Below are 72,089 nucleotides of genomic sequence, written 5' to 3' on the forward strand. Positions count from 1 at the left end.
TGAGTATCCAGGTGGGCAAAGTTGGGTCAGATCAGCTCCTCCAAGCTCACCCACCCAGGTCTCAGTAATGCACACCAAATCTGCAGCTTCATCCATAATGAAATCATGGATAAGAGTGGTCTTATTGTGTACCGATTTGGCATTAAACAACAACACACACAGGCCAGTGGGCACAACAGATGAGCAACGAGGAACCCATCCATGAGAGGAGTAGGAGTGAGGAACAGGGTGTAGATTGTTGCAGAGTAGCGAAATTAGGCACTTGAGCATCTGAGTGAGCTTTGTCTGTTTGAATCTTTGCTAAAGGTTACACCTTCCCTGGAATTAGTCAGACTGAGACTTCAAAATAAGAAATAACTACTTTATTCTGGAAGTACATACTTGACAGGAAAGAGTTCTACATCTAGCTAACTAGCTAAGTTGGAGTCGCAAACACTAAGCCTAGTGTTTGCCCTCATGCTGGGAGGAGAGAGAGAGACAAAGAGAAGATGTCTGCTCTCCCTCTCAAGAGAACGAAGAAGAAACCGGAAGATGTGGTCAACATCCTGAGAATATCAGTCTAACAGGAAGAAAGAGTCAGCAGGAGATCAAAGGAAAGGTATAGCCTAGCAATCAGGAGGTCTCCTCTCTATCTACCTTTTTTAATCCCATGCAGCCTCAATCCACCAGTTCGAGTTGAACCACATATTCCAGCCTAGATACCCTTGCCCTCATCTTCTACAGCAGTTCACCACCTTCCCATGGCTACAACCGTCTACCCATGATCACTGAAACTGAGATGGCGTCACCCATGTTCCTCCTTACTAAGACTCCACCTAAACACCTGATAAGGACCCAACACGAGCCCACCAACAAAACCTGCCGGAGCGAATTATCCCAGTAGGCCACTGCGAGGATTGGGAACAGTCATACCCATTCAAACATTTTCACACGGGGCCCATCTACTCCCCCTCCTGTCTCACACCCAGGGTGGGCCAGCCTTCTGCCAGTTACAGACTCTCACCCTGAAGGCATCTGGTGACTTTCTCCTATCATTCAGTTCACTGCACAGGCCCCCACTTTGTGCAGGAACTACACATGCACCACATGCCCTACCTACCACCAATCTCCTCTAGATTGGTTTAACAGAAAACAAATTAAAAAAAGAAAAGGTAATAGAAGGGGGGTAGCGCCCTTGCCCTTGGGACTCCCTAATGAGTTCCCCAAGGGGCAATCCCCTTTGGTATTGCCCCTTTGGTGACGACCCTGCCGGTGGTAGACCCGCCGCCCAAGGGCAGCTGGGCTTTTATGCCTCCTGACCCACCCAGCAGCTGTTGCAAGAGGCTGCAAGATTAACTGTAATAAATGTAATAAATAAACTGCACCCTCTCTCTGGAGCAAGGGCCAGGCAGGGGGTCCCAGTCCTTGCAGCACTTACCAGGGACTTCAGCTGTCTTGAGATACAGCAACCCAGAGGAGCGAGCAGCAAGCACCCAGATGCTCAGATATTCACTCCCAGGGTAGGTCTTCTTCAGACCCCTAGTGCTGCAGCAAATTAATAAAAATAAATTTTACACAGATTTCTAGGATGAATAATGAGAGAAATATGATTTTTTAGGTTAGATTCTCTGTAGAAACAGTAGTAACGCAGGAAAGAAACAAAGGAAGAAGAACACCAACAAACATACAAAAATGTAATTCTCCATCTTTGGAGATGGCAGGTGTTGCCACTACTCACCTTATGCTCAGAGGCACATGTTACCAAATTCTTCCAAGCTACACAGGAAGTGGATTGGACTGTGAAAGACCAACCCAAATTGTGTTTGCATTTTGACTAATTTGTAGGGCAGTACAATATCTCAGAGAGGAGATCAGGTCTCCTGCTTCCCTAGTGCATTCACTATAGCTGCCCAACTTCCCTGCTTTTTAAAGTCTGATAAAAAAAATCTGTTGGCTATAGGTACGTTCTTAAACCACAAGGTTTTTTGCCTATTACTGAATGATAATTTTAAAGGCCTGGGAGAATTTTTTTAGAGTTTTTTTATTGATGCTGGAAGGATAACTAGGAGAGTTTCCTTGGGGGATGAATTCTACAGGTGGGGCACTACAGCTGAAAAATGTCCTCTCCCTGGTTGCCACCCACTTCACCTTTAATAGCAAAGGCATTGGCAGATCATAAACTGGAGTTTCAGCATGGTATTTTCTGTAAATGAGTCAACTACATAATACTGGTTACTGTCGCACAAAACTAAATGCTATATATCTGTCCAAGACTCTTATATTTGGGACTCTAGGTCTTTAAAGCTCAGAAGCTGGAAAGGGGTACACTGCGCCCAGTACAGTGAGAACTATCCTGAACATTTTGAGTCCTACCAAACAACAACATGGCTTTCTGCATTCAGCCCCATTTATTTAATGCTATAACCATTGCTATATAGGCACACTGACAGGACCATGCAAAAGCATGTATAAAATCCTAGTGTGAATATGAATACCATCTGTGTGGACGCTAAAAGGATCATCCTTTTCCCAAAACAATAGAAATCAATGGGGGCTCCTATATTTTGAAATTTGATCAAACTATTCTTGTACTTTGTTGGAACCAGCACTGTGTTGGAACCATCTGTCCTCTGTCCAGTTCACCATCTTTACCATGCTCCAGAAGGGTAGCTTTGTTAGTCTGTTGCAGCTAAAACAAGAATCTTGTGGCAACATAAAGACTAACAAATTTAATATGCCATAAGCTTTCATGGACTATAGTCTACTTCATCAAATGCATGAAGTACCATCCTAAATTAGCAGGTGGGTGGCAGGATTGTAAGCAATGAGATTAGAGGGAAATGTAATGCAGAAAGGACAGAATGACAATTAGATTAAGAATAGATCTGTGTACAGTTTATTAAAGGAACCATTCCCAAAGTAGTACTGATGATAATACAAACATCCTGGTCTTGTGAAGCTAATACACACCTGTAAAGGGACTATTTTATTATTATTATTATTATTATTATTATTATTATTATTATTATTATTATGCTGTTTGTCCATTGGACTGTGGATAACCTGGACTGTAGTGGGCCAACAAAATACCCCAGGCATGTGTGAACTGCAACATGAGTGCACTTCTGAAAGGCACATGATTGCACACTATCTCCTTGGGTATGCCATGGCAAGAAAAGGTACCCATCATCTTGGCAATGACAAATGCAGGTGTTTTGTCCTGGAGGTGCAAAACCTCTGGATATTTGGAAAAATAATCACAATTATGTGATATGAATATCCTTGAAACTCAACAATGTCAGCTGCAACTTTAAGCCCATGCAACTCTGGGGTGGCATGAGAAATTATGGTCTCTCTGTGGTGGCTGGAACTGTTAGCACAGACTACAATCACAAATCCATTTTGCAATATCAGTACTCCTGTTGGGCCAATACAGCACCAGATGGGTGTGTGCTTTGGAACACTGAACACCTTAATGTGGGAAGTGCCGTATTTGCAGTACCTCTTCCCTAGCTCCACAATGATCCTCTAACCCAGCAGGAGCAAGCCACCCTCAGTCCTGATGTGGTCTTTCTGTGACCAACAAGGATGTAAGGCAGGCAGGCTGTATCACTTTCATCTGCATGGCCATCAAGTCTCATGTAAGATTTTCAGGACTTGTAGCTCTGGATCTATCCGTGTATAGACTTGTAGATGCTTAAGTAGCCATTTCTTTTAGTAGTGGCCCTGTATCAGAGTCTAGACCACTTTGTCTTCGGGTGCAGATTTGTATGAATCTGGCATTGAGGTAACAATTGCTTGTTTGAGAGTGTCGGTGACAAGCTTGCCCATGCCCTTAGTGTACACAGTGTAAAGCTCATACTTCTGTAACTGCATTAGCATCCACTGAAGCCTAGCAGGGGCTTTCCCTATGGGCTTGGTGAATATTGCCTCTAGAGGCTTGTGATCAGACCAAACTTTAACAGTATTGCCAAAAATGTACTGATGTAACTTAGTAGTGGCAAAGACAATGGCCAGGAGTTCCTTATCAATCTGTGCATAATTCTGTTCAGATTTGGTGAGGGCCCTAGATGTGAAGGCAACTGTCTAGTTCTGCTGTAGAACACATGAACCCAGATCGTCTTTACATACATCAGCCTGGATTTTCAGCTGCAGCTCAGGGTCATTATAGCACAGCACAGGAGTGGAAGTAACGGCTTGCTTGAGTTTATGGAAAGTCAGTTGCTGCTGTGGACCCCATTGCCACATGGTATCCTTTTGCAGCAGGGTCCTAAGTGGTGCTGTCAGTCTCAGTCTCAATTGGGAATGAATTGAGATAATAATGAACTGTCCCAAACAGCCATTACAAACCCTTTTTATCATTAGGTGGAGGCATTTTTTTTAATGGCATCTACTTTACTGTAATCTGGCTTCACTCCCTGGCTTGAGTTGATGTGACCCATGTATTTCACACTGTCAACCAGATATAGCATCTTGCCTTTATTGAACTTGACACCTGTAATACAGGCCCATTCAAGAACTTGTGTCAGAAAAATGACGTGCACTGTTTTGTCTGCAGCAGCTATGATCGTATCATCTGTTATGATGTGGACACACAGGATGTCTCCACAACATTCAAAATTCTTCTGCTAGAAGACCTCACTGGCTGATTTGATGCCAAAATAATTGAAATAATAACGCTCCCATGAGGTGTTGAACATGCATAGTTCAGCTGACCCCTTGCCAGTAGCCACTTTTTTTAAATTGAGGATTGTGAAGAGTTTCTTTCCAGCCAAGTTTATCAGGATGTCATCAACTATGAGGATGGAGAAATGTCTCCTGACAGCCTTGTTGAGATCTCTGGGTTCACAACACAGCCTGAGTGACCCATTCTTCTCATGCGTAATAACTAAGCTACTCACCCATGTTTTAGATCAGTGGTTCCCAACCTTTATGAGTATGGGATCCCCTTTTTAAGCTCAAAATATTATGTAACCCCCCCCACACACTAATTGTGATTTTAGCCCCTGTTAATTGGCAAAATCACATCTCCAAATACCCCTTTCCATAAAAAGCTCCCTGCAGACTGGAAGGTATTGCTTTCTTTTCTTAAGGCAAAGGTCCAATCAAATTGGTATCCCCCTCCCCTCCCCACAGTCTGAAGATGTACAGGCCTGTCTCCCAACACCAGTGGGTTACAGTGTTGGACTAAGATCCAGGTTCAAATCCCTACCCAGCCATGAAGCCCACTGGGTGACCTTGAGCCAGACACAGTCTCTCAGCCTGACCTATCTCACAGGGTTAGTGTAAGGAGAAAGTGTAAAGGGGGGGGACTATGTGAACCACCTTGAGCAACTTGGAGGAAAGGTGGGATATAAATGCAATAATAAATAAATAAATAAATAAATTTCAGCTGTAGTATGTGGACCCTAGCCTCAGCCAAGCAGCTGAACTTTTTAAAAAGTTGTTGTTGTTATTATTATTATTATTATTATTATTATTATTATTAAGAAGCAGCACTGTAGTAGTGGTGGGGATGCTAGATTGTGAAGACAAAAGAGTAGACAGATTGAGGAGGGGGGTTAGTGCTTTTAGGCCTTGGGATGATCATCAGAGCTGATGACTTGGTTAGCACACACATAAACACACCTGCCCCTCCTGCAAGCATCTGCAGGCATGCAGGCATTTGGACATGTGGGAGGGGGAAAGCTCTCAACTGCTGCAGCATCTTGGAGAGAGAGATGGGGGAGCAGAGTATAGGTGGAAGAAAGGGGGACACTGGCACACACACTTAGCCTCAGAGACGGGGGGTGAGCAAGTCCTGAGCTTCCTCACTGCTCCTTGGCTCCGTCTGGGCTGAAGGCAAGATCTGGGCAGCCTCACAAATAAGAATAATTTTTAAAAGAAGGTTGCAGTAAAGTAGGAGCCAAGAAAGGCAGGCAGGCTGGCTGTGAGAAAGGAAGGGGGAAAGCAGCCTTTCCTTGCAGCCTTGCTTCTTTTTGCTTCACAAAAGCCCTCTCTTCTCATTCTGAGTAAGGGCGTCATCAGAAATGGCAGTGCAAGGAGATGGGAGTCAGTGATAGTAATCCTCTCTTCTTCCTCATAGCTCTGCCCTCAGCCTCCTTTGGCATCTGCCACATGTTTTAGAGGCAGATGCCTGCCCTTGGCATGCCTGAAAGACACTCTGGTGCTTCAGCAAAAGACCTTCCCTTGTTTACAGAGAAAGGGAGGTGTCATCTGCAGCAGCAGTGAAGGGCAGACAGTGTCCAGAGAGTGAAGACTTTTTTTATTTAAAAAATCAATTTCTTTATTGTTTGTGGCCCCCCTGGGGGTCACGGCCCCCAGGTTGGGAACCACTGTTTTAGACATAGTGACCAGCCTGTCACCACCTCCAAACATTGGTCCAGCACAGTATTTCCTGATTCAGATAAAATAGAGAGTCAGAGTTGTGTGTCATCAGCATACTGGTGGCACTTTGCTCCAAATCACCAGATGACTCTACACAGTAGATTTATAAATATATTAAATAGCATGGGGCAAAAGTTGGAACCCTGTGGAACTCCACAGCACAATTGCCGTGGGACAGAACAGAAGTCTCCCACTGCAAATCTCTGAAAGAGGTCCTGGAGGTAGGAGGAAAACCACTGTAATACAGTGTTATTTTTTAAAAACAAAACAAAATACTATTATCTCCATTCAGCTCACAGGTGACTGACGGTTTTTTAAAGTTGTAATTCAACAGTTTCACACTGGAGTCTCTCTTGGAAGTTTCTTTGTTATAAGAATGGCTACTATTAAATAAGAGTAACATGGGAGATTTTCAGCAGCTACTAGTTTCTGAAGCCACATCATTAGCTGGAAAAAATCTCTCTGTTAAGCCACTCTGGACCAGCACATACAAAAAATGGCCTCCCTAATTTCATCTCATAATTCCATCCCTTTAACACAACTCTGGTGACCAGTCCTAAGATTTCTCTGTCCAGGCTCTCTGGTGCCCAGGAGCTTTGTTTCTGTAAAATCAAGCAAATGTTATTTTAGGCTGCATTAACAGAAGTATAGTTTCCAAATCACATGAATAATTCGTTCCCCTCTGTTCAGCACTTGTTAGGCCTCATCTTGATTACTGTGTCCAGTTCAGGATACCACACTTTAAGAAGGATGCAGACAAACTGGAACAGGTTCAGAGGAGGGCAACAAGGATGATCAGGAGACTGGAAACAAAACCCTATGCTGAGAGACTGAAAGAACTGGGCATGTTTACTTTGAGAAGAGAAGACTGAGGGGAGATATGATAGCACTCTTTAAGTACTTGAAAGGTTGCCACACAGAGGAGGGCCAGGATCTCTTCTTAATTGTCCCAGAGTGCAAGACAAGAATAATGGGCTCAAGCTGCAGGAAGCAAGTTTCAGGAACAAGATTTCAATTGAACATCAGGAAAAACTTCCTGTTAGAGTGGTACGACAATGGAACCAATTACCTAGGGAGGTGGTGGGCTCTCCAATACTGGAGGCATTCAAGAGGCAGCTGGGCAGGCACCTGTCGGGTATGCTTTAATTTGGATTCCTTCATTGAGCAGGGGGTTGGCCTTGTTAGCCTCATAGGCTCATTCCAACTCTACAATTCTATGATTCTAAAAGTTCTCAGACATTACAAGTCTAGCACTGTCCAGTGTACATTTAAGGTCAGTTAGAGGTAGCTAACGGGAACTGAACTGATCAATGTGGCATGTGTTATGATGTCTAGCAACCCTTGGGAAGACAGAGATCATGCATCCAGATATCTTGTCTAAAATAATGTGAAATCTGTGTTGCAACACATGAGCACAAAAACAAAGAACAGCTTCAAGAATAGATGAAAAAGATCCCAACCCAAGCAACATTTTTCGTCAGAAACAGTTAAGATCAAAGACATTGCTTAGTATAGTTATTAAATTTATAGGGAGCCTAGACTGTTTTTCAAGTGTGTTATTCACAGTGGAATTTTAAATGTGTGTGTTTTTGCCATTATTTGATATGCTAAGAAGTCTTGTATTCATATCTTATGACTCCAGACATCCTGAATAACTCACTTGTTTTTAAAGGGGCGAGGGGGGAGGCTCAGAAGGAAGATAGTCCATACTTACTTGCAAGGTAATTATAAAGAAACAGCATTCATAATGCATCTTTTTATTTGGCATGTGTTTTCCTTTGGCTAGAGCAAAGGGAGGAATGGGTAAGTGAAAGACTTGTGGATACAATAGTTTTTGAAATATCACAAGCATTTTGTGAAAAGGCACCATAACTGACAATTGTATCTTCTTTGTTTCTACATTCAAAATGAACCATTTTTGGCAGAGTGGATTAGGGATGGGGGAGGATATTTGCTCAATCAGATTTATTACTGGATTTTGACATAATCTGACGATCCTCATTGTTTTCGGACTGGCATTGATTTCTTGTGACAGGTCGCAGCTGTCATCAGCACTTTTTTTTAAAAAAAAACAACCACTCCGAATTTTACGTTATTGTCTTCGTAATCAGCTTTCCTCTAAGCTGATGCATTCTCATTGGAACAAGTGCTTACAGCAGAAGCAGCTTCATTAGCATTTTCATAAGTAAATATGTTTTTTTTTCCACTGGGAAAAATCCTGCCAATCTGCAGTTCTGCAAACAATCGGGAACAAAAAAAAGGTGGATCAGTACTGAAAGCCAAACTGTCAGAATTCAAATAGATAGGAACCAACTACCAAACCCTATCTCTAGAGTGGATACAAACATAATAGTGACCTCCCCCTTTTTTTGGCAAAAGCTGTAATTTCTCTTAAGTCCACAGGAAAAAAATCTTGCATAGGTAAGCAGAAAGGCATCCAAGGGTGGGAAGAGCCACAGCCTGTAGGTAACAATCCCATAGCAGGTAACAATTCCATAGCAGGTATAACTAAAATTACACAGACACAGAGAAAGGGGTGTGAAGGTTTGTTTTAAACAGGAAAAACATCAGTAAAAAGTCTTAGGTTTTATATAGTTCTTGAGTACTGAGGAAGGGTATTTCAGGGGGTTATTTAAAGCAAGGATGGGGAACATGTGATCCTCAAGATGTTGCTGGGCTACAACTGCAATCATATCTGACTATTGGTGATGCTGGCTGGGACCAAAGGGACTTGGAATCTAGCAATGTTTGTAGGGCCATCCCTGGTTTCAAGTACTCCTGAAGTAACCTTTTTTTGGCAGGGTCAATGATGGCAGAGTCTCTTCCTTAAACACACACACAATACTGACCCTCCTTCCTTCACCATCCTACTTTCTTTAGGGTTAGCGTCAAACTTTTGTTTTGAGATAGTCAGATTAAGCTTTAGTAGCTGCAAGCCTCTTCCATAGTCTGGTGGTAGCCATCTTTGTTTAGGGGAGAGGCTAAACAGCCCTTACTTGAAAATGGAATGCAAAATTACATTGGAGTTGGAAGCCTGCTCTGCTGTGTGGACATCATTGGAATAAGTGGAGACAGAACACATGGCCAGTCTCCCCATCACGACTGTTAGCTGCATGAGGAATAATACCCAAATGGGTCTTGAGTCATGCCTACTTTAGCTGCATCAGGTCAACCACTACATTGGTACATTGGGCTTCTACTGCGAGAAAGGGCGGGATATAAATCAAATAAATAAATAATACATAGGGTAGGAATGGAGAACCTGTGGCCTTCCAGAGGTTACTGAACTACAACTCCCATCATCCCTGACCACTGCCCATGCTAGCTGGAGCTAATGGGAGTTGGGAGTCCAACAACATCTGAACTATTACAGGTTCAACACCCCTGATGTAGAGGCTACTGGAAGAAGGCTCTCTTTGGCAGCAACTCCAACCATAATACTCCAACCTGGTGATGGAGCAGCACTTGAATCCACCTGATAAAAAATGTAGATTACCTGGGCCTCCATTGCTGACATGAGCGCTTTCAGTTGAACTCGGGCCATCAGTGAGGGACCCCTGGGTGCAGCAGCTGCTCTGCCTGGACATGTACCTGGAGTTGAGCCGGCCGGCCCCCGCTGACCCCGAGCATATCCAGCGTCTCTGTAGCCTCATGGCAGCTAAGGAACCCGAGTGAGAGGCGAATGAGAGGGGTAGATTGTGGGGGAGGAGGGTGCCACGCAACATGCTCGCCAGGATGCCTCATGGCTTCAGCAGCAAAGATGTGTTTTGTTTCCATGCCAAAGCTGATCCATCCGTGAGCTGTTTCATTGCCTCTGCTGAGCGACTAGCTGCCCTTGCCCTCTCCATAGCCACCATGCTGTCAGGCTACCTGCTTCCCTTCCAGCTGGTCATGATAAGAACTGTAATTTGAGAACTGGTGCCTGAGCGTGCTTTTTTCCTTGTTCTTCCCTGTCCCTTTCCCCTCATGTGTCATGCATTTTACAGTGTTAGCCTAAGAGCAGTTATTTAACTTTTGTAAATTGTATTTTGTAAATTGTATTGTTTTATTGATGTATTTTATATTATATTTTTATATTTGTGTTTTTTGTAAGCCGCCTTGAGGGCTTTTGGCTGAAAGGCAGGGCATGCATAAATAAATAATAATAATAATAACAACAGCAACAACAACAACAATAATAATATGTGTCATGTGGCTTGCTACATAGACCACACACAACAACCCACAGAAAGTGCTGGCTGATGGCAGCTCAGAAACTCTCAATATTCTATACATCGTATCAGCCACATTGATCAGCTTTGACTGCAATGTGTACATGGGAACCAAGTAGAATCTGATTTATTCTAAATGCTATATTTTTGTTCTAGTCTTCTTTTTACAATATACCAAATTCGATTAACCATTGCTAAAAAGTGTGTTTCTAGCACATGAAAATGGCATAACCATCTCTTTGAATGATCCACATCATCCAAAACTTTTAACTGGGGAAGGCCTCACATTTCAGTTGTAGAGCACATATTTCATATGTGGAAGGTCCCAGGTTTAATCCATGACATCTCCAATTAAAAAGGATCAGGTGATGGGCAAGGCCTTGGTCCAAGACCCTGGAGAACCACTGCAAGTCAGAGGTGAAAGTATTGGTCTAATAGAAGGACAAATAGTCTGACCTATATAAATCAGCCTCCTACGTTCCTAATTATTAAAATCAAAAAAGACATTCTATTAATTTTAGTAAATAATTCTTTTTTTTAGCAATTTGTGAAGATCTTGGTAATATGAAATCTCTAATGTGTTAAAATATTTCATTAAGCAGATTGACCAGAAACCAATGATGTGCAAGAAACAAAGATTTAACATGACACCAACCAGTAATATGAAAAGTATTGCTTTATCACATTCCTGCCAACTGCTTTCAATATCCTGATAATGTATTGTAATGTCACTACAATACAGAATAATTTAAAATCCCCATTCATAAGGGCTCCAATTATAATCTAATTCAGTTCAGATTAGCTTTGCTTTGGCAGCAACTCTTGTTCAAAAAATAATCTAAGATAATGGGCTGCAAATATAGTTTTGCTGTTAATCAGAAACTGACAGCTCAGGGAAGTTCATCTTGACTATATTTTCATTGCAGTTATAAACAGTACGTGAAGCTCCTCAATTCCAGAATTTAAAAAAAGAAATTACTAAAACCCAAGGGTTGTGTTCAGTTAAATCCTACTTAGAGTAGACCCATTGAACTTAATAGGCATGACTAAAAAGTATCCATTAATTTCAATGCATCATGGGTCTACTCTGAGTAGGACTTGCATTGCACACCACCTCAAGTTTATCCAACTTAGTGCACAAATTACTGAACTGATAGACCCACATGATCCTTCCCCTATCCACTCTGCTTGTGGGGCTCATTCAGTTGTGGTCAACTGAATTGGTCGTCATAAACCAGAGGCTGCCAATGTTTTGGGGCCTGTCAGCACATTTGCAAACAAGATAAATTGTTGGGGACATGACACACACAGGGCTGTAATCGTGCAGGGTCTTGGGGGGGGTCTTGGACCCCTTACTTTTTTGGGAGCAGGGTCCTAGCACGGTCCCTATGTCTCCAGCATCCTGTGAGCCAATCAGCATGAAAGGGGAGTGTGTTAGCTACTAAGAAGAGTCTTCTACCATGCTTCCTTGTCATTTCCTGCTGATAGGAGCAAATAAGAGTGAAAGGAGGTGGGTCAGCCACCGAGAAGACTGTTCTCAGTAGCTAACACTCTCCCCTTTCATGTTCATTGGCTCCTAGATACATCTGTTGTTGTGGGAGAAGGCATTAACGAGAATCTCATTCTCAACCCAGGAGCAGCAAAAAAAAAAAAAAGGATAGGAGGGGGCATAGCTGAGACTATCATGAAGGGACCCTGCACTTCTGAATTTGCCACTACTCTACTGGACACACACACACCACAACCCAGCACACACTACTGGCTACAGTAGAATTTATGGGGGGGGAAGTACCCTGTGTGCACCAGGGAAGGTCTCTTTGGCTGCTTGAGTGCCTACAAGCGCCATGCTGGCAACCCCTGCCAGAAGTTGCAAAGTTCTTTGACAATGTTAAGCCCAAAGTTAAAAGAGTTATTATGGAGGGCATTAAATATGGGGAGAAATCTGATTCAATTGCATTTAAAGGCAAACTTACCTTATTTGCTCTTGTAGACACTGTGTATATTAGGGAAAATTCCCTACAAAAATGTGTCTATTTTGAGAAATTCACACTAAAAGGCTGAAGAATTTTCATGTGGACTTTTAAAAAAATACTGATGTGAAAATGTGGAGAACTGAACTTAAGACTGGAAAAGTGAGCAATGGAGTGGAACCAACTTTGGCATATTTGCCTATCCCTAGCAGGCAGGCATCCATGTTTGCATGAGAGTTTGACTACAATGCTTGCAGTTATATGCTTTGCAGAGGTTAGCAAGAGGAACCCAGAATGCTGGGCTCCCTTGAGAGGAAGGGCAAGTTATAAACTGAATAAACAAACAAACAAACCTTAGCCATGGCAGACAGGGCACAGGTCTTAAAGCAATTCATCTCCATTGCTTGTGTTATTAAAAGAGTGTCCAAAAAGGTCTTAATCGTTTTGTGGCTGTTGCTAAGTAGGCATTGCTAGCTGATTTAAAACACTGTAAGGGCTTTGACTGTGAACTTTGCTCCCATGAAAATGCACCAGGGAATTTAAATGAAGCATATATATATACACAGACATATACTTATACTATTAAGACCTTTCCCATACAATGCATGTGCTCTGCAACTGAACATACAACATCCCTCCCATGTTATGTCTCATAATCTGATCCTTTCAGACTGGCTACTAACAAGTCTCTCTATGCTTGCTTCAGGGTTTTTTTTTTATATAAATAGACTACACTGTGAGGCTCATAGTGAATTATAAAACCTTTGTCTATGTCCTTCAGTGTAAAGTCTTGGTCCTGTCCCTCTGGAAAACATATTTCTTTAGAATGTGCTTTTGGTGACAGTGCCTTCAGATTGATTGTCACAGATAGCAAAGAACTTGATGAAAATGTAATGATTCCACTTTGGCTGGCATTCCCAGCTGCTTTGTAGACCAGAGGCTTATACTGCTGACCAGCAGATGGAGACACAGTATACTTCTTTGATGGTGAGTTCCAAATACAGGTGAAGTTTGACTCCTGCGCTTTACTAGTCAGTCTGTCTGTCTGAACAGGTCAAACTGGTAAGCTGAGTTCAACTCCATTTTTCTTCTTCCAGGCTTCTCAAATTGCAATGCTGTTTTTAGTTATAATTTCATGACTCACTTGAGAGGGTTTTTTTCTCCTTTTTGTTGTTCTTTTCAACTTCCTTTTATCAGCCAGCTATGCATTTTATTACTGTAGGTGTAGAGCTGAGCAGGAGAAAAAAATGTCTAGCAAATCATTTGATATAGCAGCTGCTTTGGGTGCACCTCACAATCCATGTTAACTCAAAAGGTGTTATTTGCAATTCAGCAATGGCATCCAAACAAGTTCCCAAATGAATCAGGCCACAGGTTGTTCCCAAATGTAAATATGAATAATGCAAAGTCTATTTTGTCAGTATAGTTTCAGTTGCCATGCTATATTTTCAAGACTTCATTCATGCTGGTGACTCTGAATGTTCATTTGTTGCCTTACAGCACAAGCCTATACATTTCCACTCAGAAATTGGTTTCAGTGAGATTAGGGATGAACAAATTTGTCAAATTTGGTTTCACTCTGTTTTCCATTTTTCCAGTCTTAAGTTCAGTTCTCCTCATTTCTGCATCAATTTGCAAATAAGAGCCTAATGAAAATTTGTCAGCATTTTAGTGCAAAGTTATTGTAATACATTTTATATGTAATTTGCCTGATACATTTTTGCAAGCAACTTTCCCTAATATAATGGTATACTATTTTCACCAATATATGGATTTTTATGCAAACTCTCTGCTAATATATACATTTTGTACATATTATTTTATTGGAAAACTTAACCATAAAATCTAGAGAAGTCCAAATTTTGAAAAATAGATGTGCCTTGGTTCACATATTGCTTTGGAAAGTGCCAATGAGGTGTGTTTTCATTAGAATCCTAACTAAATTGAATTTCTTTCCCATCCCTATATAGGACTTACTTGCAGGTGTGTGTGTATAGGATTGCTACTTCAATGAGGAAAGCCATTTGAGGATTTCACCATTGTTCATTCATTGATTTAAAATATTTATATATTGCATTTCCTATGCTCAAAGCAGTATATATGTTGCACCCACAACCCAGACTAAAGAGACAGTACGCAAGTGATGGGGGAACTAGAACCACAGTTTTATTTCACTTAACTAACAGAGATCTGCAGCAAAACCTAAACAGCTGTAAGGAAATCACTTGAAGCAGTGGTAGCCAAGGAACCTTCTCCTCACCTGTAAATTACAGGTGATTCTTCCCTGGGTGCAAGCAGTGTATGTCCTCACTTCCACCCAGCCCACCACCACTAGGTTGGAGGAGGCCTTCCAGAGCCACTATCCCTCCCACAAGCCCAACGTTTTTTGTGAGTGCTCAAGCAAGCCTCAGGGGGATTGTTCTTTGCCATGGGGTCCCAAATCCCTTGAGGGCATGCCTGGGGGAATTGCCTGTCACCATAAAGATGGTTCGTGACACTTACCAGTGACTGACGTGATTCCCTGCACTGCAATTGATTAGCCTATTTAACATATGTCACTGTGATGCCCGCCCGACCCTCAGGGTCCCGGGATCACGCATCAGGCTCAGACCCCCACCCTTAGGGAAATGAGACTGGAACCAAAAAGCTATTACTTCACCCTTACCAAGGCTGTGTACGCTCACCACAACCCTGCAAGGTAGAAGGTAGGCTGCCACCACCCCTGTATACTGGTCCACTCAGAGCCAGGGGATCTCTGAGCCCAGAAGGTATATAAAACCAAGGTCCTAACAGGCAAGAGTCACAGTTACACTCCTTGCCAGGCACCTCTGGTTTAACACTTAAAATCCAAGCTTTTAACTTCTTAACCCTCTTTGGTAGTGAGTGACTGAGATTGGGTCAAAACACTGAATTCAGAACCACCCCTTCTCTCAAATGAACACACCAGGTTAAATAGAAGTAGCTTTATTAAAATATATAAGTGCACATATCATATAGCAGCAAGTAATCCTTTAAGACCATTCACCCAACAGGGGTTTAGGTTCTTACAAGAGAATTCATACACACAACAAGAAAATAACAAACTAACTCACCTAACTACTTACATACGAGGTAGTTGGTTGCGTGGCACCTCTCCTAAGAGAGATGGATGTTCATCATAAAGCAATGGAACCAGACATAGGTTGCCTTCCCATAAGCAACCCCAGGAACCATAAGGCAGAAAAGGTTTGGAACTCTGGTGCCAGTCAGCATAGGCAGAGAACAGAGAACAAAGGCTATGGGTCCCTAGCCCTATACTTAAGGGAAAAGGATCCTAACGGTCCAAGATTAATTGACCAATCAGGAATTGACTGATGTAACTTTCTTCTCGATGTTTCTCACATTTTCGCGCCTTCAGGCCCCCCTCCCAACGGTGTTTTCCAACTGCATAGGCCAAAGATGACCTTGGGTGCCAGGCACTTGCTAATCAGCAAAGATAAACAGGTGCAGCTTGTTAAGGCTTCTTCTAACCGTCCTCAGCTGGAAAATGAAACTTAACTTTACAAATTGGCAAAGCTTGTCTTTTTCTAACTGTAACCATCTCCCAGAGTCCCTTACTGGAGCCAAAGTGTTGTCATCAGATTTTTAATAACTCATGACCATTACAGGTTCATGACAGTCACCAATGCCTATTGCCCAGTTCTTCTTCAGAAGTCATGTAGAGTATTTATTTATTTATTAAATTTATATCCCGCCCTTCTTCCCTGTAGGAGCCCAGGATAGCAACAAATAACAAAAAAGTGAATGCCAGTTGGGCTAATGGGTAAAATAATGGGTACTCAGTCATGGATCCGCTTACCCTGATTCCTTGACCTGGTGGGTGAGTGCCATGAAGCCTCTGAGGAGGCCAAGAGAGGATAGAGCAGGCTAATATAGCCAAAGGAGGGAAAAACATTTTCAGCCCACATTCTTTTCTGGGCAAACTTCCAGGAGCCCAATGGGGCAGAGCCAGAGGCAACAGTGGGTGGAACAAGTGTGAATTCTATCTTTGTGCAGGGGCATCATCAGAATTCAAGGACACATTCCAGCCTAGCAAATACACTCAAGGAGGGTGCACAGCAACGCCAGTGAGGGGTGTGGCTGGAGAGAGTCCCAAGGGTGACATAGAGAGTCCTGGAGGGCTGCAATTGGCCCCTGTACTTGAGGTTCCCCATCCCTGATAAACAGAGCTTGGAAGTAATTCGTTACAAGTAACGAATTACTTGTAATTCATCACTTTTTTGAGGAACAAGTGGGTAATTCCTTTACATTTTGTTTAGAACTAGGAGTAATTTTATTACTTTTGTGGAGTAATTGTACTGTTTCCAGGATTACTTTTGGGCATTACTGGGGGGGGGTCTTCTGTTCCTCTGATTTGTGGATAAAAATCATGTCCCCCAAACTGGGCTTCTGTGCAACATCGCTCTTCCTTCATGCTCTGAGGGTGGGTAGGAGGCGATGAGGTTGGAGGTGGAGAACGAGATGGGGTGGAGTGGAGAAAACAATTGTTTTAAAAGAAGGATGGTGGTGGTGAAAAATGGAGTGGAGGGAAAAAGGAACCGAAGGGCAAGGACATGGATAAAGGAGGGGGAGGAAGCAGAATGGAGATAAAGAACTGTGGAGGTAAAATATGACAACATGTGTGTGTGTGAATACTGTGTTTGCACTTGGCACACAAAGTGGCCTCCACCACCCTCTCTGGCTACTGTGCTGCATTTGCAGTATTTTAACTTTTTTGCATCTCAGGGGAAAAGGTTTGCTTGGGTGAGTGTCCCTCAGTTGGTGGCAGGGCAGGGTCTGGGAGATGGTTAAGTGAAGAGAGATCATGCTTTCTGGCTGAGTGGGGAGCAGTGGCACTTGGTTTGACGTGCAAAGCTCTGAGTAGTGGCCTCTGCCTCCCTCCCCACCTCATTTACCAGCTGAGAGACCACCATTGCTATCTTATGGATAAAAAGAATTATTCTACTACCTCTGTATGTGTGTGTTCATTTTTAATGTTGTTTTAGGCTACTTAGATGTGCAGCAGCCAAAGCCCGCACCTTGTGGGTGTTTTTGGAAAAAAGGAACTAAAATGTAATTGTAATGATTACTTTTGAAAAAAAGTAATCAGTTACTTTCAGAGCAATTGTATTTGTAACAGTAATTACTACTTTTTGGGCCATGTAATTGTAACTGTAATTCTATTACTTTTTACAAGTAATCTTCCAAGCTCTGATGTTAAAGCTCCTTGGTCTATCTTGCTCAGCTGACATGCATGTTGGGGCTTCTGGAGTGGATGCAATGCCTTCCCCACCCCTTTTGCCATTGCCAGGCTCATGAAGGAGGAGAACACAATAATTTTTTTAAAACAAAAATCAGAACTGCACAGTTTGAACAGTCTACACACGAAGGGTGACTTCGCTTGTGCCTGCTTTTGAGACAGGCTCCCGCCTCAAAAGAAGCTTATTCAGATATAAATCAGTCAGAACATTTTTTTTTTGACTGATGAAATTTCTCCCGGGCAGGGAGAAATGTAGAGATCAACCTCAAAAGCCTGCTTTTGTTGGGAGGACTGGATTTCATTAATTTATGAGAAAAGGTCCAGCCAGCAATGCCGGACGGACTTCCGAACAAGCTCTATCTCATTAATACGATACGTTTATCTTTTCTTCAAAGAGAAAACGGACTAACAGGCAAGCACCCTTCTTTCTATTATTTTTTTTACTTGGTTTAAATTGTTGCAGCAAAAAGAGATTTGTCAAATGAATCAGCTTTAAAGAACTTCTGGGTGAGCTATAACTCTTCTCTGTTATTCACGAAATTAACAGCTTATCTCTGTTTCTATTGCAAAAAGCTGTCCTGGAAGTGCATTCTAAAGATATAAACAGAAGAGGGATTTCTATTCCGAGGAACATTATATTGTTTGGGACTATTCTCTTTTTGGTCTATTTTATTTTGACGAATCTGCTTCTTCACGACGCCACTAACTGTTTTGATGCTGGGAACTAAATTTGTTTTGTATTCTTGAACATAGAGAGATAAGGCAGGCTGCTCTGTTTATACTGTGATGTCATCAAGCCTGGAATATTAACCCAATTGTTGCTGAAATAAGAAGTGGTTCTTCTTTATTTTTGTTTTGTTTTCGTGGTTTTAAAAATGGCAATCAAGAAAGTGGCTGAGAATCTGGAAGTAATTATGTTTCAGAAAATAATGGATGAGATTGAGATAACGAAACAAACCCTGCAACAGGGCAGTAAGGAGCTGAAAATTGAACTGAGCAAAATGACGCAGGAGCTTAAAGAAATAGGGGATCCTGTGAGAGAGGAGAATGAGATCAGAGATGAGAAAAGAAAAAATAAAGGGAAGATACAAGCCCTGGAGATTGGAACAAATGTGGAATTGGAAAAAGATCTGGAGTTTATGGATATTAGAAATAAAATCTACTGTTTGGAATTTAACGTTATCTCTGAAGAAATTAATGAAGATATTAGAGATAAAGTTATCAATGCCTTGGATAATCTTCTGGACTGGAATGACGTGATGGAGCTTGATATAGAGAAAATCTATGGAATTAACTGCAGCCATGTGACAATGGAAAAACTCTCAAGAGATGAGCCAGTGCATTTTGTAAAAAAGAAGAACAGAGATATGACTTTACAACAGTATTTCAGCAACTTATTCAGAATTGATGGCAAGAAAATATTTGGGATAGAGGAAATTCCCATCAGACTCTTATTATATGACTATGGCTATGACAGCAAGATTATTATGGAATACTGATAATGGAAGATTGGACACTGAAATTACTGGACTTAACAGGACTATTGAAGATGGAAGATGGAATTAATAGGGATAATGGAATAATGGCTATTGAAATTATTGGACCTAACAGATTTTGATGAGATGGATTAATCGACATGTTTATTTGGAGAAAAATTGATAGATATATTTCTTAAAGAATTGAAACCTCTCTTTGACTTTTTGTGGAAAGAATAAAGTAATGTTTATGAGATTTGATGATTAATTAAGATAACTACTGGAGGAAAGTGATTTTATAATATAATTTAAGAGACAGGATTGTTATATATTGTAGACCTATAACTGATTTGATCTGCGACAAATGGGAAGTCAACATTTTATTTTTTTGTTTAATCATTTTTGTTTTGTTTTGTTTTTTGTCTTTGAATGTTTTATGATTTTGTTTTGTATGTTTTATGAAAATTTGAATAAAAATTATTGTAAAAAAAAAATGAACAGTCTACACTTTGCTGTAGCAAGAGAGGGTGGGGAGGTTATCTATCTAGCCAGCATATTCAGACAGGGCTTATCCACATGGGAGCATAACTTTGTGCTAAATACGCTGTTTTTACCTCCATTTTCTGTTTGCACCATCTACAGTAAGGGTTCAATGCCAGCTGCAAACACGGTGTTTTCTAGTCACAGTTGAGGGACAGCATCAATTATGCAGTTTCCTAAAGACCATGCCCTTTAATTTAATATTCCCACTCCCTGTCATTACCTGGCACCCGAACATGCTCAGTTTGTTCTACCAGTAAGTTTCATTTTTAAAAAAACGGAAGTGCGGTTATTTGTATTTTCACTGGTACAATACAGCTGAAACACAATTCTTTGTTTGAGCAGTGTTATGCTTTTGTGCACAAGTTGGGGAGGAGAAAATAAAGGCACTGTTTGTAGCAACATAGAAAAGCATTGCAGAATGGGGGAGAGCAGCTGTAAGTTGCAGGAAACAAAATGAACAAAGGGAGGAGGATGGAGTGGGCATGGAGAAGGAAACTATTGACACACCTACCTAAAAGCATCAGAGCAAAGCATCTGCAAACCCTAGAGATAAGAAGTGAAGACTTTTTTCCTTCCCTTTTCATATTATCAGAGGACTGGGTTAGTACAGATTTACAGGGTGGAAACTGTGCGACAGCTTCTGCCAGTAATGGCATGTGAACCATGCGAATTAAAAGGGGATGCAAGTAGCACCAGTCACACAGTAAATCGCCATGTGGATAAGCCCTAAATCAGCCTTTCCCAACTAGTGGGCCACCAGATGTTGTTGGACCAGAACTCCCATCAGCCTCAGTCAGCATTGTCAATGGTCAGGAAAGATGGGAATTGTGGTCCAACAACATCTGGTGGCACACTAGTTGGGAAACGCTGCCCTAAGTCAAATCAAGGGAGATTCCAATGTATTTTATTAGGTGTGGATTACATCACCATAATGCATTAATCCAGTAACCAGGTTTGTCTTTTAGCTACAGAACATAACTATAAGCCTGTGCTTGCACATAGTGGCTTCTCTGCTGTCACAAGAATATAGGGACATAGGAAACTGCCTTAGACTGAGTCAGACCAGTGGCCTATATATAGCTTAGTATTGTCTACACTGACTCACAGTGAGTCTCCAGGGTTTCAGACTTGGACACTCTCAGCTCTACCGTAAGATACTGGGAATTGAGCCTGGGATCTTCTGCATGCCAAGCAAATGCTCTGCCACTAAGCTATGGCCCTTCCCAAGTCTTGTTAGCTGGAGATTTACTTCCGTCCCAGGGCACCTCTTCAGAGCCAGATGTCTCCCAGGGCAGGGGGAGGGCAACCTGTGACCTGAATGCAGATGGTAGGGGGAAAGCATAAGTGTGATGTGTGTGCAGTGGGAGGCAGGGACTGATTGGGTGATAGAAGGAGAAGGGAAAGCCCTCTGCAAGTGATCACTTTAGCTCTCTGGAAAGAGCAAACAATCCCTCACCCAGAAGCAGACTGGGTGGGAAGGAAAGGAGGGAGGGAGGGAGGGAGGGAGGGAGAGAAGGAGTAGCAGAGAGAGAAAAAAGGTGGCTTGATAGAAATATCTGTTGGCTATTGGTATGTTCTTAAACCACAAGGTTTTTTGCCTTGGTAGTGTAACGAAGACAAAGAAAGAATGTAAATGAAGAAAGAAGGCTAGCATATATAAGCAGGTTTAATTCTCAGTGACTCAGTTCAGCTGAAGCAGGGAAGTACATTGAGCACCAATGGTGCTCACAAAGGATGTCCATTTCGGTTCTCTAAGATTATCATTTTTCCATTCTTCAGTTCTTCACATTTCTGCAGCAAATTGCCTTTTTTTAAAAAAAAAAACCTCAATTACTTCTAATAAACACATTTTTGCGTGTAGTTTTGACTAATTTACACATCTCCACAAGCAAATTCTCTTAACATAATGCATTGTTGTATATTATTTTCACTAATATATTCACTTTCATGCACATTTTCCCTTAAATGTACATTTTGTAAACAGTGCTTGGTTGGAGAACTGCTTTGCAGAATTCGGATAATTGTGAGTTTCGAAGGATGGCTGTGTTTCAGTTCTCATACTGTTTTGGAAAGTGTGAATTTCATAGATTCAACTTTAAAGGCAAACTGAATATAATTTCTGCACTATTTCTACCTACTATCTGTCAGGTAAGGAATAGTTGCCATTCATTCCTATGGGGAAAAGGAAAATGCCTCCCTTAGCATAGTGAATGGGTGAACTTCCTCCCGCCCTTTAATTCAGAATTGAGCTAGGTCTTGTCTTTCACACAGAAGGAAAGTAGCACTTTTTCCTGAGCCCAGTTCAGACTTTTGGGTCCCATTGTACTGCTGCTAGCACAGCTGTCAGCAGTTATAGAGACTGAACATCTACCCTAGCCCCACCCCACCTGAACCTTGAGTCACAGAACCTGGTCTCAGAAGTACTGCTGGAGGCCACTCTGCAAATCTTAATGTACCCCTCCTTGGTGCCCTTAAAAGCCCCCTATTTCTGAACTGGCACCATCATTACTTGGAACACTGCAATACAGTGGAGAAAATCTGTCCATCATCTTTATGGGTACTGGGTACCTCTTGATAGTTCCACCACTCTCAGAAGTGTGGGAGGTGGCACTCCAGGAAAGGGCATTATCTGTGGCAGCTCCTAAACTGTGGAATTCCCTCCCCACAGAGGTGAATCTTGCAGCTTCATTATGTAGTTTTTTGTCATATGCTAAAGGTACACCTCACTGCCGTGACCTTTGACACCTAAGATGCATTTTTAGGCCCACCCTATTATTGTGACTGAAATTTGTTTCAACGGATGTTAATACTGCACTTTAAATTGTTGTAACCCACCCTGATGTCATGGTGAAAGGTGGGTAAGAAATAACAACAACAATAATAATGAATGAATTGTGACACAACAATAGAAGTCTTTATTTTAAGATGCACAGTGGGGGGTTTTCTGTCAAAGATTGGCTTCTTAATTCTCTGTTGAGAAGCAACTGGATTAAAAGGACAGCACAAACTGTCCCTTTATCCATTTATGGCTTTTCATACCCTGAAGGAAATTAAAGGGTTAACTAACTGGGCTGTCTCATTGCAAACTCATTGTTCATTCCACTATCATTTCCAGGTTTATATCTGTAGCAATGTTCACATTTCAGTGCTAAATGGGCCACTTTTGCTATAATATAGCATTGCCCCATTTGTTGCTACAAATGTACAAAAGCTCTACTTCTAATAAATAATTTACCATTATAAAAATGCTTTTAGTCAGTAGATGTGTTCGTCTATCAGGTAAACAGACATAAGACACCCATCACAATTTTCAGAACACATATTATTAATCCAGCCATATCTGAAGCCAGTATAGTCTCTTATGTAAATCCTCCTTTGCTCATTGATCAGCAGCCCTATAAATAACATTAAAGGACACACCACATGTTCTGCATCTACTTTCTATGAATCTTGTAGCCTATTAATGGAAACATGATGGTGATCATTTATAAAAACCACAATGCCAAACAATGAATTCAGGCTTTACATTTCTGAGTATGTATAGTAGATAGAGTTATTTCTGTCCATGATTAACCCAAATACAGCTACCAAAAGAACTCTGAGAAAGACTTACTATGTCTTGACTCTTGTGTGCACATCTTAGTTTTTATTCCTTGATTGCTAAACCAAGTTAACTGTTGAATTTAAAATAGACATATATTTGAGGGTAGCTTACATGCTACCCTTACATGAAAGAAATTTTTCAAATAGCTTGCTTTACAACCTAGCATTCATCACTCATGCATACATCACTAATCACCAGAAGGATGGCATCCTACATGTGGCAAGTGGAATAGATTTTTGCTATTACGTTGCATGTCAACATTGATACCATTGTGATGTCTGACTACAACTAAATGGCAGACCAATGTGTAGTGTTAATGGAGATGGCTGTGTTATGGACAGAATGCATTTTAGATGGTATATTGATTGTAAGTTGTTTGGGGTTCACTTTTGTGAAGAAAAGCAACTAATACCTTTAATAAATACATAATAATATTTTGATGTTTTTGTAAACACACATATACACTCACACACATGCAAGTCCCATCATGTAATGCTCATTACTGTGTGGTAAAATCTGCTACTGGTGTCTGTTATTTATTTATTATTTATTTATTTTATTATAATTGTATACCGCCCCATAGTTGGAGCTCTTTGGGCGGTTTACAGTAACTGAAAACATTAAAACAGATACAATTTAAAACAGATCTTATAAAAACAATTTAAAACACAATTTAAAAATTTAAACAGTATAAAACACATGCTAAAATGCCTGGGAGAACAGGAAAGTCTTGACCTGGCGCCGAAAAGATAATAGTGTTGGAGCCAGGCGCACCTTGTCAAACAGATCATTCCATAATTTGGGGGCCACCACTGAGAAGGCCCTCTCCCTTGTTGCCATCCTCCGAGCTTCCCTTGGAGTAGGCACCCAGAGGAGGGCCTTTGATCTTGAACGTAGTGTACGGGTGGGTTTGTATAGGGAGAGGCGTTCCATCAGGTATTGTGGTCCCAAGCCGTGTTATTCCTGATATGTATTAACCCACCCTAATACTGTGACAATAGCTGAGCATAATGGCCTGGATTCAAAGTGCTCCTCACACAGGGTGCATTTCAGCTTCTCCTGGGCATTCATGAAGCACTTTCTGCTCCACATGGATCTACATTCATTCAAGTTACATTCATTCAAAACCACAAGTACCTTGAACTAGGTCCCTGCATATATCCCCACATGCATACAGAGCTCATTTTCATACTGCTGCTGCTTCTGTTGAAATAAATGGGGGAGCCCTTGTATCAGGTGAGCATGATGTGCACAGTTTCTGCAAGCATACTAAATTGCTGGGTCATAGCGATAGGGCCCATTGCAGTGCCCTTTGCTATATGATAGCATATATTTGCCAGAGCTATTACATGCTATAATCTCTCTCTCTCTCTCTCTCTCTCTCTCTCTGTGTGTGTGTGTGTGTGTGTGTGTGTGTGCGTGTGGTACATTTCAGGAATAATTTTCAGAAGACCAACAATATTTTTAACCAACCTGGTGATGCCAACTTTGTCCAAATACTTAGACCACAATTTTTACCTCTTAAAATGTCTTTTGAACAGAAGAGCTGGTTTCTAGCACCACCCCTGTGGGTAGCTGTGCATTAACACAACAAAATAGGTTGACCTTTATGACGCTTCCATCATTGTGGCCCTGTTAGTGCCACAGCTGCAGTTTAGTTACAATGAAACATGTATACGGAACACACAGTGGAACTCACATAGTCAAAAACTTGTTGTTGTCAATTATTTAGCATTCCCATAAACCATTAGGGGTCGTCAAAAATATCTTTAATTGATTCCATCTCTACCTACACTACTTATTATTTATTACTATAACAAACTTCTCCATGGGAACAGCTAATTGTACCTCCCCAGTGGCCACTTCAAGTGGAATAAGCATTGCATGCTGCTTCCTAAGATACTGCTGAAAGGTCTTCAGCATTTGGGATTTGATTAAAACTGTATTACATGTACACATCAGTAACCGCTGCCAAAACAAAACACTAATTTAAAAAAAGTCCTTCTGCTATAGAGCTTAATTCATTTTAAAAAAAACTTCGCATGTGTCAAAAATGGGAAGGGGAGGTTTTTATCCCCTCTAGGGAATAATTTATAATAGGAATAATATGGTATTCTTTTGCACAATAAGCAGGCAAAGTGTAAACTCAACCTGCAGCACAGAGAAAGTGGCTTCTCTTTGACATACATGTAGCACCCCAGGCAAACTATTGCAGTCTTAACTGCACATTTGGTGTTTGTCCTGGTGTGTGGTCTTTTTCTAACCAAAAAAGGGGGGGACTTAATTGTTAATCTGCTCTATAATAGGAAAGACAGATGTTATGTAAATAACAAGCAACACTCAGAGTGAACTGTTTTGTGAAGAAAGAATCCATAGGCAATGCCTCCAAAAGGGTGATCTAAGCAACAAAGCATCAATTTTTATGTTTTCAAACATGCAGGTGAGTTCCTGATGAGAATTAAAAATACCAGAGTGATTATTTCACCTGATATTTTCACCAAGAAATGAAACTCTAAGCAAAGGTGGCTATTTTGCTATCAGTACAGGAATCAAGATGACAGTGACAAAATCTTTTATAGAATTATGCCTGACTTGTTTTTAAAATTGAAATAATTCCCTGTTGATCCACAGGAAAGTATAAGATTACCCAATGTCCTATACATTTTATTTTAAAATGCATAGGTGGATGGAATAAAATATTTTATTAAAACATATCTAGAGAACATGTTTAAAGTGTTATTTGTGACTGAATGACATAATATGCACAGACAGCCTCAAAAATAGCAGACTCCAAGATCTGAGATATATAGTGGAGAGTTTAATGGTTCAGGTTCCATGTACACATATGGCAAAAGTATTCCCTTTCATCCTCAGAGTGTTCTCTGTCTTTCTTCTCCAGTAAAAAACCCAGCTCTTATGGAATCCTGGCCTGGATCAAAAATTAGATTCATCATAAACATTATATGCCGCCCTGGGCTCCTACTGTGAGAAAGGGCAGAATATAAATCAAATAAATAAATAAATAAATCCTCACATCTGTTTAAAAGCAAAATGTGAGAAATTACCATGTCCTAAAAAGCACCACCACAATAATTAAAATTAGGTTGCAAAATCCATGCTGGCTTATACAATATACCTTATGCCAGTCTAGTGCACCAGTGAATCACGGCCTGTGTCAGGGGTTGGCATAATTGGCCAGGGCTGGCCCAAAACATTTTGCTGCCTGATGCAGAGGGCAAGATGGCACCTTCTCCACTCCATGTACAAAAGCCAGTCAGACTGGCAGTTCTTTTAAATTGTTTTTAAATTGTTTTAAATATGTTTTACTTTATTTTAATTGTATTGTATTAAGTTTTTTACTACTTTATTTTTTGCTGTCCTGGGACCCTTTGGGAGGAAGTGTGGGATAGACATTTAATTAATAGCAACATAAAACCAATAAGAATTCAAATCAATAAAACTCCATAGATGGTAATATGTGTTACTTCACTTACTTCAAAAGTGGTAAGCCCACCTTGCTGCTTTTGAGGCCCCTCCTGCACATTCTGCTTGTGGCATCCTGGACGTCTACCCAAAATCCTGCCCTGGTGGCAACCCCATTTCTTGGCACTCAATCTCTAGCTACCATATTTGCTTAAACGATTACATATGCAGCAAACAATGGGAACTGGGAAGGCTGTTAACTCAAGATGTATTGACACCTAAGGCAAAAAGTCTAAATTGCAATCCTTCTTCCATTATATGGAACACAATCACTTGGGAAGCTCTGCTACACAAGGTCTGACAAGACAAACAGGAGCAGCATAAGAGTGGATACTGTGTGGAGGGATGTACAAGCATGCCTCAATCTATTATGATTTTTTATTTGGATTTTCATCTGGTATTTTATATTCTACTGCAATTGGTTTATTTTGCACACGTCTGTGTTCCATTTCATCATCTGCTGATGCAAAAATATACATATGTTTTAACCTATTTTTATGTAGCACACTTGTATCTCAGCCATCAAAAGATATTTACAAATATCTTTCAAAGTTAATGAATTTCCAGAATGGTAGCCCTATAAGTGTTTTACAGCAAAACCAACAAAAAGCTTTGTAACACCTTAATGATGTAGCTAATGGCTCATCACAAAGTCATCTATGGCTGCAAACCTAACCATGTCTACTCAGAAGCAAGTCCCATTGAATTCCCTAGGACTTACTTCCAGGTAAGTGGGGTTAGGATTGCAGCCATTCTCACTATCTTGATTTAACAGTTCTGTATAAACTTGTCATCCTATCTCATTTTCCTCACTCAGGCATCAGGGAAGGACAGTTTAGTTATAACTCAAGAAAACTGTCAGCAGGGGGGAAGGAAATGAATTTTAATTTTACAACAAAGATTTAGGATACTAAAAAATGGGCAGTCAAAGCCGGATGGTTCTCCCCACTTTGACAAAGAGGCTAGGATTTTAACTAAGAAGCACAGATAAAATCCACAGGTACCAAAAGAGACCACTTATTTCCATGTGAAAACAGCAATAATGAGTGATGCATTCGATCTATCTACAAAATTCACAATAGCAAGCAATTTAAGGCTGAAATCCTAACTCCACTTACCTGGGAGTAAGCCTCACTGAATTCAATGGGATTTACTTTTGAATAGATTTGATTAGAATAACAATCTTAGTGCATACAGAGTGCCTCTGGCAATAAATAAGACTTCAGAAATAAGAAAACAAAGAGGCATCTGTATGTATCAATGAATAAGTAAATGTATATTGAAAACCAGTTTATTTGTGTATGTGTGCAATTTTTTTAAAACAAAGGCAAACAGCTTTCACAAGAGTCCATTGCTCCAGTCAGCATTGGAGGCAGAACAGATGGACAGAAGGAAATTCACTAGATAGTCTGTTGTCAATTGATTAACCAGACAGCTCTAGATCTAGAACCCAGGTATGTGAACCCATAAAACATGTGCTGCTCAAATGATAGATCCAAAAGGGTCAGTTTGACTGAAAAAGAAAAATCCACATAAGGCTCAAGGAGGGGAGGGCTATGTGTTGTTTGTGCAAAGATTAATGGGGGCTTAATACAGGCATAGATGGAGGCTAGGATTTACAACATATATTTCATCTTTCAGTATCAAATTTGTGTCAAAAGTATAAGCATGCAATCTAATTTTGTTTCCTTATATTTTACTGACTTTCAAATCAACATAGAATATGTACCCTCCTCAGCCAAATATTTTTATTACTTTCCAAATGTAAAATGAACTCCCAACATTTAATTTAAATATCTTTTCCAAGCAATTATTATGGTCACAACTTGAATGCCATTTAGGTCAGATGCTTAACCATAAATCTCTGTGTGTCTCTCTCTGGATTTTCAACAGATATAAAAAGTTGCTTGGAATGAGAAGTGCAGGAAATCGCCTCAGGATGCCATTATTAGAGAGAGGTAAACTAAAAGGAGTATGGAGGTGCTTCTCTTGAACGTTTCCTGCAGGGTTGAAAAGCATCACCTCCTTTTGGTGTTTTAGGAGGGGATTGCTTTGAAAGGGGTCAAAAGTATTTACCATTGTAACATGACAGTAATCAGTAATCCAACTGTCTAGGTTCACCATGTGATTGATGCAGGAAGCTTTGGTCTTACTGTTACTTATGTTAAGTTCCCCTCAGTGATAGCATCACATGGCTAAATAGGCATAACATATTCCTGTTAAATATGGGATCCCTGATTGAATGGGATCATCATCATCCACATGATTTTTAACACAGGGTAGTTGGAAGAACACAGTAATTTGAAGAAAAATGTCAGGAAAGCAGCCACAGAAAGCAGAAACATTGCTAGAAAATAAGTGAGCAGGCTCAAGAAGGCTTTTAAAGGAAATATGTTAACCGCTCTCCCCAAAAGTTGTATTTTCAATCTGAAAATTTAAATTAGTGAGCATTTGGCACAGTCCTATTATTATAATGTGGTATAAATAAAGTATGAATCATGTACACAACAACGGTTCTCCATCATAAAGTATTATAAAGTCCAGCTTCAGTTATTCATGCTCTGAATAGGTCTGAACAGGTTAGAATGTGGTAATGTGCTTTCAAGCCTTTCAAGACTGTACAGGAAGTACAGTTAGTACAAAATATGACTGCAATACTACTAACGGGCTGGGCATTATAATCATATTTATTGAAATTTGATGTGTACGTCGCCTAGAGTGGCTTCGGACAGATAGGCGACCTAAAAATTAAATTTACATTTACATTTACATTTATTATACCTGTGCTATGTTAATTGTACTAGTCCCCAGTCCATTTCTGGGACCAATTCAAAGTGCCATTTCTGACTTTTAAGGCCCTTCCCAGCTTAAGACCAGGATTCTTGAAGAGTCACTTTTAATAAAATATTAAATACATTAATATTTTCGATGGAAGTATTCTTGTGAGTACCCTTTCGATCTGAGGTGCAGCTAGTGGCTATTTGACAGGGCCTTCTAGGTGGAGGCACTCCCATTTTGGAACATTGTCCCCAGAGGTTTACTAGTGAGTCAACATTACTGCCCTTTTGGTGCTTTAACAAACACTTCATTTTTGCAAGCTTTTTAGTTTTAATTCAACTGTCTATTTTATGCTGCTTTTATAACATGGCTGAATGGTGGTGTAAAAATATTTATACTGAAAACATAACTATAAAAAATTATCAGTGAACACCTTTCTATCTTCAGTTGTACAGCAGTTTTTTTTAAAAAAAAGGATTTCTGTAAAACAAATTTATCAACATTTTCTTCTGAAAACCTGCCATTTTGTGACAACATATTGTTGTGTTTCTCATTCTGGTGCTTACTTTTTTATCTTAAATTCTGTTCAGCCCCAGATGACACAATGCCAGAAAGAAGATGAAGCAGCACTAATTCTGTGGATATGTGCCACCTCCTCAAAAATATGAAAAAAACAACCAAAGAAATCTGATTTGGTAAAAAAAAAAACTTTGGAGATGAAAAATAGTTGATGACTTGTGTGTATCTCAGCTGTGAAAATTAAAAGAACAGTTGTTCTTACATCAAGGACAGATATGTGTGAAAATAGATGTGTGTGGTTGTTATATTTGAATGCATGTTTGTGTTTGTGGATATGGGTTTTGACAGAGAGAGAAAGAAAGAAAGAAAGAAAGAAAGAAAGAGAGAGAGAGAGAGAGAGAGAGAGAGACCAACATACTAATGCATAAGACTCTCCCACTGCTGGCATGAGACCCCCAAAATCTTAGTCAGTAGGGAATGCTATGCTTGGGCTGAATAAGATTCGGACTTAACAGAAATGTTCTGTGGGTAAGTAGCTAAAGAGCAAAATCAAATGTTTCAGTCATGCTGTCTGTGGCAAAGTGTCTGGGATATTTTTATTTTAGATGATGACAATTAATGGGCAATATAGTAGAGGTTTACAAAATAATAAACAGTGTGGAAGAAGTAGAAAAGGAAATTGTACTCTGTCTCTCATAATATTAGAGCAATTGAAGCTGATTGACAGTGTGATCAGAAGGAAGTACTTCACACAGCACAGAATTAACTTTGGAACTCATTGTCACGAGGTGTGGAGGCGATCACTAACACAGATTATTTTAAAAGAAAGATTAGATAAATTCAGCAGGGATAGGCCTTTTGACAGTTATTAGCCATGAGAACTAAATGGAAGTTCCATTTGCAGAGGCGGATGCTGGGGACAAAAAAAATGGGAAAAGGCTTCTACCTTCATGTGCTGCTTCTGAGCACCCAGTAGCATCTAGCTAGCTATTGATGGAAAGAGCACACTGGACTAGATGATCTGGTTCAGCCAGGCCATTCTTGTGTTCTTTTTTACTTTTGCCTTATCACTTATGCTAGAGAAAATTCAGAACAACATGAGAAAAGCCTTGTAGTGTTGTAAATGGGGATAAAGCATTGCTAAATCTTGTCAGCTGGTTCACTTCTTTGGAAAATATATCCATCCTATATTGAGCTCCATATAGGGCAGGAATGTGTCGCCCATGGACTCTAGATATTGTTGGACTATAGCCGTCATCTGCACCAGTGAGCATGGCCAATGGTCAGGGAGAGTGACATCCAACAACATCTGAAGGGCCACAGGTTTCCCATTCCTAATACAAGGAAGTTTGGAGAACTTCATGGATGGTACAGAGTTGGAGGACTGCTACGGTAATGAGCACCACTGAACCTTGTTTTGTTTTTTTTTCCTGTGTATCCAATAGCCATGTGTGTGGTGGGGTGGAGTCATGGAGCCGCCCTCTTGACACTGGTGTTGCTGCTGCTTACCTAAATGGTGCTGGAACAGCTGTGAGGGCAGTCCTGCATATAGGCATTAGCACAAGTGCTACTGTCAATCCGACAGTCCCGCTGGTGTAACTGTGCAACCCCAACATCTCCACCACCCTGCCATACAAAACTGCAAGTGCCAGGAGGATGGCTGCTTCACCAAATGCACCACTACTTGATACATCTGTTTCAGCACTGAAGGGTTGGAGTTGGATGCAGCAGCTTCAGCAATATGCCCTCAGCTTCAATAATGCTATCATTTCCTCATCAGGTCCCCTTGAACCTTTTTGCCAAGTCTAGTAACACCTAACACTTTATATGTAAGCAAACCCATCAGGCAGTGGTGGGGAAGAGTGATAGAATCTGATTTTAAGGAATTAACAGTGGTGTGTGTTTCCTCATTACTTATCTGAATCATTTTCACATCCATATTCATCTTTAGCTTCAATCAAGGGCATTTTCATATGGCTGATATTACATTTATTTATCTATATTACATTTAATTTATATCCCACCTTTCCTCCAAGGAGTTCAAGGTAGTATACATAGCTCTCTCTCTCCCCGTTTTATCCTCACAACAGCCCTGTGGGGTAGGTTAATCTGAGAGACATGACTGACCCAAGGTCACCCATGGGGTGAAACCCTAAACTGATTGCTGCTAATCTAAACCGATTAGTAAATCCAGAGCAAGTGGAACAATCCAATTCAGCAAGAATAGCTCTAAACCTCTGCTTCTAGAATCCACCTTACCCTGCCCTTCCTCAATTCTAATAGAGTGCTACAGTTACTGGGAGAAGCTGGACATAGCATAGTGTTGACAAAGAAGTGGCAGTTCTACTCTTTGGTAGGATGATTAACTGGACTTGTGCAGAATTGAACAGCCAAAAATTTGTGTGTATGAATGAATATTTACTCTCCAGGTAGAGAATTTTCTTTCATATGTCAAATAATATTCAGAATTTCCTACACAGAACATGAACTCCTTAAATAATATACTAGCCAGGAATAGACAGATCTGCCTATTTCCTGTCTGTGCCAATTTCACATGTCTCTATTCATTAGTCTGTGCCATTCTGTTTCTGCATCAATATGCAATTTTTAAAAAATACACAAATTGTTTTTTAAAATAGTTTTACACAAAACATACACTTTATCTTAAAATATGGATTTTGTGTGTATTCTATCCTAAAACATTTTAGCCTATAGTATGTTTTTTTATACACAGTTTGGTATGTTTTTTGACCCCAAAACTATCGCAAAATTTAGAGAACTGTGAAAACTGAAGGATAATTGCATCCAAAGCCACATATTGATTGAACCACAAAGTATGAATCAGGTCAATTCACTTAAAAATGCAGACTGAATAAAATCCTTAAATATCCCTAATAGTAGCTGAGACTCATTTTTTTTAATTTCATGTGCCAGTTTTGTGTGTGTGTATCTGTGTGTATATACATTCATAGAGAGAGAGGGAGGGAGGGAGGGAGAGAGAGAGAGATCCAGTCTCTTCTACTCTTTAACCTTGAAAGTTCAGGAAAAAACATTTTTAAAAAGGAAGCCCCATTACCACCACATCAGCAACTATGATTGAAGTCTGATCAGAAATGACATCATTGAGGTTTCATTTAGCAATACTACTTCTATTTTTAATTATTTTTGTAATATTAAAGAAAAGCTCTGACATTTTTACCAGCATCAAGGTCGAATCTTGTGCAAAAGAACCTTCTCTGTTAAAACAATAACACATTTCTTAATACAGATAATGAAACAACAACCCAGAAGTAGTAGCATAGCATTCAAATGAGTTCAGGCAAAATATGGCCATTACCACTCTTGTTAGAATTTTCAAAATTCAGATTTGTAATGTTATATTTTAAACATCCCATTTCTGCAGTTGTCTGCACAGAGCTATAGATTTAATTATTATTTTTGTTATTAAAAATATTTCTATTTGATCTCTCAGTTGAGGAATTTTAAAAGAAGCATTGCGTTAACAACAAAAAATGTAGGTGGCCACTATCACTTCCACCAACATCTCCTTGTTTTCTGGATTTCCAGTTACATCTAGTGAGTTTGTGGGAGATATTAGCACCCAGTAATTGGTGGAGCACAGAAGGAGCACTTCAGAATTGTAGGAGTCACACACATTTTAAATTTGTGTGTGTGTGTGTAGGGAGGCAACATTCATCACCTTTGATCTTTGTTGATGTTCACCACCTTGAGCATTTTACTACTAGATAAAAAGGTGCAATATAAATATATTAAATAAACACTCAGCCACTTACTGTGGCATTCTGTGCATATCTAGTCAGAAATAAATCCCACTGTTTAATGGGGCTAACTCCCAGGAGAGGATTACAAGGTAAGTGTACAGCCTTAGAGTACAGAAACACATGTGCCATCCCAGTGATCAACATCACAAAATTGAAGATTCTTGTTTCCAGTGTATTATTATTTTGAGGTATTTGAAGCCTACCCTTCACTCAAGGATCCCAGATTAAAATCACAATTAACAATAAGAATTCCAAACAAAATAAATCAAACGACTTCAAATAAAACAGGCAGCAGAAGTGGAAAATAAAACCACCCTGTACTTCATTCCTATCCAAAAGCCTGTGCAAAAGAGTGAATCTTAATGAAAATAATGTAGAGGAGAGGCTATTCCAAAGCTGAGAAAGCCCTTCTCAGGGGCCCTGCACTGCACACCTCACTCTACAAGGGAACCTCTAACAGGGCTTCCTGAAGACGTTTCTGAATGCAGAAAAAGACTGTGAAATCCATTTCTATAAATGGGATTAGGAGCATCCATTCTATTTGGATAATCAGAGCTTTATATAAACTGGATAAATGGGATTAATCCTTAATACATTTTTCCAAAAGACCTTAAAAAATCAACAAAATATAAGTTTGCTTCTTTTTTTACTTTTAAGTCTTTGGAAAATCCATTACTATATCTTTACAAATTATTGCACTTTATACACATTATACATAAACAGCCCTCCATGAAAACCAATAATATTCATATTTACTGAAAAGCAATAGGATTTTCTCCCCAAGTAAGTGTCAGGCCCAGGATGTGACTCAGGAACCAGACCAACGGCTGTAGTTAATTCGTGTTTTATTAGGGTAATGTCCAAACAAAGACTGCGTTTTCTCATGAAGCAATACAGGGATACAGGTCCTGCGGCATTGGGAGAACGTTGACAGAGCAAGGGACTTCTTCCCGCCTGTTCTTTAAGAAGGGGCCAAACGGGCGCGCAATCTTTCGCTCCTCCTTAACTGCCCCTCAGGTACTGCCCACCTTCCCCCCTTCTCTCCTGTCTTTTCAGCTGTCTGCGTGTGCGCGGTGAGGGGGGAAGCATCACCCCTCCTCTTCTGAAGTTTCCGATTCCAGGATGGGGGATAGGGGAGGGGCTGATGGTAAACTGCCTCCCCGCTTTTTGGCTGTGAGCAGCCCTCCCTCTTCCCCCTCTTGCTCTGAGCCTGAAAGAGGGGGAGGCGTGAGAATGTCCAGGGAGGGCTCAGGCTCCCCGTTGCTAAGCGACCTTATCACTGGCAGTTCCTCTGTTTCGTCTTCGCTCCAAAGGGGGGAAGTTCCTCCCCCTTCCCTCTGCCATCCATCCGAATACTCTTCTCCCAACTCTCCGGGATCCAGCTCTCCGGGATTGGGACCCCAGCTCTGCCTTCTGACACCATCCCCCCTCCCAGGCTGTGCCCCCCTCCCCTTGTCTGGCTTGGGACGGTGGGGAAAACGTTGATGGAAAATTTTTACCAATTCTGGAGCATGCACATCAGCTGCATCTTCCCATGATTTGTCAGCCACCCCATACCCTTTCCAGTGAATCAAGTACTGCAGCTTGTGGCGTCTGATCCTGGAATCTAAGATCTCCTCAACTTCAAACTCAAGCTGCTCATTTACCAGGAGTGGAGCTCCGGGAGATTCCTCCGGCCGTAACTCACTGGGAGGGGCGGCTTTCGTTAAGAGGGATCGATGGAACACAGGATGTATTTTAAACGTGTCAGGCAGCTTCAGTCGGTACGCCACGGGATTGATTTGAGTTTCTATTTCGAAAGGACCCACCCTCTTGTCTTGTAATTTTCTACATTTGCCCGGCATCTGGAGGAAGCGGGTGGACAGCCATACCTGGTCTCCTGGTTGAAGGGGGGGGCCTCCTTCCTGTGCAGGTCAGCAACTCGCTTGTACTCCGTTTTGGCTTCGTTTAACTGCTGTTTCAGTGTCTGTTGCGCCGCTTGCAATTCCTTAAGGAAGTTCTCAGCTGCTGGTACCAGCATTCCTTCTGAGCTGCTTGGAAAGACTTTAGGATGGAATCCATAATTAGCGAAGAACGGGGTTTGTTGAGTGCTGGAGTGCAGAGAATTGTTGTAGGCGAACTCTGCAAAATGCAAATATGATACCCAGTCAGTCTGTTGATAGGACACATAACTTCGGAAATATCTTTCCAAAATGGCGTTCAAGCGTTCCGTCTGCCCATCTGTCTGGGGGTGATGGGCGGAGGAGAGTTTTAATTCCGTCTGCAACTGTTTCCACATTGCTCTCCAAAATTTGGCTGTGAACTGAGTTCCTCGGTCTGAGACTACGCTGTTTGGCAATCCATGCAGCCGGTAGACTTCTTTTATGAATAACTTGGCCGTTTCTTTAGCCTCTAAGGCCCCTGCACAAGGAAGAAAGTGTGCCATTTTGGTAAGTAGATCCACCACTACTAAGATGGCTGTCATTCCTTGGGACTTGGGTAGATCAGTTATAAAATCCATGGAGAGGTCCTTCCAGGGTTCGTGTGGGACAGGCAACGGTTGTAACAGTCCTGCTGGTGTCCCTGTTTGTGTTTTTGTCCGCAGACAGACGGAGCAGGACTTTACATAACTCTCAATATCCCGACGCATTTTAGGCCACCAGAAGTCCTTGGCCACGTTCTGAATGGTCTTGTAAATCCCAAAGTGTCCCGCTGTGATGGAATCATGACACTGGCATAGGATTCTGAGCCTTAATTCCCCTTCTGGCACATATCTGGCGGTTTTGAACCATAACAGTCCATTTCTCCAGTGAAAGGTTACTTCTGAGTCTTGACCTTGTCCCGTCTCCTGCTGATATTTTAGCATGTCTGCATCTTCTTGTTGTGCCTTTTTGAGTTCCTCTTCCCATGAAGGCTGGCATACTCCCAACGTTAATTTCTCTGGCGGGATTACGTACTGAGGCTGGTCCTCGGATTCACTTTCTTTGTATTGTGGCTGTCTGGATAAGGCATCCGCTCTCTGGTTTTTGGCTTGGGCATGGTAAGTAATCTAAGGCTGCAATCCATCACACGCTTACCTGGGAGTAAGTCCCATTGAACCCAATGGAACTTACTTCTGAGTAGACATGTATGGGATTGCATCCTTAGTCACTTAACTATAGCTCAACGTCACATTATTTCCCCCTCAATTTCATCCATTTAGAGAGAGAGAGAGAGAGAGACTTTTTAAGCTAATTAATAGACTTGCTTAGAATCAATCAGCTGACACATTTGGCCACGAAACAGTTTTTTAAAAGTTTTCCTTCTCCCTCCTCTTTAACTTAGAATTATGTTGTGATCCCAAAGACTGCTGAGAATAGAAAACAAGTGTTACACTAGTTTGTTTATCACAGTTATCGGTGTACTTGTCTCTGTAATTTCCTGTGCTAACAGAAAGGAAGCGTACTATTAATAGATAGAAAACTCATGTTTTGGAGTCTCTACAACTGAATTTGTTCTTTGTTTTGAACAAATGAAGTTGCTGTGTACTTGGGAAGAAGATGAATACTAGAAAAGCTAAGTGTAACAAAGAAACAATATATGCCATTATTACCAGGCCTTTAATAGCATTCTCTTTGTATGATTTGTTTATTTGATTTTCCAGCTTTTAAATGATACATCATACTTCATAAATCATAATCAAAGTGCAATAATTAACCTGAACCAGATTTCTATATAGTTCCTAATAATTCAAGATTATTTGCAATGTTATCCTGGGATTGAGTGTTCCAATATTCTTCAAATAAGTTCCAGTTCTCCTCAAACAGGCTCCTCCTCACTCCACAGGCTTTCTTATAGATTTCAAAATCTTGCAAAGTGTGTAAGTTGCACTATCTTGAAAGTATTCCAAACTCTGTTCAGCCATTCTTTTCTTCATGAACCAACAATTATTCACACCTTGTACACTACTTTTAATAAGGCCTTTGTTATGTTTGTAGTTTCTTATCCAATCATATTCATCCAGTTCAATTGTGCAGATATTAGTAATGACGTATGAGCACACACAAAATAATCAATGAAGCAATTCTGGCCAATGCAGCTTCTGCATTTTCCAGTGGAGAAGCTGATGGCAGACCCATAGGTTGGAGGGCAGGAGGGTGACCCGTGGGGGGGGAGGGGGGAGAGGGAGGGAGCACTGGTGACCTAGGTGAGGGAGAGAGGGAAGGGGAGGGTGATCCATGGGAGAGACTGCTGGCAATAGTAGGTGAGTGTAGCTAATGGCGGCAGAGCCCCTGGTTTTTTTAAATGTTCAAGCAAGAATACACACCACTTGGCCACTTCTTAATTAAGTAAAGAAAGAGGAAGAGACAAATCCCTGCTCCCCACTCCCAATAGCAAGAGACTAACTCTTACTATAAAAGATCTTAGAGGAAAATGATTCCCTTTTATTTTGTTCACAAAAAGCCCATGGTCTTCTTTGTCTGTAATTTGACAGGCTTAATCCATTCTGAAGGGGCTCCTGTGCCTGCAAATGTCATCCCTTTTGGTCAAAAGGGGAAAGTTGTAGCCATTTGCAGAACAAAAAGATAGCAGGTATTCTCCCTTAATTGCATAAGGTCCCATTTTAGGTTCAGACCTGGTTGCTATACTGTGATGTACCAATAATAGTGAGACATAATGTTGGATTTAGATGTTCTTGGTTCATATCACAGTCTTCTCTGCAATATAGTGTGAAGCCATTGATCAATCTGGGAAACCTTGAAGGTTTAAATAATTAACAGTGCAATCAAATGTATACCTACATGTAGGCTTCATTGAGCTCAATGGGACATACTTCTGAGTAGATATGTATGGGAGTGTTCATCATATTTAAAAATCCTGTAAATTGTTTCTTTCCATCTAAATATACTGCAGTGTACCATAATCACAGCTTTGGAAAAGATTCTGTGTATCATTGTCCAAACACCCATTGGAAGCTTGCTGAAATCATGGGTGCACACAATACTTTAGCATTATTTGAACCTACATGACTATAAACTTAATCTCCGTCTTAATGAGAATTCACTGTGAGACTCATATAAAACTGCTCTGAGAATGTCTATGGTTAAGTGGTGAATAAGAGTTGGGAATGGCGGCAATAACCTCCTAACTCTGGTATCACTGCCATTTACCAGGAGGGGAAAGGGTGAGGTGGCAGTGAGTTCAGGGTTGTGTGGACACACTAGCAGACCAAATCCAGTGCACCCACCAGTGCTTCCACACAGTTCCAATCTTGCTGCTGCTTTGCCTCTACCTCTCTTGGAAAGTGGCAGCAATGCTCCTGATGGGAGGCTATTGCAGCGACTCCACCTTACCATGTACATTTGTACAGCAGGCTAAGTTCTACAGACACTCACACACCACTCTCTATTCTCTATCCAGACGAACAAGAAGCATTATCAAGGTTCAAGGACATATTCCATCCACGCAAAAAACCTTGGGGTGTTAAGCAAAGCCAGTGAGGGGTGTGGCCTGGGGAGAGAGAGTGCGGCCTGGAAAGAGTTCCAAGGGCCTAAGAGAGGCCTGGAGGACTGCCTGAGTTTGCCCACCCCAGCCCTAGAGAATCACTGCTAGACAGTGTTGACAGTATTGAGTTAGATGGCCAATGGTCTGTCCCAGTATAAGGCAGCTTACTGTGTTCCTAGTTATGACTTTTCCATTAAGTAATGAGCATGCTTGGATATATATACAGAAGCAATTTCCAAACAATATTCCTGAAATAATTTAATCAACTAAACTCAATGCAACCAGACAACCAAACTTTCTAGACAATCTCTATCAGCGATCCAGGACTCAGCTAGAAAGTCAATTCTGTTGCCCAGCTTGAACCTTTCCACTAGAATTTGAGCTTGTGTGAAAAGAAGAAGAAGAAGAAGAAGAACTTCCTTATGGATTCCATGTGCCAGACTGTGACAGGTCATTTAGCTTTTGCAATATGTCAACACTTTGGTAATTTGCATAGACCCAGTCTTGATGAATCTTGACCATGTGAAAGGAATAAACAGCATTTGCGATTTCTTCAAAAGATCATGAAAAGGTGGGAGTTGCCTTCTGACTGACTTAGGTCATGTTTAAGCATGGGCTCAGTGGGGCAAGAATTGATATCCTGGATGGCACTGAATACACCCAGCAGGTCCCAGATCTCTATGTTTGCAGAGTTGGCATGACTGCATAACATTCTACAAGTGTGCCAACAGTGTATGAAAAGTATCATGAAGAGGAGGCCACACAGAGAATGCATAACCAAAACAACTTTAGTGCAGAACAGTTTATGGAGGGAAAAACCACATAGCAGACTGCTGTTTGTAACACAAAACTAAAAGCACAGTGCCTGAGAGCTGACAGTTTCCTGGTATCGCAAGCCAGTACACTATAGTACAGAATCATAGAATCATAGAATAGTAGAGATGGAAGTGACCTATAAGGCCATCAAGTCCAACCCCCTGCTCAATGTAAGAATCCAACCTAAAGCATACCTAACAGGTGGCTGTCCAGCTGCCTCTTGAATGCCTCCAGTGTTAAAGAGCCCACCACCTCCCTGGGTAATTGGTCCCATTGTCATACAGCTTTCACAGTTAGGAAGTTTTTCTTGATGTTCTGCTGAAATCTGGATTCCTGTACCTTGAGCCCATTATTCTGTGTTCTGCACTCTGGGATGACAGGGAAGAAGTCCTGTTTCTCCTCTGTGTGACAACCTTTCAGGTACTTGAAGAGTGCTATCTTATCTCCCTTCAATCTTCTCTTCTCAAGGCTAAACATGCCTAGTTCTTTCTGTCTCTCCTCATAGAGCTTTGTTTCCAGCCCCCTAATCATTCTTGTTACCTCCCTCTGAGCCTGTTCCAGTTTGTCTGCATCCTTCTTAAAATGCAGTGTCCAGAACTTGATGCAGTACTCAAGATGAGGCCTAACCAGTGCCAAATAGAGGGGAACTAGTACCTCATGCTATTTGGAAACTATATTTCTGTTAATGCAGCCTACAACAGCATTTGATAAGCACTCTCTGAGTATGATTCTGTAACCAACTATGGATCCACCTGATAGTTGTTCCATCTAGCCCATATTTAGCTAGCTTTCTAATCAGAATATTATGGGGCAAAAGCTTTGTGGAAGTTGAGATATTATGTCCACAGCATTTCCACAGTTAACCAGGGAGGTTACCCAATCAACAAGAGAGATAAGATTAGTCTGGCATGATTTGTTCTTGACAAATCCATGTTGGCTTCTAGTAATCACTGCATTGTTTTCCAGGTGCTTACAGACTGACCACTTTATAATGTGCTCCAAAATTTTCCCAGGGATTGATGTCAGGCTGACTGATCTGTAGTTCCCTGGTTCCTCCTTTTTGCCCTTTTTTGAAGCTAGAGACAGCATTAGCTCTCCTCCAGTCATCTGGCACGTCACCGATCCTCCACGATTTTACAAAGATAATAGAGAAAGGTTCTGAGAGTTCTTCAGCCCATTCCTTCAATACTCTAGGACAGCCTTTTCCAACCAGTGTGCCTCCAGATGTGGTTGGACCACAATTCCCATCTTTCCTGACCATTGGCAATGCTGACTGAGGCTGATGGGAGTTGTGGTCCAACAACATCTGGAGGCACACTGGTTGGGAAAGGCTGCTCTAGGATGCATGTCATCAGGCCCCGGAGAGTAATTAGGTATTCCTTGACCATTTGTCTATCAATCTAAAGATGCAATGCTGCCTCTTCAACTTCACATTTTCCAGAAGGGTCAGAGACCCTCTTTTATTTATTTACTTATTTATTTATTTCATTTATATCCCACCCTTCCTCCCAGCAGGATATCTTTTGGGAGAAGACTGAGCCAAAGTAGGAACTGAGCACTTCTGCCTTTTCTTTGTCATCATTTGGTTTTCCTCATTGAGTATCTGTACCACCATTTCTTTTCACTGTATTTTACTATGCATTTACCAGTGTCTGTGTTGGAATTGCTTTTTAAGATGTTTTTAAACCTTTTTTTAAAGATATTTTAAAATATTTTTTAAAATGTTTTTAAAGATGTTTTGTTTTAATATGTTTCTAATGGTTTTGTTTTAATATATTTTAAAGCCTGTTTTTATGATGTGTTAAAATGTTTTTAGTGCTTTTGTTTGCTGCCCTGGGCTCCTACTGAAGAAAGAGTGGGATATAAATCTAATAAATAAATAAATAAATAAATACCTGAAGAAAGCATTTTTGTTGCTTTTAGCATCCTTCACTAACCTTAGCTCATGCTCAGCTTTAGTTTTCCTGACACCACCCCTGCAATTCTGCGCTATCTGTACTTTTCCTTTGTGGCCTGGCCTTTCTTCCACTTCCTATATGTGTCCTTTTTGTTTTCAGATCATCTCTAAGCTTTCTGGGAAGCCACATTGGCTTCTTCTGCCGTCTTCCCCCTTTTTTCCTTGTTGGAATTGTTTGTAGTTGTGCCTTTAGAACTTCCTTTTTTAGAAACTCCCACCCATCTTGGACTCCTTTTCTTATTAGAGTTGCTTGCCATGGAACCTTACTTATCATTGTTCTGACTTTATTAGAATTGGCTTTTCTGAAGTCCAGGGTGTGCATATGGCTAATCTCAGCTTTTGTTCCTTTAAAATCAAGAACTCAAGTACAATATGGTCACTTTCCCCCAGAGTTTCTGTAACTGCCATTTCATCCATTAAGTCATCTCTGTTGTTAAGAATCATAGAATCATAGAATAGTAGAGTTGGAAGGGGCCTACAAGGCCATTGAGTCCAACCCCCTGCTTAATGCAGGAATCCAAATCAAAGCATTCCCAACAGATGGCTGTTCAGCCGCCTCTTGAATGCCTCCAGTGTCACAGAGCCCTCTACCTCTCTAGGTAATTGGTCAAGGACAGGAATCAAGTCAAGGACAGATGATCCTCTACATCCTTCACTTTCTGTATGAGAAAGTTATCTCCAATACAAGTTAGGAATTTCTTGGAGGTGTAGTGCTTGGCAGAATTTGCCTCCCAACAGGTATCAGGGTAACTGAAGTCCCCCATTACTGCTACATCATGCCTCACCAAAACATTGGCAATTTGCTTTTCAAAAGTTTCATCCTCATCTTCTCTTTGATTGGATGGTCAGTAGTAGACTCCAACCACCATGTTCCTTTTATTCCTTGCCCCATTTATTTTAATCCAGATACTCTCGGTGGGGTTACCAAGCTCATTCTCCTATATTTCTTTTTTTTAACATAAAGTGCAACTCCGCCTCCCTTTCTATTCTTTCTGTTCTTTTTGAACAAGTCAGTGGTATAGTGGTTAAGGTGTTGCACTACAACCTAGGAGACCAGGGTTCAAATCCCCACATAGCCATGAAGCTCACTGGGTGACCTTAGGCCAGTCGCTGCCTCTCAGCCTCAGAAGGAGGCAATGGTAAACCACCTCTGAATACTGCTTACCATGAAAACCCTATTCATAGGGTCACCATAAGTCGGAATCGACTTGAAGGCAGTCCAATTACAAATTATATGCTTCAATTACTGTATTGCAGCCATGGGGGTCATCCCATCCCAGTCTCACCTGTATGAAACTGCCCTATCTATCTATCTATCTATCTATCTATCTATCTATCTATCTATCTATCTATCTATCTATCTATCTATCTATCTATCTATCTATCTATCTATCTATCTATCTATCTATCTATCTATCTATCTATCTATCTATCTAATTTGTTTATTTATATCCCACCCTTCTTCCCAGCAGGAGCCCAGGGCAGCAATGTAAATAAGGCATGGGGCCCATCTGCACTATACATGTAAAGCACTATCATACCACTTTAAGCAGTCCTGGCTTTCCCAAAGAATCTTGGGGACTGATGTTTTTAAGGGTGCTGAAAGTTGTTAGGAGACCCCTATTCCCCTCACAGAGCTACAATTTCCAGAGTAATTTAACATCAAATCTCTCTTTCCAGCAAACTCTGGGATAAAGTCATGCAACAGAGAAGAAGAAAATACTGTTATAGGATTGGGAGGTTGGTCTGGATGATGTCTGTGGATCCCTTTCAACCTGTTATATTGAAGCTGTAGAGATGCAGTTTGTATTAGAGAGACCTGCTGAAGTGGTCAAGCCAGTTACTTTCATAATTTAATAGTTCTGGCCAAGCTAGTCCCTTTGTTGAGTTAATGGACCTGTTGAGTGCCTGATCTACATGTCTGAAGACTTGGCTAAGAGAAGATGTGGTGCCATAAGAATTAGGGTACCCCCCTTCACTTGGTTGGAGCAGGTGACAGATCTTGTATTAGTCTGATGTGTGAACGGGAAGCTGGAAAGTCACAGAGAGATTTACCTTGCTCTCTGTGCTGAATTCAAAGCTATGGCTTTGGGAAGCCTCCCCTAGAAGCCTAATGAGGAAGCAAAACTGTTGAACTGTTAGAGCTGAGAACCCTTTCATCTTATGCTCAGACTGTATATATGTGTAAATAAAACTATACATCCTAAAGACTTTCCTCTTTCAACAAACCTTTTAGGTTGAGACCTATCCCAGTCTGCGTCTGTGTTAGAATTGCTTAGTATGTTTTTTAATAATGTTTTTAACCCTTTTTAAGTTGTTTTTTAAAATACGTTTTTAACGCTGTTTTGTTTTAATGTATTTTAAGATCTGTTTTTATGATGTTTTGAAGTGTTTTTAGCGCTTTGTTTGCTGCCCTGGACTCCTGCTGGGAGGAAGGGCGGGGTACAAATTAAATAATAAATAAAATAAAATAAATAAAGACACCATTCCTAGGAAATTTAACCCTGTTTAAGTGGAGGAACCCCTGGAAGTGTTGCACCACTCAGAGATTGGGGTGCATGCAACAATATCTATGTGGTGTTGTTAGTGCATGATACCACATTTAACTCTGGGTGCCTCCCTTGTACTTGCATTGTTTGTACTCCAACAATTTGTAGCTTGGGACTGATTTAAATGCAACTCTCTGAGGGAAATATATGGGTGTCTCATAATGCAGCATCTTGTTCAAACCTGACTCTCAGCCACTATGCACTGAGTTACATATCCCTTGCACAGCATATGCAGACATTCATTTATACTTTATACAGATAGGGACTTGCTCACCCAAAATCACATTTCCATTGGGTCGTTTCTTCCACAGAGGGACCAAGCTCTCATCTTCCTTGCTGTTAAAGGTAAGGATGAGCATTTCAAGGAGATTTTTGCCTTTCTGGCGAGTGTCAACTCCCTGGGGTCTTAATTTACCCTCAGCTTCAACAATCAGACTCGAAGGAGATTCAGGAGTAATGCCCCCCAGAGACAAAGAAAAGGCATATAATAATTATTGAATAGTTGTATGGATGATTATTGAAGAACTAAATGGTGAACAGATTTTGTCCTGTTCATCAATAAGCTTTATCACATGCTAATATAACAGCTCACAGTTAATTCTTTGACTATTAAGGAAGTTAGCAATCATTCCATTATCACTCATCTCCTCAGATCCCTCACTTCTGTCACTCTCCTCTGGAATTCTCCCCCCCTTTGAGAGGTGGCCCTTTTCAAATCCCCATTCAAATTTCAGCCCCCTCATTGGTTGACAGATATGCTGACTACTGAAATGGGTACATATGTATTCTAGGGGATACAGGGGTTCACAAAGAATCCTTTCAGGTGCTGATGGGCTCCTGTAGTTGCTTTGCCAGACACCTGTTGCTAGGCAACAAGTTCTGTAATATTTTTTTAAAGTTCTGTACAGTTTAAAAGCCCTGCTTGAACAGGTTTGTTCTCCTATACTAGCACAATGCCCATCAACATGAGGGCAGGTGTGCAATATTTGCTACGGCAAACTTTGTAAAATGAGGCCACAAGAGACAAAAGAGTGGAATAAATAGCATTTAGTTGGCACTCTGAAACTCTTACTGCCATTGAATCCAAATTGCTACTGCCCTAAGGTTTCAATCCACAAGCATGTGGAGGAGGGGGAGACGGAGGCATGATCAGGATTCCAAATCAGACCATTCTCGCTTTTAATCAGAGTGAATTATTTCCCAGGGCACTCCAATCACAGTGATTTGGGAGAAGGATTAAAAAGTGTGTTGTTCTTCCATGTGGATATATGTCTTCCCCTACGCAAGTTAATGGAAAAATCTCCATTGTATCCCCCCAACTCTGTGCCCGATGAAGAAGCCCAACCCCAACCAATGGCCCTTTGGATAACAGAGGAAGAGTTATTTCCCCATCCCAGTCTTTCCTTGAGATCTCTGGTGTTTTTCCACACACACACACCCTCTATGATTCTTACTGAATCCATATCCACCCCTGGTGTCACACAGGATGTCAATGAAGGGGCTAGGCATACCTTGCTGGGCAGCATATTCCACAGATGGAGAGCTACTATCTAGTTAGTGCATCTTTATTTTATTACAGAGTGGCTCTGAATCCAGGGCACAGACTGAAGTGGAGAGAGCACAGAGCGACTCATTTTCAAAAACACAGAGAGGCAGATACACAGTGAACCTTGGGTCCTATACACACCCCTAGTATTCACAATTTCTTTCTTTAGGGACTAAACTTTTGTCATTTTAAAGAGAAATGTGCCTCTGGTGTATATTTAATTCCTTTCTCTCATTCCAATAAGCACATATATCTTTTGGAACATCCACTTATATCTCGCTGTCTTTTAGGACTTGCAAACTATCATTTGCAGAAGCTGTTTGAAACTCCTTCAGTTTCCATTCTGGAGATGGCAAATAATACATCATGAGGTGTATAACAACATCACTTTCCTCAAAATTTACTCCTGTTCATTGTCCTATTCATTCCCTGGATATAATTGTTAACTGTTTGCCTAATCTATGTACCACTTACAGTTGACAGCTTGATATCTGTAGTGTCCATAGTCAATTTTGAATCCTTGGAGGTGTATTATACAAAGATTTCCTCAGGGATGTCTCCAGAGGTCTGTGCTGTTTCCAGTTTCACTGTTTTCCCACAGGGTCTTGTGTTTTCAAAGTACCATTGCCACTATTTCTTTTTCTGCTTGAGCAAAGTGTTTTAGGTAGTTGTCAAAGCTTTGGAAGCATATGTGACAATACAGCATCTAATGCCATAATCTCAGGAGTTGTGTGGCCCCAAAACATTTCTTCGCACAGTGCGTGACCTGTTTAATTCCCTTGCTGCACTCTCCAGGATAGCTTCTCTTCCCAATGAGATCTGAGTGCTGTATCATTTTTAATGCCCTGAATTTTTCAGATGGAAGTAGAATATAGCACAGCTTCTTTCACTTCATTGTAAAATGGGGGGGGGGAGAGATGAGGTCCCATGCTTTCTTCATATCTAAGTTCAACAACCATAATAATAAAGCAGAAAATCCAAGTCATCAACTTGCGTAGTATACTATACTGATGGCAGATTTTTGCTATTCGTTGGAAATAAAAGAGTTATGCAGAAACAGCAATATTATTGATCTTTTCCATTCTGGGCTACTAGGCTTCTTGACCTACTGACCTTTTGCAATTTATTTACAGCTTAATTTGAACCTCAAATTCAAACAAAAAATACTGCCTATAGCATTTAGGCAGAGTTTCCAGCTGCTTTTGTAGACCCAGATGGTTCAAATGAGAATCCATATGTCCGAGTGTTAATTCAGACTGGACAGACGATCTCCAAGGCTCTCAGGGCTCATCAGCCATTTAAAAAAACATGCCACTAATGTTGAATTAGTTCAATTACTTTATAGATTTGCCAAGTCAAAGTTTAAAAAAATATGGGACACTCCAGATATCTGGCATCTATTCTATTGACTTCAACAGAGCGATATAGTGCTCTCAATTAAAGGATACCAATTGTGTTGTACAGAGCTGACACATTTTGAAGAAAAGAGCAAGGAGGAGATGTCCTTTAAAATAAGGGACATCTGACAGTCCTTACTCTCTTGGAAGATCTCTTCTCCCTTAGAAGACTCCAAACGTTTTACGTGGAATGTTACATACTGTACTTTTCATAATATCATCCATAATTGTGCCTTTTCTTTACTTTAATTGTGCCTTTGTCTCCTTAATTACTTTTGGGGGGACAGGGGGAGAGATTTAAACATTCAGACATTGCTGTTTCATTACTTGGTTAAGTTTTTATTGGCATATGTGGATTTCAAGCAATATTTTAGGAGTGAACATGTCTGTGTTATGTAACTAAAATGGCTAAAAAAGAAAACAGATTTTAGTTATTAATACTGAATTTTTTTGAGCATGAAACAAATGAATGCTATCATGCTTGAATCACCACAAGCTACTGTACATACATTTTATTCATTGCTGTCTAAACATTATGTGACTGATTGTGGATAGCAAAGCGTTTCAAAAGAGACAAACTCCTAAAAGAATGGAATAAAGCACTTGACCTCTATTAAATGGGTGGTAAATGTTCTCCTGGATGTTCTATACAAAAGATGCAGCCTAGGATAACATGAAACTGATATATCCTATTCCAAGATCTAATTACAAATAATCATACTTCAAACACTTGCAAGCCATAATGGGGGCTCTGTAGAATGGATTGTCATACATCACTCCAACCATGACAAAATTGTTCCATCACTTCTAAACGGTGTTTAGCAGATTATATTGGCCATTCCCAAGTCTATCATGTCCCCCTACCATTTCACTTTTAATGACTTTTTATGTAGACAAATACAAATGAAAGTAAAATACAGCCAAACCAAAAAAACAAATAACCAAATAGTTTAGGCATTTCACTTGAAACACTTATTAAAAGGGTGCAACAAGTTCAAGAGCTTTGACCTTTCCACTTATGAGTCATGTTTACATAACTATTATTTATTTATACCAGCATGTATATCCCATCTTTCTAAACAAAATGCACGTAGGGAGTGGTGGGAGGAGGTATTCCAATAGGTCCAGGATACCTTAAGGACTGCCTGAGGCCCTAAGAACCACCTCTCCCAATATGAACCAACCCAGACCCTGCGTTCAGCATCTGAGGCCCTCCAAGGGAGGTTGCAGAGGGTGGCGACACGAGAATGGGCCTTCTCAGTGGTGACCCCCCATTTATGGAACCCTCCAGAGAGTCATGTCTGGTGCTATCATTATAAATCTTTAGACACCAGGCAAAAACATTCCACTTCTCCCAGGCATTCGGCTCCTAATTTCTGGAGGGTTTTTGGAGGGATTATGATGTTGTAGCCTCTTTTAGGGGGTGGATTGTTCCACCGTCATATCCATGTTTGTTTGTTTGTTTTTACTTTTCAGTTAGGTTAGTTTTATATTGGTTTTAATATTTTTATCGTACGTCACTTTGGGTTCATTTTTATGAAGAAAAGCGACTAATAAATTTAATAAATAAAAATATATAAATAAAATATATCTGAACTGGATCACTGAGATGTAAGTTGTCCCATGTTACAGACACTTGACTGGCTTCAAATAGAAGTTGGCATTTAGTGTTGCTGGTCCTAAGCTGTGGAATACTCTTTCAACTGAGATTTGGCAGGCACTACTGAGTTTCAGGCCACTCTTGAAGGCCTTTCGTATGCTGACAGGCCTATAGAGTTGTTCAAAGTTTCTTGATTAGCCAGTCATTTTGAATGATTTTATTGTTGTAAAAAAATGTAAATGTACTGCCTTCAAGTCAATTCGGACATATGGCAACCCTATGAATAGGGTTTTCATGGTAAGTGATATTCAGAGGTGGTTTACCATTGCCTTCCACTGAGGCTGAGAGGCAGTGACTGGCCCAAGGCCACCCAGTCAGCTTCATGGCTGTGTGGGGATTCGAACCCTGGTCTTCCAGATCATAGTCCAACACTCTAACCACTACACCACACTGGCTCTCTTTATTGTAAATGTGGTTTTACAGAGGAGGCCCTATTCTTGCATATTGCATGACCTCTAAAGGTAGGAAAACTGAAGGAGATATCCAAAGAAGAATTTTAAAAACAGGGAGGTTTGTAAAGGAAAAGGCAGATTTTCAGGACAGATGAAAGTAACATGTCATTAAAAAGAAAGATACTAAGACTCAAGTTTCTCACAATTGTCTAACTCTTCTCTCCTAGATTTGTGGCACAGCCCTGGTATATTTTTCAGTCCTGGTTTGGTGGACATTGCACCGTCACCCTCTATCAATCCCAGACTACTTTGTTCCTTTTCTACAGTACCCATAATCCTAGACAATCAATCCCAAAAAGAGTTCCTTTCTCTCAGTATGACATATCAACTTGTTGAAGAAGGAGGGTGAGCCATAGTTCTGCTTTGGACTTCAGGAGGTACCTTCTTTGCTTACCCCACTGGCAAATTAAAAATATGTTGTTTCCAACTATCTTTAATCAACGTTAGCAATAGTAGAAACAATCCTTTCACAATCAAAATCACATTCATTTTAGGCACGTTCATTTTAGGTTGGGCACATAGAAATTTAGGTGATGCTCCTTAAATTTGTACCTCCCAAAAGGCCCACAGATATCAGCTTTCTCATGATTAAAAGCAGGGAGCTGCTAATTCAATCCCCTCCAGAGACAGCCTCACAGGTAACTAAAGACTAAGGCTATGTGGGACTTTATAATTAATGCCAGCACCTTGGATCATGGCGCAGTACTAATTAGCAACTGGTCCAGCTGCACATTGGGATTCAGTTCTGTGTAGCAAGATTCATTTGCCAGTTGCACTTTAACAGTACTATGTGTGATTGAAAATATCTGGAATGGGTAATTTAATTTAAAGGAATTAATGAGTATCAAAATACTAAAAAACAAGTGCTCTGAAATATACCCCATGACTGTGCGTTAGCATGCTCATACATACATACAGAATATTTCCAAATGACATTCAAGATGTGTATATTTCTTTCTAATAAATGCAGGCCATGAGACAGAGTACATGGGGCAAGGCTCTTCCCCTTCAAAGACAGTTATGGTAGGCAGGCCACTATTTAGGGAGCTGCTTCTCCGAATTGCAGCCAAGCTATTTCTAAGGTTTACTGCCTAATACTATTTCAGTTTCATAGAGTTGGCATATGTCATTCTTTATCATTTTATTATTTATTTATAAAATTTATATACCGCTCTTCTTCCAAGTAGGAACTGAGGGCGGCAAACAAAAACACTAAAAACACTCTAAAACATCATAAAAATAGACTAAAATATATTTAAACAAAACATCTTTAAAAACATCTTTTTAAAAAAGCTTTAAAAACATCTTAAAAAGCAAGTCCAACACAGACACAGACTGGGATAAGGTCTATATTTAAAAGGCCTGTTGAAAGGGGAAGGTCTTCAGTAGACCTCGAAAAGATAACAGAGATGGTGCCTGTCTAATATCTGAAGGGAGGGAATTCCAAAGGGTAGGTGTCACTACACTAATGGTCTGCTTCCTATGTTGTGTGAAACAGACCTCCTGATAAGATGGTATCTGCAGGAGGCCCTCACCTGCAGAGCACAGTGATCGACTGGGTAGGTAAGGGCTAAGATGCAGGGGCGTCACTACCGGGGTGCGGAGGGTGTGGCCTGCACCTGGGTGTCACCATGAGGGGGGTGACACCCAGAGCCGCCCGGCCCTGCGCCGTTGCCCGGCAAGGCTGCTGCAACTCCTCGGAGGCGGGCGGGCCGGCGGGCAAGCAGGCGAGCGCGGAAGCAGTGTCGTCAGGGCGAGGGAGGTGCGCCGGCATTCCCAGGCCTTCTCCGGCTGGGTGCCCCTCCGGCGCGTGCCCTTCCAGGGGCATGGATGGGGTGGCTGGCCTCGAGTGCACGTGCGTGCACGCACAAGCCCAGCCACCTCGTCCATGCCCCTGGGAGGGTGCACACTGGAGGTCCGCACCCCCCCGCACTCCCGCTAGTGATGCCGCTGCTAAGATGGTCGTTCAGGTATTCTGTCCCAAGCTGTACAGGGCTTTGTACACCAAAACCAGTGCCTTCAACTTAGCCTGGTAGCGAATAGGTAGCCAGTGCAATTCTTTCAGCAGAGGCGTGACATGCTGGCAATACCCTTCCCCAGTGAGTAGTTACAGCACCGCATTTTTCACCAGCTGCATCTTCCGGACCAGCCTCAAGGGCTTTGCAAAGAACAGTTGTCTATTTGAAGGAGTCCTGTATTCAAGGTCCAAGTCTGTTATAAGAACAGAGAGCAGAGGCCTTGAAATTGCCCATCAGCCCCTGGGCAGCAGTCTGAGTAGGAATGCAGGTCATCTGAACACAGTCTTCCATGCTATAGTGAGACAGGATTTAAATAGAAGTAAAAGACAATAATCATTTCTAAATTATATGCAATTTTATGAAAATTTGTACCCTATTTTGTCCCCTTTTTTAGTGATGCTATTTCTCTTTTTTGGCAATGCTTAAATAGCTACCCTACTTACTCTTCCATAGCAGCAGCAGAATTAAACTTATAATAACAACCAGGCCTACCAATATGTTTTAAGTTTGATTCATTCCTCTTGTTAAGCACCCACCCCTTTGCTCAGGCACAGCAACTAAAATGACCTACTTGTGCAGCTCTAATGCAGAATGACACACATTAAGATGCACTGTCCGTGGCATTCTCCATTGACCCTGTATAATGCAGAGAACTGGCTTATTTCCATTCATCTTCTGATACAGGGGAGAGGATGTGTGTACTCGCATGCTATATGGGGCCACTGTAAATGGCTCTTCCCATTATTGTTCTGAATTTCTAAAACAGTAATAGCCATTCACAAATCACACCACCTTATTCCATTTATCACTGGATAAGAGTCTCTATCTTGAACAAATTTGTTTATTTAGACTTTATTGCCCACCCCGTCTTAGAGGCTCACTAGCACACAAGTCAGAATGAAGGAAATAGATAGCAAAAACAACAAAATGATAAAACCCTACTGACTGATTTGAGCCAATAAAACTGTTATTATCTCCCATTTAATCAAGGAAGAAATGCTTTATTTGTGAGTAAAAAGTGTTCCAATATATTTTTTTACCAGGCAAAGGCATGAATGAACAGGTCCTGGGGAATGTAACTGATTATTAAACTCTTGCTGGACCAATCCAGTCATGAGCAAATGTTCTCCTTGAAGATTTATAATGCCACTTGATTTCTTTTCTGTTCCTGTGATTTTGCTCTTATTGCTGCTGTTCTTGATGAACAGGAATTTTGCTGCTGGTAGATTTATTAATGTACAGAGAAGCACAAGTACATATAATACTTGTAGATATTATGCATCTGGAGAGTTGGGCGGAAATATATCAAAACTGAGGTATGTCGTTTTGATGGAACCAATAACCAAAAATAAACCCATTCTGATTTAAAAAGCTTGCCAGGCCATTATCTCTATAGATTGTCTTTAAAATAATCCAACTCTCTTATACTGTTACATGTATGTAAAATGTCCTGGCCACACACCCAGCTGCTAAGGATAGCTGTGGTGCCATCAGAGAAGGGCTTTGGGTGCAGAGGTCCAGGCAGAGCTTGGAAAAGTTACATTTTTAAACTACAACTCCCATCAGGCCAATCCTATGGCCGTGCTGGCTGGGGCTGATAGGAGTTGTAGTTCAAAAAAGTAACTTTTCCAAGCTCTGGAGGGCCATACTCAGCAGAATGGAGGACCTCCAAACACAGGAGGGCTGGCTTCCAAAATTTGGAAGTATGTGTTGTAATAGACATTACCATCTAAAGAAGTTGGGATGGGGTGAAAGACCATCAAAATGTAAGGGGTCATCTACACTGTGGTTCTCATGACATTACTGGCAAACAGAAGCTATTATGCAGTTTTCCCCCTGTAAATCCATACTAATCTAATCCGCTGATAATATGAAAATTAGAGAAACAAAGTCTCCACTCCATTTCTCTAGTGCAGCGTTTCCCAACCAGTGTGCCTCCAGATGTTGTTGGACCACAACTCCCATCAGCCTCAGCCAGCATTGCCAATGGTCAGGAAAGATGGGAATTGTGGTCCAACAACATCTGGAGGCACACTGGTTGGGAAACGCTGCTCTAGTGGTTGCAGATGCTTTGCTGTGATACTTTTAGGTGGATGTGTCAATCATTCCACTCTCCACACCCATTATCTCCTCCTCCTTTCATTTTGTTTCCTGTGAGCTGATAAGCTGCTCTCCTACATTCTGCTAGCCTTTTTATGTTGCTGCAAACAGGTGCCTTTATTTTATTTTCCCCCTAACTTGTGTGCAAAAGTGTAACCTGCTCAAAGATTTGTAGTTCAGCTGTATCCTACCAACCATAGGCAGAGAAAAGCCAGATATTCTCACTTCCCGTTTTTTTAAAGGAACCTACTGCAGCTGGTAGAACTGACTGTGCATGCTCAATCACCTAGCAACCACAGGGAGTGGAAATATATAATTAGAGGTCAGGGCCACAAGGAAACAGCGAGACTAATCCTTCCCAGAGGAATGCCTACTTATGTGAATAGGAAAAACCAATTGGTAACTAACATTGAGCAGGAACTACAGATGGTGCAAATCAGTAACAAAGGTAAAAGCAGTGTATTTGCTACAAAGAAATGCTCCCATGTAGATGAGCCCCAAAATTACCTAACCCACCACTGAAGGATAGACAAAACAAGCAGGAAGTGCAATGTATGGTAGCCTCCTGATGTTGTTGAACAACTCCCATTATTCCTGGCCATTATCCCTGTTCATAGAATCATAGAATAGTAGAGTTGGAAGGGGCCTATATGGCCATCAAGTCCAACCCCCTGCTCGGTGCAGGAATCCAAATCAAAGCATTCCTGACAGATGGCTGTCCAGCTGCCTCTTGAATGCCTCCAGTGTCAGAGAGTCCACTACCTCTCTAAGTAATTGGTTCCATTGTTGTGTAGCTCTAACAGTTAGGAGGATTTTCCTGATGTTCAGTCGAAATCTGGCTTCCTGCAACTTGAGTCCATTATTTCGTGTCCTGCACTCTAGGATGATTGAAAAGAGATCCCGGCCCTCCTCTGTGTGACAACCTTTCATGTATTTGAAGAGTGCTGTTGGCCAGGGCTGATGGGTGTTGTAGTCCAAAAACCCTGGGGAAGACTGGTATACAATGTTGGAATTTGGTGAGGGAGATTGTAATTCACATCTGTATTCAACTATCAAGCTTACCCTAAATTTTGTTGTCAGGATAAAAAAGAATAGCCCTGCCCTGTCCCAGGTGGATTAAAATGTGATAAATAAAAGCTAGACAGGCTTCTGTAGTGTACTATGTATGTGGTACTGCACTTGATGACTGCTCACAAGCTTACACTGTTGCAGATGTGGGTGAGTTACTAGGAAGGTCTTCCCCTTGACTGTCCACTGTCTCCCAGGCATAGTTCAAATTGTTGGTTATAACAATTGAAGCTGATAATTTTCTTCCGTCTGCTTGATTGGGAGAGCACTGTCTGGACCAAAACACAGAGTATAAATGGGGGGAGGGCAGGGAATGATTTTTTTTAAAAAAAATAACAGCAACCTGCATATGCCACAATGACAGCCTGATCCTCTTCATGTTTACTCAGAAGTATTATGGGGGAAGGGAGGGGCTGTAGTTCTGCTCTGGCTTCAGCGGAGCTTACTTGTGCATAGGACTGGTATCTTAGACAAGGCATGAGGTATTAAATGTAGGACACCATTAATCCTTTTTATCTGAATTGATTTTGACTTTTTATTTGTTTTGTTACATTTAAATCTTGCCTTTCCACCAGGAAGCTCAAGGCAGTGCACATGTTTCTTCCTGCTCCCCCTTTTTATCCTCACAACAATCCTGTGAGGCAGATTAGGCGGAGAGTTGGTGGCTGTTCCAGGGCCCCCCGGGAGTTTGATGGCTGACTGGGAGCATGAAGCATAGGACACTGCCTTATACAAGTCAGACCATTGGTCCATCTAATTCAGTATTGTCTACCCTGACCACAGTGGCTCTGCAGGTCTCTCCCAGCCCTACTGGAGATGCCAGAGAACTGAACCTGCCTGTGACCTTCTGCATGCAAAGTAGTTGCTCTACCAGTGTGCTATAGACCTTCTGAATCCAGGTCTCCCTGTTCCTAGTCCAACACTCTAACCAGGGCCGGTGCGAAAGGGCAGCCAGGTTGGGCCCTGGCTGAGGACCTCACGGCCCACAGGGTCCCCTGAAGGGCCCCTCGTTAGAGTAGGGGAGTAGTGCTCCCCTTCTGTGATCCGCAGCAGGCTCCCTGCAGGGAGGGAGCTTTCAGGCCACCCACCCATTCACTCACTCCACCTTCCTCTCTCTCCTGTCTTATGAGGCTGCGTGCGCAGGGTTACCATTAACCAAGATGGCGGCAGAAGCTTTTTAAAGGGACTGATGCTCCAACTGCCATCTCGGTTGATAGTAGGATACTGCACATGCATGGCATCAATCAAGATGGTGGTGGGGTCTTCAGTCCCTTAGAGAATCCTCCACTGCCATTTTGGTTGATGGCAGCCCTGTGCACGCAGCATGCACAGCGACAGGACACAAGAGAGAGGTGGGTGAAACAGGCAGGAGCCAGTGCCCAGGGCAAGCTGGTGTCCAAGGGCCTAGTCATGCCTGGCGCCAGCCCTGACTCTAACTACTGTACCATTTAAAGATCAGCTGAAGCTAGTAGCTGGTTAGTAGCTAGTAGAAGCTAGTAGCTGACTTCACATCAGTTGTGGTTTAATTGGATTTTAAATGCACATTATACATTTTCTTCTAATCTATCTGTGTAATCCCCCCCCCAAAAGATGTTTGAATCTTTTGAGGAAATGGGAAAATCAGATATATTCATACATAATACATAGGGACACTACCATGGTTCCTTAAAGTTAAATAACTGGATTAAAAAATACCCTTTTTATCACCAAAAAGCAAGTAAGAGTGCTCTTTTCCCAGTTTCCAGGCACAGCAAATATCCCTGTGGGACATTACATTATTGATTTTTAAACCAGAGAACAGTTGTTTGCTTATTAGAACTGAAGGAGAGTTTAGTTCACGAGAGGCTATGCCAAGCTCCAGGGGGAAACACTGATGAATGCTCCCTGAGCCGTGCATTGGATCTGATATATATCCATTTTTCCTTCCCTTGCAATCCTTGTGCATTGGCTGCTGATACAAAGTACTGAACATGCAGAGAAACTGAATTACTGGGGTGGGGGTAAGGAAGAGGATCTTGTGCTGAATCAGATAGATCTTAACCAAGAGTGCTGTCTTCATTGTTTACCTTAGAGGAAGTCTAAAACACAAAGGGTTTTACAGTGTGCTGGTAATCTTATCCCCGTTGCAAAGAAGAGCAACAAAAACAAACACAATTTTAAATGCTTTGTCATTATTCCACCCAGCAGAGTTGCTACATCATTTAATAATTGCCTCTCTGGTCCAACAGTTCACTTTAAAAAAAAAAAAGGAAGCAACCTTTGTAACCAAGGTATAAAGTCTATTTTTAAATATCTTGTTAACTGCTGCTGCTGTTTCTTTTGTTTTTAATCCTGACAGTCTTGTCTAGAGCTGCCTTTCTTTTCTGAGAACCTCAGACACAGTTTGATGAATGAAGGAATTATATCAGGTGGTATTCAGCTGGTGTCTCCCCTGCTGCCAGATCTTTCCTTCTCTCTTCTGCAGACCACTGCACCACTTCTTATGCTGTTCCAAAGAGTCACACAATCCTACAGAGCCAATTTGGGAGAAGAGTGCAAGAAGCTGCAGAAGGAGGGAGGATCACCGTGGACTGGTAGCTCTACCCCTCTTTGGCTAACAGAAGGCACCGCTGGATCGAAGAGCTTGCTGGCAGCAGAGGGACACCAACTAGATAGACAACTCTAAATGAGTTACACGAAATTAATGTGAAAAGTTGATCATGGCTAACTTGTCCCATTGATTTAGATGGGAACAAGAACAGCTAACATAGTCTGCATCACCTATCTATCTAGCCAGCTGTGCTTGGTTCCCATTGAAATCAATGAGACTTAAGTTAGCCATGATCAACTTTTCACATTAATTTCCATGGGATCAAAGCGTGACTAACTTAGGATTGTGTATCTGGTTTGTGAACGTCAAGTATACCTACCTTGAGTTCAGCACTATTTCAGTTGTTACTATTGCAGGCTTAAATTGTCTGTCAAATCAAAACAAGAAAAGGAATACTTTAAACCAGTCAAGGCTAAGGATATTTTGTAGATTCTGACATGAACTGACCTGATCTTCATCTCCTGAAGGGGAAGCGCCATAGCTCTGTGGCAGAGCCTCTGCTTTGCATGCAGAAGGTCCCACGTTCAATCCTCAGTATCTCCAGATAGGACTGGGAGAGACCCCTGTCTGAAACCTTGAAGAGCCGCTGCCAGTCAGCGTAGACAGAACTGAGCTGGATGGACCAATGATCTGACTCGGTATAAGACAGCTTCCTATGTTGCTCATGTGCATCTCAGAACACGCTTATCCTTTGGATTTTGCACTTCTCCAGATTTTGCAATACAATTCTCGGTTCAAATGATTTATAACAATTGTACTTCTTAAATTTAGGATAATATCAGTTTAGAAACGTGTGCTTGGAAAGAGAAATATGCTTACATCCATGCGTATTTTGTGAGAAAAACTGCATTCAAAAGTACATATTTTAATATGATTTTATGTGGGTTTCTTTTAAATACAAATTGATGCAGAATAGGATGGAATAGATTTATGAATGAACACATATGAAATCAACATGGACCAGAAATACAATAATCCATCCATCCCTAAGAAGTCTTATTTCATGCTTGAATTTGTAAATGGAAACAATTTTTAAAATGGGAAATAAATTTAAAAATATTAGCTTGTGTGTATGTTTTTATAAAACCCACAATAGACTATATTTTAGTTCTTAGACTTTTCTTTCTTTTTCTAAGGAGAATAGCAGCAACAAAATTTAAATATTGCTTCTATAGACATATACACACAAAAGTTTTCTTGTGTCAAGTATCAGGAAGTGAGTAGAGGAGGTGTAAAAGAAAAGAGACAGCTAGAGAATGAGATTGTTAAAGCTGATACCATGAAGTGTAACATAAAATCAGAGATGGCAGAGCAGGTGAGGACTTTGAAATGCAGCCTTCATCATAGTGTCGCCTACAATCGAGAATCCCACAGGAAAAGACAGCAAAAAACCACAATGCGCGAGTGTGCTAAATATACACTTAACAGACACTACAACTACTACAAGAGGGCTGACTGAAGAAGCTGTTTATGCAAAATCATCAGATAATCAGCAGCACCAGATAAATACACATACCTTGCCGAGTAAATATGTCATTACTTCCTTTTAGTAAACAGCCAGCTTGCATTGCCAACTTCTCTCTTTGAGCCTTAAATAGGAACAGTACATTTTGTGAATATTTGGCTGTGTTGCATTATTTTGAATGTTCGCATTTTATTGCAAGTGGAGAACCAGGAGCTGAATATTTTACTCTTTGAAAATGTGTTCATCTGTGCCATATCACACTTCATAAGAATATCCTTAATGACTCAACCCTAAAAGTTGTAAAAGTAAGATCAGTGCATTTACTTCCCTCCTTCCTTTACTTCATAATTTACTTCACTGTCTCCGTTACTCCATAATTATTTTACTAGGTTTATTATGAAAGGCTTTGATACTTTACTCAATCAGTATTTAATGTGCCTGACTGATATTAATACCAATTCTTCTTTCATTTAGATAACAGAATCACAAATAATGCTGTGTCCAGTGAGATAGTGGACCAAGAACGAGAGAGAGAGAGAAGCTCCAGGACTTTTTTTTTTCACAGCAGGAGCAATGATGTTATCTCACAAAGTACCAAGGTTACCAGTGAACTCTTTGCTTTTGCAAATGAACAAACTGATGAGTCTTTCAACAGTTTGTGACATATTCGCATACACAGGACTGTCGTTAGGATAAATTGCCCCCTGGGTGACACGTGCTTTTCTCGCCCCCTTGTTGTCAGCTTTGCAGGGCCACCCAGAGGGTTTATGGAGCCTGGTGCAGGTTTGATGTTGGGCGCCCTGCCGCTGCCCCCTTCAAGGAAGACCCATGCATGTGTGTACAAATCCAGGGGGCACATGTGAGAATTATTGCATGCGCAGACTACATGTAAGAATTCTCTCCTGCAGCTCCTCCTTGCCCTTGGGTCAAGCAGAATGATAGATGTGCTTCATTTTTTCTGACTTGGGGATAAGGGAATGGGGATTGGGTTGTGCTTCTCCTAAATATTGCCTCCAAATTCCAAGCCCCTTCTGGCAGAGCTTCTTTCTGCTTCCTGGGGCTCAGTCTCACAAGTCTTCTGGTTGTGGCCTGCTGTTGTATTGTAGACAATTTAAGAGAGACACCAGAGATCAGTCTTCATCCTCTTTATTCCAGCCACATTCTGCTCCACCCGTTCAAACTCCTCCCCTTCCTGTTCTATATCTCCCACCCTTATTTTACTACCAATCCCAATATGCAATTCCCTTAGCATGATATCACATATCCCCTTTATCTAAGAAAACTACTTCCTGCCACCCTACCAAACATATATCTAACACAGCAAACAATAACCAACCTAGTAACCTTCTTTGCTTTAGAAATTACATAACAAAGTCTTTAAACCACACAGGTGGTCACCTGCTGCGTGGCAACTGTTGATCAAGCGGGAGTTCTGGTTGGCAATTTTGTGCATGAGGCAATCCATTAGAGTAACCAGTATGAACTAGGTTATCAGTAATATTATTCGCTGGATCACCACAATCAGTGGCCAGATGCGTAGCCTGCCCGATCTGGTCATATGAAGTTGGGTCATGCTGAATAGGGGCCAGATGGCGGGCATTCCATATGCGGCCATCTGACAGTTTGTAGGTGTATTTCGCTACTCTGGCAAGTACCTTGAAGGGGAGTGTAAATCGTGGTTCCCCTTTCCGCAGGATGCCTTGTCTCCTGACCCGTACAAATGAACCACATCTTATCCCTGGTTCCTTAGCTCCATTTTGGCAATCTGCATACCTCTTATATTTTTGTTGTTTTTGGTATACTATTTGTTTCATGCCTGGCTGTAAAGAAGCATCTGACTTAGGCATGAGTAGTCCAGCAACATTCAGCTTTGTGCACATCTCCCGTCCATGTAACAATTCAGCTGGGGAATTTTGTGTTGTGGCATGCCGGGTAGATCTATAAACTTGTAAGAAATCTGTGACAAAGGGTTTCCACGCTCTACCTTCTAGTTCAGCCATTTGTAGACTTTGTTTCAAACTCCTATTAAAACTTTCTAGCTCACCATTTGCCTGCGGATAGTAAATTGATGAGCGCCTGTGGCGAATATTTCTTTCTGACAGAAAACTCTCAAATTCTACCGAGGTAAACTAGGTGCCATTGTCAGAAATCAGTTCCGTTGGATCTCCTTCTCGACTGAAAACTGCAGAAAGGAAGGTGATAACAGCAGCAGAAGTAGCGTGGGAAGTAAAAGCCACTTCAGGCCACTTACTAAAATAGTCTATAAGGGTAATGGCATAATGACAATCAGCAGGTGCCCTCTCATATGGGCCCACAATATCAATGGCCAACTTCTCCCAAGCTGAATCAGGAAGTGGGACAGGCTGCAATGGTGGCACATGTGTGATTGCAGTCTTGTCATGACACTGGCAAGTCACACAAGATTTAATAGTACCTTCAACCTGCTTATCCATACCAGGCCACCAATATAAATCACGCAATCGTTGCTTCGTTTGTACAATCCCTTGGTGTGTCTCATAGGCCAATTTTGCTTGTAACTCTGGTGGGGCAATGAGACGATGAGTACCACAGATTACAAGACCATCATGTAGAGACAGCACATCACGTATTTTAAAGAAAGGCAACAGAGTCTGATCTTCATTACGCATGTGGCGTGGCCATTTCCCTTCAAGGAAATCCCACAACTAGCCGTGTATTGGACAGGCCAAACAAGCAGCTGTAAACTGCTCTTTGGAAATGGCTGTCAGGGCAGGTGTAATGAGACCAACCACTTCTGCATCATCTTCATGCTCACTGTCTGTGGACGGCAGAGGTAGGCGGGATAAATAGTCTGCTGTTACATTCTCAGTCCCAGGACTGTACTCCATCCTGTATGTGAAAGCCAACAGCTTAGCTGACCACCTAGCAATTCTCATTCCAGCTCTCCCTAAACTTTTAGATGCCAGCAAGGTTGTCAAAGGGCTGTGGTCAGTGCGTAATGTGAATGTGCGACCCCACAGATATGTGCGCTATTTCTCTGTGGCCCAGACACATGCAAGTGCCTCTTTCTCAACTGTAGAGTATGACCTTTCTGCCCCTTGTAATGTCCTGGATGCAAATGCAACTGACCTTTCTTGTTTGTCTCCATGAACTTGAGTTAGAACAGCCCCAAGCCCATAATGAGAGGCATCAGTAGTCACAATAGTAGGTAATGCTGGATCAAATAAGGCTAGTGCCGGGCTATGTACAATCAAAGACTTCACTGCATCAAAACTGGTTTGTGCATCTGATGTCCAAGCCCAGGTTGTAGATCCACAGAGCAGCCGACGTAGAGGTTCCACTATAGATGCGTAATCAGGCACAAATTTTGCATACCAAGATGTAAGACCCAAGAAGGAGCGTAGTGTTTGTACATCTTTAGGTGGTAGGGCCTCTGTAACTGCTCTAACATGGTCAGGATCAGGTTTTAACCCATCTTGTGATATAATATGTCCCAAAAAAGGTAGCTCAGTCCGTCTGAACACGCATTTAGAAAGGTTCAACTTTAATCCTGAACCAGCTATACACTGTAAGACGGCATGTAGTCGTTCATCATGCTCTGCTGGCGTCTGTCCCACCACAATGATGTCATCCAGATAGCACTGTACTCCTGATTGGTTCTTAAGGATGAGCGACATCATCTTTTGAAAAGCACTGGGGGCCGATGCTAAACCATATGGGACACACTTAAAACGAAACAAGCCATCATGGGTGACGAATGCTGTGAGGTCCCTACTATCTTCATGCAATAAAACTTGATGATAAGCACTTTGCAAGTCAAGAGTAGAGAATACTGTGCCCTCCCTCAGTTCAGTGAAGACTTCCTCTATATGAGGGAGTGGGTGGCTATCAATTACCACTGCCTTGTTTGGCTCCCTCAAATCCACACAGACGAATACTTCCTGTTTTTTTTTTGTATTACCACAATTGGAGAAACCCACTCAGAATAATCAATTGCCTCAATGATGTCATTCTGCACTAATTTTTTAAGTTCCTGTGATACAGCCTCTCTCACAGCAAATGGCAACCAGCGCAGCCTCTGTTGTACTGGCTTCATATTATCTCTAATTTTAACTCTGTGAATGAACCCCTTTGCACAACCCACAGGTTCCTCCCCTCTGTGAGTGGTTATAGTTGCAAGTGATGCTGGCTCCATAGTACTGTTGGAAGGTATTGAAGTGATAGTCCCATTCAGTACTTTCATATGCAATGCAACAAACAGGTCTCTGCACAGAATGGGAGTTCCCTCTGGTACCACATAGAATTCAGCTGCCACAGCATTTTTCTCAAATGCTACTGTTGCTGCTAGAGAACCAATAACTGCAATTGGATTCCTTGAATAACTTATGAGACACAGTTTAGGTGCTGTAAGTGGTGAGCTACAAAAGTATTGTATGTAAACTGACTTGGGTAATATGGAAATTGCAGATCCTGTGTCTAACATCAACTCAATATCCTGAGAAGTGTTTTCTGAAAGGGTAGACACTGTTACAATGCATGTCAATCTATCCACTATAGAGGACTGAGCAAGATCATCCACGCTCAAAACAGTAACTTCTGGTACAACAACTTCATTTGTAGGTTGCAAGGACTGGGTACTCTGGCAGACCCGTGCAAAATGTCCTTTCTTTTTGCACTGTCTGCATTGAGCTTCCTTTGCAGGGCAGTTAACATAATTTGCTGCATGTTGTATTGAACCACAGCAGTAACATTGTACACATTTTGCAGGTTGCAAAGTTTTATTTGCACCATCTTTAACTTTGCCCAAAGATCTTTTTGTTTTCTGCAGTTGCAAAGGCTGCACAGCCTGTACAGGTTCTGTCATGCTTTGACCCACTGTAGTTTCTATCTGGCTAGCAATTGTCATGGCTTTCTGTAGGGTAAGGTCAGGTTCTAGCAAGAGGCATTCCCTGATGCGAGGCATCTCTGTCTTCTCTATCAACTGATCACGAATAATTTCCCCTGCCATATTTCCAAAAATACAAGTAACAGCTAATTCTCTTAAAGCAGCAATATATTGATCTGTCTTTTCTCCATGCTTCTGTCCCCGCTGGTGAAATTTATAGCGTTCTGCCACAATATTGACTCTAGGCACAAAGAAATTCCTTAAAGCAGTCAAAGCTGTCTCATATTTATCATTCACAATAGGCAGATTATAGAAGATTTTCTGAGCTTCTGCTCCCAGACAATGAATAAGTAATGCACTCTTTCTTGCCTCTGGAAGTTCCTCATCATGAATGGCTAGTACATATGTATCAAACATTCTAATCCAAGAAATAAATGGAATCACAGGCTCACACGGGGTTTGAAGGAAAGGTGGTGGGGGAGACAAAGGCAAAAGTGCCATCCCACCTTCGTTGCCAAAATTGTTGTATTGTAGACAATTTAAGAGAGACACCAGAGATCAGTCTTCATCCTCTTTATTCCAGCCACATTCTGCTCCACCCGTTCAAACTCTTCCCCTTCCTGTTCTATATCTCCCAGCCTTATTTTACTACCAATCCCAATATGCAATTCCCTTAGCACTATATCACACCTGCGGCTGGCTTTCTCCACTAGTGACTCACTCAGGATTCCTCCCTTAAGGCCTGGCCTCACACCATTTCAATGCCTTTCCCTGTGGTAACTGCCCCAGAAAATTACTCTCCAGTGGCACTTTGCCTGAAAATCTTAGGAGGCGTTCACTCATTCATTCACTCACTCCTTGAACTCTTTCCCCAGTGGGCTTGGAGTTCTTTGTGTGACAAGAGCAGGCCACCTACTCTGCCACAGTATTTCTCCCTACATTCTTCCCTGTTCCTTCTCTCCTTACAACAAACTTTGTAACTGGGGCTACTTGACCTGGGCCAGTCATAAGCCTGACTGATCAAACTACAGTAGGGCCCTGCTTTATGGCATTCCGTTTTCCGGAGTTCCACTGATGCGGCGGCTTTCAATTAGGGGAAATTCCCCGTTTTAAAGCCGATTTTGCGGCATTTTGTGGCATTTTTGCGCGACACAACCCATTATAGTCAATGGGTTCCGCTTTATGGCGATTTCCGTAGGGCCTGGTCCCTAGCCCGCCGTATAAGTGGGGCCCTACTGTACCTGCTGCAGGCACAACTATGTACAGTTTTTACTTCATCATGGCTGGGGTGAGGTCCCATTATACCACAATTCCATGTTGTGATTCAGTATCATCAATCTTACACTCCAATATGCCATTTCTTCTTTTCATGAAAACTTTAAAGAAAATAGTAAGAACTCTGGTGAACAAGGTGGCAAGGTCAGGGCAGGGGGGAATGGTATGCACAGGAACTGAGGCAGGGTAAGAGCTTGGAAAAGTTACTTTTTTGAACTACAACTCCCATCAGCCCCAGCCAGCAGAGCCACTGGATTGGGCTGATGGGAGTTGTAGTTCAAAAAAAGTAACTTTTCCATGCTCTGGGCAGGGGTCTCTTGCTTTGTGGAGGCCTGGGGCAAATTGCTCCAGTTGCTCCCCCCCTCTGGGCAGCCCTGCAGCTTTGCAGTGTTACCAAGTTGCATAGCTTGTGTAGGATTACAAAACATAGCAGTGTAACAGATCCTGCACCTCCCAGGCTTTCCCCAGCAATGCCTATGAAAAAGGCTCAGAGTCAACTAGTACCTCTTATTTGCGGCTCTGCTTTCAGTGCATTCCTGCTCTAGTTCTAGGATCCCGGTGAAGTCAGTCATGTGGTGTGAGTGGCTCTCAAAAGATGGCTCTCATGAAGTAGTATGCTTCACGGAGTTATAGGCCTATATTCTTTATTATGTTCAACACACACATAAAATGGCTCCTGCTGCAAGCTCTCCTTCCTGAGCGCCAACACTCCCTCTTCAGCTATTACAGGTTTTACTTTTATTTTATTTTGTAGCAGTTCCTATTTTTTGGTAAGTATTCTTTATTTTAGAATATCTGTTATTTTCCCTTTAAAAATAATAAAGAAAAGTTATAAATAAAAAAAGGTATCCCGCTGACCTCTCACAGCTTATGGCTTTATTTTATTATTACTTATATTGTGCTTATAGTGTTTATTGAAGAGCTAAGTGCTTAGTAACATTGACTCAAAGTAAAGCTGTGTTCCACATTAAAGTGGAAATACTTTAAAACTAATTGAAGGAAGATCATTTTTGCAGTTAGTACCCAAACAACCTGTAGAGCCTTGAAACAAAAGGTTACAGAGACTTCCTTTTTGCCATCCTTGCTCACTGCAGACAGTACATTAAAAAAAGAGCCACTGAGCCCAGCTAGGCACCCCCTTCAGCTCAGCTAGGTGCGCCCTCAGCTCAGCTAGGCGCCTCAGGCAACTGCCCAACTCACCCAGATCTAAGGCCAGCTCTGAGGATACAGGAAGTCAGAAATAATCAAGCAGAGGCTGGATTCTTCTTTCATTTCATGTTGTTCTTACTTCAGGCTAGCAGCTGGCACTCCTTTGCAAGATGGTTTGCATTTCTAAAGAAAAACGGTTGCATTTCAGCTGCATTTTTGTTAAGGTTCAGTGTATTTTTCAAGTAGAACTTATGCAGTCAGAAATAAGCACCATTGCTCGCAGGTAACTATGCACAGAGTTGAAGTCATGCCACATGTGACCCAGGTCTCTTCAGCCGTATTCCAACCTGTCACACTACACCACCCTGTGTCAGGTCACTATTTTATAACTGTCAGCTGATCTTAATAAATGGAGTATTATCCTAGGTACAGACTCTCCCTGCGGGTGTGGCTATGATGAGCTCCTGTTCTTCAAAATTTACCACTACTCCACTTGCTGGGTTATACCTTTTCCCTGCTTACTGATACTGAGTGTATACCAACACAGAGCAAGCAGCTAACAAAAGGAAGAATGTTAGAAATTCTGATGTTCGTTTCTGTAACTGTATAGCCTCAGGACTACTCAAATGGTATGACAGTATGACATACTTATTCTCATTCAAAGCTCATTTCTTTTTGCAAAAATGGGTGAGGAATTAGTTGTGGTTAATTACAAGAGTCGTGCTTTGCTTGCCTTTCTCCCTGAAGACAGTAGAAATTTTTATCTGTTCCAGATGCAGAAAGAGCAGCCGTTGAGAGGAGAAGGCCAAAGACCTGGTGGAATATGTACCAATGCTGCATTGGTTCAAAAACAATGTTAGTTCCACAGAGAAACGTTAGCATGCATTTCTCCAGAAACTGCAGATGGTGGAAGACGTGGAGAAGGAAGAATTGTGATGAGGTACTTGAAACAACATGTCTTCCAGAAGAATAAACTGTACAAATTCTGTGCAGTTGGAAGTGACTTGGGAAACCCTTCTCAGGCAATTCTCACTACTCATGGTTTTGATCTAGTGCAAAAAAACCCACATTAAATGCCATTGGCTTTTTAAAAAGAATAAACGTTGCAAAATACATATTAGGGACAACTTAAAACTCAATTTGTTTTTGAATCTCAAAACCTTTTGGAAACTCAAACAATTGAAGACCTTGCCTAAGTCTTGATGTTCTTCATACTAAAGAGGAAAATAAATGGTGAACCACATGAAAGTGGGAGGTTAACAGGAATTGGTGACAATCCGGATGGGGGTCAACAAACTGAAGGTCATTTATGTCCAGACTAAGGATTGGTGAATAGATGGTTCGTGTCTTCATGGAGATGGGTTTCAAGTTGTTCTGGATGTGGCTACATTTCCTCTGAAGGATCAGTGGTTGTAGTTGAGGGGAGGGCACCTAGATCCAGCTTTGTCACTAGAGGCCCAAGTTACCTCAGTGGTATGGAGCACCTTTCTCCAGCTTAGCCTCATGCACCAACTGTGACCTCTCATGAATTGAGATGGTTTGGCCCCAGTTACATCAGTGTTCTGCACCATATGTTGGGCTGCCTTCGAAGACTCTTCAGAAGCTGGAATTAGTTGAGAAGTCAGCTACTAGGCTACTAACTAGGGTCAGCTGTTAGGCCCATATCTTGCAAGTGCTGATAGAACTTCACTGGTATGTTTCCAAACATTGTTTAAAGTGCTACTATTAACCTATGAAGCCATACACAGTTTTAGACGCAGTTACCTGTTTGCACAAGAACCATCCCACATTGTCAGCTGAGGCTCTCCTTCAGCTGCCTGAGGTGATACGGGTGGCTACTGGAGAGAGGGTTTCTTCATTGTGTCATCCTGTCTGTAGAACTCTCTCACCAAGGAAGCTCGCCTAGGCTCTTATCTTTTGGGCAGCAGGCAAATTCATTTTTATTCTGCCAGTTTTAAATGGTTTCTTAATTGTCTTTTAATGCTTGTTGGCTGCTGTCTTACTACTGTTTTGTGAGTGAATAATATTGTTATGTTAGGTTCCATTGTTTTTACTTTTAATCTTGCAAACTATCTTGGAAACACCTTCAACAGAGCTATCCAATGAGGGTGGGGAGGATTTGTGGTGGTAAATTCTGGGCCCTGCCAACCTTGTGCCAGCCTGGATGGAAGGGAGGCGCAGATGAAGGGAAGCTCTAGGATTGGCATACTATTTCTCTGCCCCAGATCGCGGAAGGTTTTGGAGTGAATTCAAAGCCCTCCTGTTCCCCATCATGCCCTCTCTACCATCAAAGCATGGATGGCAAAGGTGGTTTGGCAGCAAAGGTGGGAGAAGCTTCCTGTATGCCCATGGAAAGGGAAATCCACAAATTTCATATGACCACTGGGACCCCTTCCCAGGGACCATAGGATTGTGTGATAGAATGTCGGGGTTCTCAGAAAAGGATGAAAAGAGCACAGTGAATGAACATATTCCAGACAAAGTGGCCTGCAGATTGAAGTTATAACTTCAGCTCCAACTATAAAAGAGAAGTTATGGTGCTCTCTCTGACAAATGAAGGTCATCAAAAACAATGAATTGTTAATGTTCATGTTGAAGTTGATTACTGTGTTTAGAGAAAAAAAGAATAAAATTTGAATGCCAAAGACAGCTTTTTTTTATTAAGCAGAGATCTTTAATCTCTTACCGAACTGCACGTAAGGTGTTAATAGTGCTAAAATGAAATAGTGCCTAAAACAAAAACTAGTCATTTTTCTCCCAGTTCAAATATATTTGATTAAGATGTATCATCTTTTCCAAATATTTACTTTGCTGCAATTGAAGAAGCTGCAGATTATGTGAGATGGGACTGAACTCTAATCTTCCACACTTGTCTTTGAATCTCTGCCTTCTCATCTGGTTCTCTTTTGGAAGGATGAAGGGAATTAAAAAAAAGATCATCCCTCAATAAGGTCTAGGATATGCGTCAAACAGAAAGAACTGAATTCTACGTTTAAAATTCAATTACATCATGATTAAAAAAAGGGGGGAAATCTAGCATTCATGGGCTCATTATGGGCACAAAAAGGGGATGTTCATAGAGGCCATAGAGAATCTAAAAGATTTATTTATGATGTATTACTGTAATTTTTAATTTAGACATGCAAATTTTTTAATTTGCACTGACTGCTTGCCTTAATGGTTTTGATTAATACTTGGAGGTAGTGTTTGTGAAAGAGATTTATACTGTGATTCATCTGCAAAATAATCAAATCATTACCAGCTAATGACAAAGCTGTGAAAAATGATATAGATATTGTGTAACTTGCAGCTATTGCAGTTCATGCGAACATACCCCGATCCTTCCAGCAAACATGGTCTTGTGTTAATAACTGCTGGGAAGTTCGCTCTAGGTCCACTCTAATTTGGCAACAAAAAACATTGATCTTAATAAAGCTGTCTGATAAAAGGAGTCATGATTAACATCCCTGAACCCTTTATTCAACTGAGCATGCCAACACACTCCCTTTCCAGGGCATCTCTTGCTTCTGTTGCTGTCTCACCTCAGCCTTTGTGAAACAGGAGGTATTATAATAAAAGAATCTGCATCTGCACTAGGGCTTAGATGGTGTCCATTTTCATTTTAGGAAAAGATCTTTTGCCTATAGCAATCCATGCATGAATCCCCCCCCCAGCTTTAACCTTCCTGTTTTCCAGTGCTAATTAATCTTTCCTATCATCTTTTGTTATGGATGTTTTCCTAGTGTCTGGCCTGAGTACATTGCTTAGGTTAAGGTGTTAAGAACTTGGATTGTTTTCACATGAGTCTTAGAATCAAACTGTTAATTTGCATTTATGACAGCGGAGGCTTCTGGCCAGATCAAATAGCAGCTTCAAGATGGTATGGTTTTTGTCAGGAGCATGGCAGGAGGAAGAAAAGGTGAAACACCCTTTTCACCTCTTATGGCCTAGCAGGGGTTCAGGACCTCCTGAGGCTGATCGTTCCATTTTTTTTTAAAGTCTAGAATCATAGTATCATAGAATAGTAGAGTTGGAAGGGGCCTATAAGGCCATTGAGTCCAATGCAGGAATCCAAATCAAAGTTTGCCCCCCCAACCCCAACTTGGTTGTATTAGATCTGGCCCTACCACAAATCTGAAATCTGGAAGGGTTGGGATGCACCTTGCAACTTTTCTTCCATGTTAGCACGTTTAAGTATTCCAGAAAAGAGGTGTATATATGAACTTAATAAAATGAGTTAGATGGGGCTACCTACACCCATTGAAATATATGGATCAGGCTGTTACTGCCACTGTCTAAAAATGTCTTTTGCTGTAACATGTAAATCCACGTGTCTCAAAACGTAAGTTGGGCGGTGTTAAGGACACAAGAAAAAAAACCAGAAAACAGTGTAAAGAAATATGGTATGAGAAAAGGGAAATGGAAATGCAAGAGAACAGGGAAATCAAAGCAAAGAGCAACCTCACAACTTGATCACTAGCACCAGTCACCAAGGGTCAGGATCAAAAGACCTGCTTTAGGAGAATCCAGTGGCTTGGGAATGCCCAGGAGGATTTATGACTTTTTTCCGTGGCAGACTCCCATGCCCTGCCACGAATAGGAACTTAGGAAGCTGCCTATAATGAGTCAGACCATTGTTCTTCTAGCTTAGCATAGTCTACACTGACTGGCAGCTGTCCGGGGTTTCAGGCAGGGAATCTTCCCTAGCTCTGCCTGGAGACACCAGGGATTGAACCTGGGCCCTTCTCCATGCAAAGCAAATGCTCTGCCACTGAGCTGTGGCCCTGCCCTTTGGGGAACTCTGCTCAGGTTCAGAAGAGGCTGTCCCTGTGGCCTTGTGTTACACAGAACTAAACGTAACAGTTCTTGAAAAAAACATTGGAAACTACCTTATAGGTCAGACTGTATGTCCATCTTGCTTGGTATTTATTTAGTCTGATTCTCCAGAACTCAGGAAACAGCCTTTCGCATCACCTGCTACCTGGTCCTTTTAACTGGGGATGTCAGGGAATCAAATAGGGACCCTTTGTATACTAGGAAGGAGTGCTACCACTGAGCATGGGTCCTCACGCAACCTGAATTCTTTGACCTCAGGATGTGGGTTTCACCACTTCATCAAATTCCATTTCAAAAACAGCTTCATTTGAACTTGGAAGCTGTTGAAGGATCTGGACACTGCGCTCTGGTATAAGAATGTATGAAGGATTGCTGTTGCTGAAAAAATAACCAATCGGACAAGACTATTAAAAGGACTAGAGAAATCAGGGATGGTATCCAGCTCAGCAGGTCTACTAGCACAAAGGCTTTTGGCTATGCAAAAGCATTTTTTTTGGTGCAGCAACCCTACCCAGCAGTGGTGTAGTCGTCTAGGGTCCCAGGGGTTCTTAGACCCCTTACTTTTTGAGGAGTAGGGTCCCAGCAGGGTCCCTATGTCTCCAGCATCCTATGAGCCAATCAGCATGAAAGGGGAGTGTGTTAGCCATGTTAAAAGATTTATAAGAGGTGAGTCAGCCACTGAGAAGACTCTTTTCAGTAGCTAACACTCTCCTCTTCTGTGGTTATTGGCTCCTAGGGACATCTGCTGTTGTGGGAGAAGGCATTAACAAGAATCTCATTCTCAACCCAGCAGCAAAAAAAGAGGGAGGGGCGTGGCTATCATGAAGGGACCCTGCACTTCTGAATTTGCCTCTACGCTACTGCTATCCAGGAAT

At 41.4% G+C, this 72,089-nt stretch overlaps 1 long non-coding RNA gene across 1 annotated transcript; it reads left to right on the forward strand.

The window, feature by feature from the left end:
- The first annotated feature begins 13,539 nt into the window (after positions 1-13,539).
- LOC133365259 (uncharacterized) lies at positions 13,540-30,386 on the forward strand. The gene is made up of 3 exons (XR_009758147.1): positions 13,540-13,609; positions 28,824-28,888; positions 30,299-30,386. It is a non-coding gene; the product is annotated as an uncharacterized LOC133365259 (long non-coding RNA).
- Positions 30,387-72,089: the final 41,703 nt, after the last annotated feature.

This window comes from Rhineura floridana, chromosome 10 (assembly GCF_030035675.1).
Source record: "Rhineura floridana isolate rRhiFlo1 chromosome 10, rRhiFlo1.hap2, whole genome shotgun sequence".
Classification (NCBI taxonomy): Eukaryota; Metazoa; Chordata; class Lepidosauria; order Squamata; family Rhineuridae; genus Rhineura; species Rhineura floridana.